Genomic DNA, 72,089 nt, shown 5'->3' with positions numbered 1-72,089 from the left:
ATGACACTGTGGAGTATGCTCTTCAGCAAGGGATGTTGCTGAGATACTGGCACTGTTAATTAAAAGCACAGAAGAATATTTAAACTGGAACCTGGAGAAGGTCCCACAGGTATGGGACTAACCCAGAGCATCTCCAAAAGGACTGGCAAAAGTGCAAAGAACCGGGAAGGCAAATTAGACTGTCCAGACTTCAGCTGACAGGAGAATGAGCGGTGACATCTCCAAATCTGCAGATGCTACTAGGGATCTTTTTTTTTTTCTTCAGTCAGATACTGTGCCGATGGTGAGGAACTCCAGAAAGCACAGTCCACAAAACTCAGTGGTTACAAAATGTGGCCAATGAGCTTCGCTGTAGATGAATGTAGGGTGATGCAGTTAGAGAGAAATAATCTAAATCTTGCTAACGCAATGCTGAGCATTTAACTGGTAGTTAAAACTTAGGAAAGAGATCGTGGTGTTGTCCTTGACAGTCCTCTAAAATCCCTGCTTGGATGCTGTGGCAGCCAAAACATCAGCACAGTGCTGGGCATTGCTGGGAATGTGCTGAGAGCCACCCAGAAAGCACTGTTCTGCTCCTACATGAAACCTCAATGCATCTTTTGGGTGCTTCGTGTGATTCAGGTCTCCACAATTTAAGGATACAGTGGAAAGGCAACCAACTAAGAGGGTGAAGCAATTGCCTTCTGAAGCGAAACTAAAGAGGCTGGGATTTCTCAGGCTGGAGTGGGGGTTGAGGGGATATGATGGTTGTTCATGACATGGTGAATTGGTGGTTAAGGTACTGCAAAACCAGGACCACGCCTGGGGGTCTAGTCTGGGGTCTAGGACTCTTAAGTGCTAACCTAGACCAGACCTTGTCTAGTGCAAGACTGTAACAAGGAGCATGCATTAAAACTACTAGAATTTGGTTTAAAATAGATACAAGGAACTACTTTTCGCGCCACAGAGAATTAATTTCTGAATCTCTTGCAACAAGAGACTCTGGATGCAGATCTCATCACTGGGGTCAGAGGGAAATGCCTTAGTCTGGACATTTAGTTAGGTCCATATACCGATGCTAATGGAAATAGGGATGTACCCCCTAACGTCCTCAGTCTGGGAGTTGTGGAAGCTGCCAGGAGTATGAGGAGAATAAATAGCTAAATAGCTGCTTCTCTTGCTGCTGTTGAAAAGTACTGGGCTAGGTGGTGCGACCCAGCAGGGCTTTCCCAATGCTTTTTGTGTTGCAGGTGCCCTGGCCAGCATGGGATTTGGTGCTGTTAGCAGGCTCCTGGATGGGAAAAGGACGTCTCTCAAAAGGGTCCACATTCATCTTCTAGAGCAGTCTTTCCTTTCTAGTGGGAACCTCTGTGTGTTGCCTAGTCCCTACCAACACAACTTTCTTGTCTTGTTCCCAGCTGAGATTGTGGTTTGTTTCTGGCTGGAGCTAAGAGCTACTCCTTATCCAGCTTTTCAGCCTGCATGGGCTATCCGTCTCACTAAGAAGAAAAAAAAAAATCTATCTGTACCTTTGCCTATATCATCTATATATACACATATACGTGCACAGATAAGAAAGGCTAGAAGTGTGTTTATTCAAATTAAATACTTTTGAGTGACTTTGGTTGAGGGTATGTATAAAGGCAGTTATTTATTTGATTGAAATCCTCGTTAAATTCTTATAAGCTCACCCTCTTAGTAAGTCCCTCACCTTATAAACTCCATTAGCTTTGTGTGTTTTAGGTAGCGTGGAATGTTTGCAGGGACAGAGAAATTATAGGTTATTTTCCATTTCCTTTCAATTTGTTTTTACCTGAGGGGGAATCTACCATTATGTGGCCAAGTACAAAAAGATAGAAGTGTACCATGCCAGCCCTTTTCCAGATAACAAGGTATTTTGTTTCGTACTTTTGCCTGACCTCACTACTGGCCTTTTCCAGTTTGTCCTTTAAAAATATCTGTGCACAAGAATGCAGAGGGCTGATGCAATGTCTGGTACAAGGCAGCCCACTGTCGGGTCCTCCAGAGATTTCAGCTCTGCAGACAGAAACTTTGTTTCTGAACACGGTGGTGCTGGAGGGGAAACCGAGAAAGATTGGATGTGCCAATGATGCAATTAGGTGGCAAGATTATGGGGTTAGGGACAACATAATTTTTAGTCCTGTGTTTATTAAAAAAAAAAAATCCAACAAACAAACAAACAAAAAACAGTTCACAAGTATTTGGTCTTGGGAAGAGATGGAGCCTCTAAAGAAAAAAGAAAACCAGACTGAACTAAACAAGGAAGTAGAAGGATACCTTTGAAGCTGTAACTCAGAATAAGTGTGAAAAACAGAACAGGGATTCTAATAGACCTAGATGAATAAAATCTGGATCCAATTTAAATAACCCAAAACATTAAATACTAGCTAAGGCATCCCCAGCGGTAAGAAGCAGAGAAATGCAAATGTACTAAATTAAGCAAGACATAAGGGACATTATACTACTCTCATATGGAATAAGTCAACATCTGCTTCTCCAGGAAGAAGGTGGCTTTCAGTGGAACGTCCTGCTGAGATATGTGCCCCTGCCTAGACAGGAGCGTGCCGCTGTCGCTTGGCTCCAGGCTTCACTAGCAGCCTAACGCGCTGAGAGAGCGGAGGCAAGCGTGCCCCTTGCCAGAAGACGATAGTTGTGAGTATTTGTCTTTTCAAAGTCAATTATCTCACGAGCTGCAGAATATGGGAAACTTGCAAAAATAATTGGGAAAGAGGAGTGCTTCCAGCTCAGCTGATGACCGAATCCTGCCTTTGCCATCAAAAGACACACAACAAAGTGGCCCTGCTCTGCCTGCAAGGGGTGACCTAGCACGGAACGCCTCTCTGTCCTTTATTCAGTGCCCGGGCTAGCACAGCTTGCAACGTGCCAAGCATTCAAACTCAGAGAGTCACGTTCATAAGAGTGTGTGTGGGTTACATACAGTATCTCCCTTTAAATAACCACTTCTCAAGACGCTTTCTTCACCCTTCTGTAGTTACAAAATGTCCCCAACATCTTTAATACTTTGTAATTTAAGATCAAAACTCATATATAAATGAGATGATTATATTATAAAAACAAACTCCAAACTACCCAGTTTCACTACACTGCAAACTGCAGTATTTGGCACCATTACTTCAGCACTATGTTAAAGCGATGAAAGGCTTAGAAGATCAGAACATGGTGATTGGTGCGTAATTCGGTTTGTCTGCCTTAGAAGATGTGATGAAATGAAGATCTGCACGTGTGCATTTTATGATTTATGTTTGAAATGGGAGGCTCTCCCATGCATATCGGGGTTACGTGACAGACTGGTTTGAATGCAGCAGTCTTAATTTCACTGTTGGTCCAGTTTTCTTCTATGTCTGTGCTGAATTACACTGCAAAAAGTGGTGTGTGTGCGTAAGGGTGCCGGTAAGATAGATTTTCTCTATTTGCTCCTGTGAAACAGGCTTCCCTTTTTCTCTCCTTCCCTCTTGAAAAAATAGTTAGTAGATCCTTAAGGATATTGCTGAATAATATGGACTCCTAGTAGGGATCTGTGGTTCTGTGGTTCCCAATCAGTACATCTTTGAGGAGGGGACTGGAAGATGATTAAAAAATGGTGGCAGTGATGTTGTTCTAGGGACTTTTTCTCCTTTTCTTTTATACTAGGGACAGGACATTTTGTGGTGCTAGTGCGACATACAGGAATATGAATACAGCTGCGCGTACCCCAAAAGGAGAAGTGAGCTGGAAAGAAGTGTTTCTTGGTCTCCCCAGTGGTCCATAGCCTTGCGTGAAGCACAGGTGGTGCGGTGGTCTTTTTACAGCCCCCCTGCACCCACCCTTTGCAAATTCTCTCTGCAGTCCACCTCTGACGCACCTTTGAAGAATTAAATTCTAGTTCATAATATACATCCAACCCCAGATGGAGGGAAAAGGCACTTTGCAGGTGAGCACGAGCTTGGAGGGAGGGAAGGGGGGTGCATACGATGGGTGACACCATTCCCTGCTGACAGCCCCCTGCCACGGTACTGGCTTCATCAGAGACAGCTCCGTCCGATCTGATGCAAAGCCTTGCTCAGACCCTCAGGATCCAAAGGTGGCTTGCCAGGGTTTTATCACTTTTCGTCTGCAATTTAATCCGTAGAATCAGCTGGCCCCCGGTGATCACATTTCCCTCCATAGTCAAAGTATGGAAGAAGGGACACGCAAAGAGATGCCTGCACCAGAGGGCAGGGCAGTGTACCACCCGCAGGGTCGGACATTGCCCAGGGCCCGTGGCCCACACTGTGCCCGCAGTGGCCCCAGCCTCGGCCCAGCTTCAGGCTGCCAGTGCGTGTCCTACCTAGACCCCATCCTCTGGCCTCTTCCGAGGGGCTGCGATTCAGCCAGGGACCTCTGCAATGTGAACACAAAGGCAGAAAAGGGAAGTAATAGGGAAGTAGCTCCGAAGCTGCTTTCCTGAGCTGAACTACAAACTATCCCCAGGTCGACTTTGAGCGGAAAGCCCGGTGGCCGCTCCGCTTTCCTCTGGAGGGTCGGCCTGCGCCTGGAGCCCTGCAGCACAGCTACCGCCAGAACATTTCAGAAGTGGGGAGTGGAGTAGTGGCAAGGAACTGCTAGTTAAATGTTTATCATAAATAAAACATAAGAATAAGCTACCGTATTTAGATCTAGACTTTTATTTTTCTTCCTGTTAGGAGTCTGGAATGAACTCTGCCAAAATACTAGGATTTCTGACTGACTTGTCACTTCCTCTCAGCCGTCTTTAAAATGGGTCAAAAAGTAAAGGTAGTGTCTTGTACCTGTAACAGTCTTCCTCCAGCAGCTGGTTCACTGGCAGGAGCCCATTGCCTAGGTACAGCTAAAAGAAGAGCATCCTGAACTTTCAGGGTAGAAACATATGCTTTGTGCTGCCGAAGCCCCCGAGTTTGACTCTCAATATTTATGATGCTGCAAGAGTGGAAGCTGCAAAGTCACATTTTTCTGCTGTACAAGCTGGTGCCACCGTACCGCCTGACACCATGGGCTGGTGTATTTGGGAGCCGCAGAGGTGCGGGGCTAACCTCTGCAGCAGCGCTGGGGAGCAGGTGTTGCACAGTTCTTCCACCTGTGTGGCTGTTTTGCCTTGCAGCTCTCTGAGGAAGAAACCTGAGGCGATTACGGGTTTTGGTCAGTCAAAGTCCTTGGGTACTCATTGCGCTGCACTTCTGGTATCTTTGAAGAAATTATTGTGACCACGAGGCTACAGCTGGGGAGTGGCTTTGGAGAGCTCAATACGTTCAGTCATACACTTTGGCACAGCAGACAAGCTGAACGGCAGAAGGTTAATATTCAGTGCCTGTTTGGCTCCCAAACCAAGTAGTTCAAGAATTTTAGGGTTTTAGAAAAAGGCTTGCAATTAACTTTTCTGAAAGCTGATCTTGGAAAATGCATCTTTGGTGGGTACTGGTTAATGCAGTGCCACTGAGTTAAACAGAAATATCTCTGAGTGCCATCATCATGGGTGTCAATCTTCACATCAGCTGAAGCAAATACCTCATATGTAGCTGGGAATGCACCACTTCACATTAAATAATTTTTTAGGCGTTTATACTTTGTTTTGCACTGCAGCATTTTACCCAGTATTCTAAAGATCCAAATAGACTCAAGCATCTTCTTAAGCATCTTCTGGGAAAGGGGGTTTCTGATTTTTAGCCACAGATAACCAAGGTCTCTTTTCTTGTTCTCTAACCCACAAATGACACGGTTTTCTCCCTGCTGCTTTTCTCCTTTGGGTCACCTTAGCACGTTAGACAGAAGCTCTGCTCCGTGCAGCCCCCCCGGCACAGCTAGGTGGCTTACCTCTCTGTACAAGCTCCTTTTCAGGAGGTTTAAGACTGACGAGGTCACACCTTTGATTTAATAAGGACTCTACAGTCCATCTGGGAAACTTGGGGCTAGTATCAATCCTACCTTGCCTTCAAAATTAATTGAAAAAGCACTTCACCAGTAGCTCGATGACTACCTCAGAACACACAGACTAAATTAAAAGAGCCTGTTTTTAATTCTGGACAGTCTCTGCCCATAGCTCCCATAAAATTTATGGACAGTAGTCTCAGAAAAAGGCAGTCTTCCTGAACCAACATTCACCTGTCCCTTGACATAATTTTAGCACATCTCTCCCTCTCAAAGTGTGTTTGCACTCAGATGTTTGCTGACACACTGATGACAGTCATTCTGTACGCACACGGGCCGGTAATAGTTTTTGAAAAAGTGTTCTTGAAGGGTATGTTAAAAACTGCTCGGTGACCAGAAGGCAGACACCTTACTTAAGCCTAAGTGAAACATAAACAGCCAGTTCAAGACTTCTGGAGATGATAAATAGTCTGTTTGGATCATTAAAAAAGATTCACTAAGCAATGACTTCTTCTTATAAATGCTAACTGTGCTAAACTCCAAAATGTCATCTGAATAAAATATTGTATATGGCCATCCTATTAGGTTAGCTGTTGCCTTTAAAGAAGCTGCAAACCTAATGGATCTACTTGCTCAAGGAGCATTAGAAAATTCCTTTTTTTGGGGGTAAAATATGTTAGATCATGTTCAAACAAAAATAGTATAGTGATTGGTATTCTGTCTTTCTAATTCTAGAGATGAAATCTGAAGCGAGCATTGAAATGGTCTGCTGAAATTGTAAATAGCATGCATGTGGAGAAAAGATAGCAAGTTTGTGCTAAATGGTACTTCTAAAATATTACAAAAATAATGTTCTGGGCATAATTGTATTCCATTAGAGTGGATAGGTGCCTGGCAACAAAGCTGAACAAATGTACACATACTGAAAAAAGGGTATCTTGATGGAAAAGGCTCTTTTGTATGCACAGATTTTGCTGGTGAGCACAATGGGAGACGCTGAAGCTGGAACAAATTAAACTAGTTTACAAGGAATCTGTTTACAGGAGCTGGGAGCAAGATGCTTGACTTTCTGGAAGGTCCTTCAGCAAGAACAACTGAACACATGTTCATGAGGGAGCATTATATGAAACACACTGAATAAAAGAATGACGCTTTGATATTTTGATGCCCGCTGGAAAAATATGAAGACAAGGTTGAGGGTGGGGTGAAGTGTAGGTTTTTGGTTCATTTTTGAGATTTTTTGATATATTACTTTCCCCTTTCTCCAAAGCACAAACTAAATCTGATGGTGTTCAACATGTCTAAAAATCCCAGGTCTCATTTTGGGGTCTGAAAAACAGAAGCAGTCCTAAAATACTTGACACGACATAAAATGTCACCTCCTGTGGCAGGAGGCTGGCTGTTTTAATGCACATCCCTTGAAACAGGTACAAGGGCAAAGCTGTGACCCATGCGTGAGCACATGCTGCGCCAAGGCTGCCTTTGCTGCAGCCCAGGGCTCGCCAAGGGGACCCACGCTGGTGGTCCCAGCCCTGCATCTCACTGGAGGGGCAGTGATGGGCTGGTGAGGGACTCCATTGGGCACAGCGCTGGGCCCTTCAGCCGTCACTTTAAGGAGATGAGTAACACTGTTCATTGCAATGCTTACAAGTTTAAAGCCAAGTACGTGCTTAATATTGTGTTTAATTAGGGGCTTAAAAGTGCAGCTGTCTGCCTGGCGCTTATTTGTGCATGCAGAGCATCTTTCTTAGCTGTCTAACTTGTGGACCCCGTGGCATACCAGCCTGAACAGCTTGGTGATGCTTTTGGGACTATTGGAGTGATGTGCCTGGCTTGGATGTACATTCCTCTGCAGTACACAAATACATACATGCATGGAGAAACATATCACTGCTTTCCAGGCATCGGTTCCTCGATACTAAGACTCTGAATTCTTGTAAATCGCTTCAAATTTGGATGCAAGGGAGCAGAATGCTTAAAAACATTGGTTACATTTCCTTTGAGAGGGGCCTTTGTGTCTGCGCTGAGTAGAGGGATGGTGTCCTCAATAAAATGTGCTGTATTTCCTCCCATGATTATACGACATATTTCTTCCTCAGGGGGTTTCTGCTTACTCTTGAAAAATCATTTTACCTACCACTGCCATGAGTTACCTCGGGATCAAAAGGAAATGCATAACCGAAGCACAGCTTGCTGCTGAACATAAGCCTTTTCTCATGTAATTACAGTTTTGCTGTCATTGGATGGTAGAAGACAGAGAGGATCAATTCAGTGAAGTCCCTGCCTACTTTTCCTGAGGCAGACCAGAGGAGGAAGGAAAAATAAAAATCCCCAAACCCAGTCTTCTGGTAGCAGAGAGCCAGTGGAGTTTAGGCTGAATTGAGCCGCAAATGCCATTGACAGGAAATTTTTGCATCCACCACAGCAGCTTAGCGTATTGTATAGTGTTTCAAAGGGCTCGGCTGGGGCTCAGTGACCTCCAAATACTTCCCTTCTTTCTGTCGTGAGGCGGCCACAGCTGCCCATTGCCAGTGTCACAGCTGCCGGTTGGGTTTGGACGTTTCTGGCAGGAGCGGCAGACGGGCAGGGAAGCAGGAGACCAAAAGCTCCGGTGCCAAGTGTAGAGCCCTGTGCGTTGGAAGCTGGGGGTCCAGCCCAGCTGCTTGGGCACGCCACACTCTTGGTACCTCTGCCTAAAAGCGATGGCAAGCGGAACCACTCACAAGGGAAAAAGAAGAGGTAAGGTCAAGTACAGGGTATTTTATGCAGAATTCCAAACGGCTGTGTTTTGGAGTTTCCCCCCAATATTTATGACTCTCCACCCGGGTTTTATTTTATAGAAATAGCTGGGAACCTGCTCTTCTTACAGGCAAAATGTCTTCTGGATTGAGCCAATATTTGTCCTTTAATATCTCTCATATGACCAGTCCCACACCAAGAAGACCAAATAACACATACTCAGAGCAAAGAGGTTGCAAAAGTTTCAAAGGCTGGTATAAGTTTGTGGAAATGCCTGTAAATAAGATATACAGTCACAGTATTTCTATTGGTTCACAAATGATTTGCAAGCAGGGGAAAAGAAAAAAGAAAAGGAATTAATATCATCACCTAGTTTATTTGCAAAATAAATAAATTAATAAATAACATAAATCATTTGACCGGCTCTGTTTCTCAATATAAGAGCTCAATGGAAATGGAAGAGGACTCTGTAGTTCTTATTGCTGAATTACAAGAATTTTTTGAGCCTGACTGTGAAAGGAGAAAGTGGATGCTTAGATGTCGTTTGACCAGCAGCTGATGAATACACTCTTTAGAATGTAAATACATCTTTTCCAACAACCAGAAATATGTAAATTGTGAATAGACTTTATTTGCAAATCGAATATAGACTCTTACTTGGTCTCATAGGGTGTGGGGAGACACAGTTAAACTAACATAGTAATTGGGTTCCCACACACACAGCCCCCTCATAGCTCACATAAGGCCTATTTCATAGTGATACCTTTTGAAACTACAAAGACAAGAGAGAAATCATATTTGCTCATTAAGTAGTTGGTGATGGTTTGAAAGACCAGACAGGCAGCAATAAAAGTCCCCCAGGTCTACGAGAAATACACAATCAGTCTGTTTTTCAGTTCCCTGTGAAATAAATGTTTTTAAAATAATTTCCTTTTTTTTAAAAAAAAAAAAAATATCACAAATATAATCTGGAATAAAGGTCAACTGCAGACTAAATCTCCTGGAAAGATTTAGATGTTTGATAACTCTTTAGCATGCCTTGTCAAGCAGTCATTGATTGTGAGCATTAGGCAGGGGTATATAAACACTTATAAATATTGTATGCAGAAGAGTAGCTGCACTTAGACTGATGATTAATAGGTCTGCTGTTGGTAATCTATGGCATCTCTTTTGCATGAAGAAAGCAATTAGAAACATATTTCCGAATATCCCAGACAGAACTTAGATGATACACAGCATAAATTTGAAATCTTGAAGTACCTGCCTGCAAGAGCCTAAATTAAAGGTACAGATGCAACCCTAGCATTCCATGTTGTAGTTATTAGGAGACTATCAAAGCTCTTAGGCTGAAAATGCAATTTAGTTTTCTGTTATCTTTCTACATGGCCCTTAAAGTGTTGGGTTTTTTCTTTCTTTTTTCTTTTGTTTCATTTGAAGACATTACCCTGTGTTGAAAACTTAGAACAATTTCTATGGCACCTGTCTAGCATTTGTAAGCAACAATGCAATTAGAAACTAGTTGTTAGGTGGAAATAATGAGAGCAGCACCAGTTAGTAAATGAACGAGGTTAAAGCAGCACCCTTGAGCGGGGTTAGATTCATCACCGAGTGATGTGTTCCCCATGGTCTGCGGCACCAAGCAGCTCTGCCCGTCTCAGCCCCAGGGCACCGCTTGAGCAGCGAAGCCACGGCTGGGTCTGGGGGTGGCAGCTCATCTCACACGTGTGGGTAGGGCAGCGGCAGGGCTGGGAGGGCTGGGAGACCCCCAGGGGGTGGCACTTTGTGAGGGAAGGTGTCAGGGTTTAGTCCCAGCCAGTGACCAAGCCCACCCAGCCGCTCGCTCCCCCACAGCAGGATGGGGGAGAGGATCGAAGGAGGAAAAGTGAGAAAACTCGTGGGTTGGGTTAAGGACAGTTTAACAGGCAAAGCCAAAGCGGCGTGCCCAAGCAGAGCCACCCAAGGAATCCCTTCCCCCTGCCACGGCAGGCAGGGGCTCAGCCCCCCCAGGGCAGCAGGGCTCAGCACGCGGGACGGGGCTGGGGAAGGCAAACGCCATCGCTCCCAGTGTGTCCCCGCTGCCTCCTTCTTCCCCTGGTTGATATCCTCAGTTTGACCTTCTGTGCTTTGGAATATCCCTTTGGCCAGTTCAGGTCAGCTGTCCCGGCTGAGCCCCCTCCCAATTTCCTGTGCCCCCCCAGCCCTCTCCCTGGAGGAACTGAAAAGTCCTTGGCTTCATATAAGCATCAACCCAGCAACAACCAAGCCCATCAGTGTGCTACCAACACCGCCCTCACACCAAACCCAAGACATGGCACTGTACCAGCTAAGACGAAAATTAACTGTCCCAGCCGACACCAGGACAGAAGGTTAAACCTGCTGAGGACTCACGTGGCTTGGTAGTAACATGGAGTTAAGTAATGCAGAGCTAAGTGATGTGAAGCTGCTGTTAGGGGATGAATTCCTCTTTCAGAAGCTTTCCCGAACATCTGGTTTTCTAAGGCAGCGAAGATCAGGGGATTACCGTCTGTGAGCATGCCAGCCAGCCACCCTCCCACTCTCAAGCTGTCACCTGTTGCTTAATTTCAGTTGAATTCCTGAGATTGGTAGAGACCCACAGGACGCATGGTCTAGGGGTCAGGTGGAGCCTGGGGGACCCTCAGGTTCCCTGGCCAGCATGTGGCCCATGGGGCTCACATGGGATGTGCACCCCCTGCTCTCTGGGGAGACCCATGGGGGTTGGGGCAGCTGGGAGCAGCACTGTGGGACCTCGGGCAGTGTTGGAGGACTTGTTGAACAGAGGTGCTTATGGTGGAGGGAGTCCCAAGGTGAGGAAGATGATGGTATTGGGAATACACATCGGAAGTAAACAAGGCTTTGCTATTCTCCCATGTATGGAGCTTCCCTACTGTGTAAGAGAGTTATTTGCTATCCTCTGTCACTCCACATTGCTTTCTATTTTGGGAAATAGGTGTTCAGGGTTTTCTTTTATGATTTTAAGTTTGTGTTTGCATATTTGTGATTTTGTAAAAGAAATTACGAATGCACTTAAATGGCATACTCAGAGATAGCATTTGGCATTACAGTGTTACCTGGGAGAAAAAAATTATTAAAATGTTTTAACATTTTTTTAATTTGAGAATTAACCCCTTCATATCTCCCCCAATTAAATTTTGAGAAGGAAAACATCTAATTGTGGATTTCTCTATTTAGTCCATTAGAGAATAATGAAGTGCTTGATAAAACCATATTTTCACATTAAACCCCAGTTTTGGAATGCTTTTTAAAGTAAGAAGGAAAAATCCCTTCTTCTGTTCTGAAATTTCTCCTGCTGATTCTCAGGCAAGAGGTGACTTTTTTCAGTCTTCATACAGTTTGGTTGTAAAGACTTCATATTTCTGCATTAACCACCACAGCAGGCTGTCGATAAGGGGTTTCTTTGCTTTGTCTTGATATCTTTAAAACACAGGAACATTTGAACTCAAAAAGTCTCCAAACTTGGCTGAAGATCTGAATTCAACCTTAAAGCACAAGATAATTCATGTCCAGTTTAAAGTCATATCCTTAATCTATTGTACCTATAAATCCAAAGGGTCACCAAACCCCCGGGAGATCTTCCCCAGTGATAGGAGGTGCCACAAGCCCTCAATGCAAACAGTAGGCAAAAGTCTGATGTTAGATACAGAGGGGTTCAAACTTCCCTCTGAATTTCCTTACTTTTGTGCATCCAAGGTCAGAACCTTAATGTTATCTGAATATATCACGTTTTGTGATTTAATAAAGCAATGTTAGAGGCTAAAGGTCTGACTACTGAGCGAGTTATTTTTAAAATGTCCTTCAACTTTACAAGAGTAGAGTAACTTTTTATATGAGTAAAGTCATCAGGGAGAGTGCTGGTCAGGGGATGATAAAAGTTACGATAGCAGCTCTTCACCCATTTTAATTTTGCCTGTGTTGGCAACTGGTGAGTTCCCTATACAGCTGTATGTAAACTAAACCGGACAACGAGCCTACAGAGAGAGCGCTGCTTCCCTGGGACTGTCCCGGCCAGCAGAGCCTGGTGGAACCCTCTGTGTGCCATGGCAGCTGGGTCCTCCCGGAGCCTCCCAGAGGCAGCGTTCTGTCCCTTCCCTTTTCCCTTTCTGCAGCTAGTGTTAAATAGCACATCAAGTAGAAATCTCTCTTCATTTAACACAGGATTTAAACACCTGATTAGTAATGCCATCCAGTTAGCCTCTGGATCTGGAAATCTCTCCTGAGTCGGTGTATCACCATTCAGGAGGTTCTAAGCCCATTTGTTCTAGTTCTGTCTACCCAGGGAGCTCAGTTTCCAGTTTTAGGTGTCCCTTTGTGTAAGACTGACTACATTCTCTTTATCTCCATTTCATAGTGCCCCATTGCACTTCATGGTGCTATTTATTGCAGGCCTCACCTATTCCTTTTGGTCTAGCTGGAGTGACAACCTCTTTGTAGCCACTGCTGCCGGTGCAGTGACCCTAGTTATGACCACGCTGAGTTCTCAGTTCACGGGCTTGTCCCCCTCAGTGAGGTCCCATTCACAGTCCCCTGTTGAACAGAAGCCAACCCCAGCTGGTCCGTGCCAATCCGTGCCCTCGGTGCAACCCCACAGTTCATTAGTGCTCAATGGAGACCAGAATCGGAATCTGTAGTTGCTACTTAACGCGTACTTCAGTGTTTTGATGCGAATTCCCATGCATTTGAGGGTAACAGGAGTGGTAGGGGACAGAGGTGCTATCTTTCAGCTTATGCTGCGCTGAAACTGCTCACACTCCTGCCCATTAAACCGTGGCCCACGATCAGAGATTACTTTCCCAGGCATAACAAGTGGGAGTTTTCCTACCTAATTTTCACCATCTAAAAATGAAGCATCTCATCAAAGGTAAATGTTTAGACTCTGTCTGTAGTCAATAAAGATAAAATGAAGATCAATTGCTCCAGAGAGCAATTAATTCTACTACCTTAGATAACTATCCTAGAATGACATGAAAATGATGAATCCTCTTAAAGTACCTCATTTTCTTCACTTACTGGAGAAGGAACCTAAATAACTGGCTTAGACCAAGTACTCACTTTTGGGTAGCTAAAATGAAATCATGTGAATTCCACTACTGGTCTAACGAAAATAGGATTTGACAAGCAACTCTTTATTTGTAGAATCTTTAAGAGGGGCTGAACTGGCATTGTAGAGGACTGTTGTTTTCCTGCCTTTCAAGCACCCGCATACCTGTGTCTCCAGAACAGCCCTTATTCCCCCGCTACCATGAAGGACTCTGCTGGCTGACCTTGCAAAACACCTTTCTCCCTGTCTTTTTTTTCTGAAGGTTGATGTCTCCATTATTTCAATTTTATTTTTGATCAGAATATGATGATAATACCAGACTTTTTTTTTTTTTTTTTTTTGTAGGTACCTTCAGCTTTGGAAGATGACTTGGCAGTTCATGCTCCTTTTGAAATTGAACCGACAGAAAAGAAATGGCCAGAGACCTGTATCCACTGCAAGTTCAAACTCAGCTCGGCTTTTTGTCAAAGGTGAAGTGTCTGTGCCTTAAACTATTAAATCTTTGTCAAGTTTGCATGACTTTTATAACTCATACATTACAGTCAGAAAAAATCATCTTCCCATTTTAGGGAAGTAGGCTGTTTGCTGAGCCCATTTCGACAAAGACATTAAATTCTTTATAGTTGTTTCAGCTCATCTGAGCTTTATGCAATGACTTGAACTTTTATACACGTGGACAAAGTCCCAGCCACCTTCTATAGCTGAGCACAGCCCTGCTCTTCAACCTGTGAGATGTAAATCGCCCAGCTCTGGGCTTGACCTTGCCGTTTCAGGGCAACTGCGACACTTCCTTGCTTGAAAGCATTAGTGGGAAACTTATTTATGTGTCCCCAGGCTTATGGGACTTGAGATTTACTGTTTTATGACAACATTGTGTGGGGGTCTTTGTGCTAAATTTCTGAATTCTTTGAGTCATTTATGAGGTTCTATTCCTGTCATTTTTACATTCTCTGTAGTGGCTTCAGCATCAAACACTTTGGGCATGCCCTAGCATCAACCTGAAGTAAATAAATGCCTTTGTTTGATGTATTCTCTTTTTTCTTTATTTCTTTGTTATTATTATTATTTTAAGTTACGAGGTGATCCCAAGCTTGTAGTAATCAGTTTCTCCGGGTGTTTTCTCCCAATTGTAATCACCATCTGGTCTCTTATCACAAGCTCAATTACTGTGATTGCTAACTGCAATTGCAAGATTAGCTCTTTAACCTTAAATCAGTCACAAACTCCTCTGGATTTTCACCTTCTGTTTGTTTAAAACTTCTCTCTGAACTATTTCACTTTTATGAGTAGTAACATCCTTCTCAAATTAGCCTCATTTGCCTGAGTTAACTGAAAACTATTCCAATTTCTTTTTTTTTTTTTAGAACCAGCTATTACCATAATTTTTCTTCTAGCTGTCGTCTTTTTGACTGATGCGCTCTGCTTGCATGCAGAGAGGGAGTACTGAATTAATACATCCCTATAGCTCCGGAAGATATTTAGTTGCTTTTTACCAAGCGTGGGCCAAAACTGTCCCTGCGCTGCTCAGAGTGGCCTCATGACACAGGGGCCCTTGCAGAGAGCCATACCGAGGCACAGTCTCCCACAGCCTTTTCTCTGACAATGGGGTGTGATTTTTCACAGTGCAAGAAGTACCTCCTAGCTTGTCAGCTCTGCTCTTGCCTGCATGACAACCACGTTACTTTTTCTCCCTAAGAGAGGTGGGGAAGCATCACGTTGCTTGCAGATTTTGTAAAACAGGCAGAAGCCCCCCAAGCCCCCAAACCAGCTAACGGAAATCCAAAAATCAAACTAAACATCTGGCTTCAGCCATCAGCTATACCTCACGCATATGCATTTCCTCTCTTTCACCACCCTGACAGACCTGTTTCTACCTGTCCTTTCTTTTTTAATTGTCCTTGGTCTCTTAACCCTCCTTCTTGGCCACCCGGCAACTAATCAGTATGATTAGCCTCTGCCTCACTATGCTAATAATTGCTAATATTGTCTAGCTGATTTCCTCAAAAATACCTGAGGAACCTGTACAGGGCAAAAGTAAAATAAAAATCAAAGACCACAAAAATGATAAGAGTAGAAAAAAATGGGACTACAGAAAGACAGGACAGGATACTTGTCACGTCCTGATTATCCACGTATCTGTGTATAACACGTAATCCCTTTCTACAAGCAGGGGAGCAACCTAGCACAGAGCAAGCAGAGAATGAAAACTTTACCTGTGTCAGGACAGGCTCAAAGTCCTGGGGAAGGGTTTGTCAGTACTTTAATGACTTCAAGTGATTTAAGAGCACAAAGGTTTCTCCCTAGGAAGACTTCTTTGCAATGGCATAAGTTTCATTAGCATATCTCCTTTCTATGAGTGTAAGAGTATGAGATGTGTGGTGAAACATCACATACATCTGGGAGATAAAGTGTAAGAATATATTACTTCCATTTACTGCTCCATGAAACTGAACTCTTGCACTTTGAGGGCCTTAGGTGTGCAAGCTGCAAGCAGAGGCAAGATTTACCATTACACTGCTGACTGCACAATTGTTTTAATTTTCCTTGAAAGTAATAATTACAATGAAGACAGCCAGCTGAATCCTTTTGAGACCAATTAGGTTGAGTCAAGGTGAAAAATCCAAAGGGGATTAATTCAGCTGGAGGAGGACTACCCACCGAAGCCAAAATATCATACAAATTGTCTCAGGAAAGCATAACTGTCAAGTGTTCATTTGCTTAATTCATATGCATCCTTTCCAGAAATTCTTCAGTAGTATTTATTTTTGAAACACTTGTATTGCTTTTTACTTGTTTCCTCTGCATTTTTTTTCCCATGGAAGTGACAGTATTTTCTTTGTCAAGCTTCAAGCAAAATACCTTAGCATCTGCTGGGAGGAAAGTTACCTCAAGGAGCACCAATTATTTCAAGAGTAGGCAGAGGTTTTCTATTTTCTGTAGCTGATTTATTATCCTTGTTGCTTATACAATTTTAATACAGACAGAACAAGTTCCAAACAAACATCAAACAGGTTGCCAAGTTTCCACATTACCCCCCCATCCCAATCCCTCCTCCAGGCTTGACATCAAGTTGTTATCTTTTATTTCTCCACCTTTCCTCTTCCCTAGTAGCTCTCAAAAGCAGTAAGGTGCTCTGTCTCATGGAGCAGCATCCAAGGTCTAGACCACTTGGAGAAGGGTCAAGCAGCAACGTACGGTCTGGGGGCCTGACACAAAGCAAAGCACAGGGCATGGTGACTCAGCACTCAGTAAGTTCCATGGCAGAAGTAGTAACACAAGTGGATACACAGGTGCTCTGTTGCTATTTTGGGAGACCACAGCAAATTCCCTATCTTGAATTTCCATCCATATCTAAGTAGAAATCCAATGCCTGAACTATTTGTAGGGTGAAATGAATGGGAAACAAGCACTACAGGGGCTACTATGAACTGCCCGTTTGGTACGGTGTGTGCATCGCTGGGTGTTGCATGCAGGTACTTAGTTTTTCAAAGTCTCCTAGAAGGGGAACAGAATCATAGTGGCCAAAAGAACGTACTGGAGCACAAAGAAATAAAATGGTTGCTTGGTTGCAGCTTTTCACACCTTGTGCACAGGGTGTTGATTGGACAGATGTTTGCTGGGGTTAAGGGTAGGTGAGGAGGAACACCAACCAGCTAACAGAGGGACTACAAAAAGACAATAGTCACACCTGACTGTTAATTTGCCCTGTGGAAGGAACTGCAATTTGCTGTTGCTCTCAGGTGTGGGTTGTTAAGGCCCTGAGAGCATTAGTAAGCCTTGATGGCCCTAAACAGCTTCACCTGGCTGTCTGCCCACCCCCATGAGCCCAGGAGCTCTATTTAAGCCCAGCTTTGAGCCTTCACTCTTTGTTTGAGCTTCTTTGGAGCAATACTGCTTTTCAGTTCTGCCCACATATGTGGGGTTTCATGATCTGGATCTTAATCCCCGGACTGGTTTCCCTGCTTAGCTTTGTCCATCATCATAGGTCAGCCTGGCAATTGCTGAACCTGGTTCTAGTACTGTGGAATGGTTTCCTGCTTGATATCAGACCTGCTGTTTTGCTGGGAGATTGCCTTATGAGCTAGACTCATGGTTGGGCTTGGCTGCTGTTGGACCTTCTCTTCTTGGTTACTGTGGAGCAAGACCTTGGCCAGCGAAGACTCTTTCCCTCTTGCTGTGGCATCCCCTTGGTGGCGTGGCCTGCGCTTGCCATGTACCCTGATGTGTGGCAATTCCTGCAAGGCTTCCAAGCAGCATGGAGGCCACCTTACTGAGGGCGAGCTGTGGTGTGACACCAGGGGAAGTGTGCAACCAGGGAGCAGGAAGAGTGCTGAGGAAAACAATGCTGTTCTTCCTCATGGATTGCCTTCTCCAGTGAAAACAGCTGGGCTCTCATGGCTTTTTTCATGTATTTGTTTACCCTCAGTAAAACGTCAGGCTGCTGACCTCATGAAGCAACACCTTCACCTTTGAGGCACTGGAGAGCTGGAGGTAAATGCCTGCTGTCCTCGGAACAAATGATGCCAGCTTTCCAAGCGCGGTGAAGCACTGCCACAGAAGCACCACTGCTAGGCAAGGCACGGGGTGCGGGCATGCCTGGCTCTCCACCGTATGCGGGACTTCATTTGGACGTGGCACTTGAATTGTAATGCTCTTGGATCCAGCTTGTGGGGGCAGCTTTGCCAAGGTCAAGATAACCCTTGGCCTGATTGTGAGCGAAGCAGTACGCAGAGAGCATCTCCCGGCTAATTGGAGGCACAAGATGGCCATTGCACTAGGGTGAGAGGCTTCTAAAACAGGAGGTGGAGAAAGTGCACACCATTTGAAATCCATTTCCAGGAGCTTTGGTCAACCTCAAGCAGTTCCTTCTAAAGCAGCTGAAGGAAGGTAAAAATGCTGAGCTTTATTGCTTTTACTGATAGGACTGTAGTTTTTTAAGCAGTATGCTGCACATATTTAAATGCTTCCATTTGCAAGTCCGACTTCCACTGATGCCTCTGGAATGTATTTGAGAGATGCTTTGTGTGTCGGTGTGCCCTAGTGTTTACTCAGTGAGGGCTACTACAGCTACCAGGTGCTAAAAGCCCTTCAGAATAAGATTTAACAGGAACTGAAAGGCTATTAAAGGCAAATATTCAGATGCTGATCAAACTTCCTACATGTCTCAATAACAGATCAAATGTTATGGTGTGTGCGCACCTATGTGTTATTGCAGACGCTTTCTGGGCTTGGCTGGGCAGCGATGCCTTTGGATGGATGGAGCTGGTCAGCCCAGCTGAGCTGAGGACCTGCCAGGCCTGGCTGAGCTTGTGGGGCAGGTACTGCTCCCTCTCTCTCAACCTGGTGAGGTTTCCGATGCCCTGCATCGGGGACGGGGGCAGTGAATGAGCCCTTTTGTCTAGGGGCAGCAGCCGGTGTCACCCTGCCTCCCAGCTGGCTGGGGTGGCTGGGCCCCGTGGGTGGCAGGGGGGGCTGCATGGTGGCAGTGCTTGCGCTGCCGAGAGTGCTTGAGACCATATACAGCGATGCTGGATTTTATGGATTAGGCTTATTTGTTAGTTTGTACATCTTGTACTTAAAAAGCATGTCTTGTGATTACTGGTATGCGTACAGCTCTCAGAAGTGAGTCCTCGTTAGGTCAGGCGACTTTGGGCTCCTGCATTAGTTCAAGGTTGCTCAGACCTTTTCAAGTTGATTTTTGGCACGGGATTAGTCAGAAGTCCAAATTCTCTGTGGGACTGGGACTCCTAAAATATTTTTCTCAGTCTTTGTGCCCTCGGAGTGAACACAACCTTACACCACACCACATTCCCACCTTCCAGGACAAAGAGCTGTAGGATTAGCCTAACAATTTAGGAGAAGGGAGAGGGAAACCATACACAGCTGCTAGCTACTTCTAGGTGTGGTTCTAACTGCAAATAGAACTATAAATTAACAATTTACTGAGCCCATTTTTTTACCCATAAAATGGTCAGAAGAAGACTGCATTTTTCTTGAATTTACTGTGTTAGACTTACACAACTCGGTATTCTTTTTTTTTTTTTAAATCTATGAAGGGGAGCTGAGTAGTTTCCTTGACATTCAGCTTCTGAGCTGTGTTTTTCCTTATCAGGAGAAAGCCTTTAAATCACTTGCAGACTAGTAGAAGATAAACAACTACAGGGATTATTTTTTTTTTTATACTTAGCTGTTGCACATGTCACTTGAAAAGCTTGTGATCACACATCCTTAAGAGACCCACTCATCTGTGTGGGGGTGGCGATACTCCTCCCTGCATGGAGAGGTTCCCTGAGGGTGGAAAGAGGCAAAATTCTAATGGGCTACAAAAAAGTATCTAAATTCTTGATTACTTTTAATATTGAATTTATCGTATCTACTGGAGTTAAGATTATTATTCAGTAGGTCTTGAAGACAGAGAGAAGAGGTAGAGTTTTTGTGAGATGCCACGCTAACGGTTGGGTGCCTGTCTTTCACAGCCATGTCTGAGCTGGCTGGCTGTGTGGTGGCTGCCTAGTCCCTCCCAGAGGGCTCTGTAATGAAACAAAATGCCTTCTAGAAAAGTGTCTGTAGGATGCAGGGATTTTGATGGCTGCTGCCAACATTCCAGTTGCTGTGGGAATGTGTTGCTGTGTTTTATATTTACTTTAGTGTGGTGTGTTTTCATCTGGTGCAAGCAAGTTGTGTGCTTGAAATCAGAGCTGAGCAATGCTGGAGAGACAAGTGCAAATTCTGAGGAAAAAGACAGAATGGACCAGGTGGCACCTGTTAAGCAATCTGTCCTGGTCCCCAGGTCAGGTGGTGTGATGGTCAGGGCTCCTGTGCCTGAGGCTTCTGGCATGTAACATGCTTCACCTGTGCTCTCCTGGCAATATGTGCTTCTACTTTGGCTCTTAAAGTCTCAAATACCTAAAAGAGCACCTGTTTTGTTTTGTTTTAATTAAATAAAAATTATTACCACTCTTTACCAGTCCTACCAATCAACCTCATCGTGGCCACAGCACTGCTGTGGAGCTTGCTCCCCCTGTGCCAGCCTGGCGCTGGGGAGGGACCATCACTGAGCCTGCGCCGGCGCACCGGGCACGGTCCTGGCTGGTCACTGAAACCCAGATCACGAGCACTCTCCAGTGATGCTTCATCAAATCTGCCTCAAGGAAGCTGTGGTAGCAGATGAGCGGCAGTGACACTTAGCCTTTTTTTTTAATTATTTTTTTCCCCAAGGCTGGAAATGCATTATTCAAAAATGCCTCTATCCCATGCCCCACCTTGGTGGGGGCTACACGGTGCATGGGAGGAGGTGGGATGGGGAGCTGCTGGGTTCCCAGATCTACCAATGCACAGGACCTTCATTTGCTGGGCTGGTGCATGTCCCGGTGTCTCTGCCTTGGCTCTTTTCTTGTCTGCTTGAGTCACTAACAGCTTGTTTGGGAGGAAAATTGTACTGTGATGGGTTTTGAGATGTACAGATAGTTTTAAGTTTTGGTTACTATTAAATGAAAATAAAAAAACCAACACACTGTGCATTCTCCTCTTCACAAGGAGTGTCATTAGCTCCTTGCCTAGTTAATTTAAGTACTTGTGTGCCAAGGCTCTGAGAAATGGGGAGGAGAGAGGTTCTTTCTGTCTGACAGACAGTGTCCTTTAACATAAAACCTGCTATTTTGGTGTGAATATTGGAGGCAGCAATCTTCAAATTTGCTTTCAGATGACATTTATGAGCTAGACTCAATCATTCATATTTGTGGAAAGCTGACATTGAAGGAACTTGTCTTTAAACCAGAGTGGATACTAGGGAAACTTTTTTTATGTTAGAATACCTCTATTTATAGGATGGATTTAGATGGGGAACCTGGCAAGCTGCCCCAGCAGTACAAATCACTGGAACTTTTTGGTCCTTTTGTGCATATCTTATCACTTTAACATCACATCCACAAGATATTGACTGTAATAGGAGCCCTGGTTATTTATAAATATATAGCTAAACTGCAGGGGGAAAGGTTTATTTTTTTATTGAATCAGAAAGGCACAGAAAGTTGCAGTCTGATTTATGTGTAATTATGCATGCAGCCAGATCTTGGTATGAACTAGGGAAAAATTTTCTGTTTGAACTTTCTAGTGCTGTATTCAAATTTTTAATTAACTCTTTTCTCTGTAATTCTCAATATGTTTCAATTGTAATTCTCAATATGTTTTGATAGCATTCAGGGAACAAAAGGTAAGGCTTACTGTGGCTAATTTAACACCTGTAAATTCCTGCAGATGAGCAAGTAAAGAATGTATAGCCTTTTGGGCGGGAGGGGGAAAATGTAAACCTTATGTTATAAAAGCAGTAGTTCAAATGCTGTTTAGATTGGTTCATTAATAACAAGTTGTATTTTCCATCTGTTCAATTATAAACAGATTAATTTTTATTTTATGCAAGTAACCTATAAAATACTAAAAAGTTGAAGTTTATTAAATCAGTTTTTAAAAAGTGAAATAGATCTGTGGCTAAAATGTCAGGTCAGGATTATTTTAACACTTTTTCCATGTTTTTGAGCTCATATTTTATTTGGGAGGTGGCAAAATACTTTAAAGTCTTTTTTAGCTCTCTGAAATATTTATGGCTTTAAAAGAACCACGTATAGGAGATCAGTAAGGAACTGCAACTGATGCATAATCTCAAATTTATGCACAGTGTCTGTGTCTTATTGAATACTTACTGTCCCATTCTGCACAATATGGTGTGTATGAATTTCAAGTTAGTCGACCAAAATTGAATCACATAGGAACTTGTGCAGAAGCCAGCCTTTGTACTATGTAGTTTGAAATTTTCTCTCTAATGGATTGTGCCTTGATACTGATTTAAGGATGCTTTGAACAAAACTTAGATAATTTCATTTTAAAGCTATAAAATCTCAAAAGACTAAAAACTTAGAGTTTAAATTCTGGTATGCGCAGGATGCTTTTGAGGGAGGAATAGACTCTGGAAGACTTGGAAGGACTTGCTAAGGGTTAGCTTTTGGCTCAGGAGTGGTTAAATAATGCAAAACCATACAAGGTTAAATGGCACTGATCAGCTTCACTGCAAGAATTTCTTTAGACTTATTTTGCTGTAGGCATAGGTGGAAAAGCTCAACATAAGGAGATGAAAGAGTAAAAGGAAGCAGCTGGGAAGTGAGCTCAGGATTTTTCTGGGGAGACATAACTGAGCTGCATAGCTGTCTCCAGGCCCAAGGTCTCATGTTATTGGTATATAATATTTGATAAGCACGAATGGTTTGTACTCTTTAAAAAAAAAAAAAAATTCTTGATTGTGATTCATTGTTTTAAAACTAAATGGCACTTTACCTTGTGAAAGCTGGCAGGTCACTAATCCATGCTGCTGCTGTCCCAGATTGAAAAAACTGTTGCTGATGATGTGTGAAGGTGAGACCTGCTGGGGTTACTGGTGGTAAATTAGATTATGGGATTAGATCACTGGGATTACAGTTTTAAATCCTGATTTTAGGAAAAGAGGAACATAGAGCAACAAACAACAACAGAGGTGCTAGACCTGAGAGCGCTCTTGAGTAGCCTGAGGGTTTCTGATGTGCAGTTAGCTCCCACACTTAATTCTTCCCCCTCTTTTGTTGGAAACAAACCCATGCTGCCTCAGGATGAACACCCCCCCTCCATGTCTCTGCCTCCTGAACTGCAAAGAAGGATTTGGATACCTTTATTGTAGTGTGGTTTTTAATGGTATTTAGATGTGAGTAATTACATTTCTTTGGATGATACATATGTAAGAGCGGTACTTTCTGAAAGGCTGGCATTTACTGTGCCTTCACTGCTTGCTTTTCTCTCTTCCTGTTATCCACGTGTATGCTTTGAAAAGAGAAGGTAAATCAATTGACTCCTGAAGTCAGGATATATTGCCTTAAAACATGTTTAAAGTCTCATTTTGGTATTCCCTCTTAGAAGTAACTTTCATCTAATAATACTCTAAGTTCCTGGCTGTAACTCTGCCTTCAGCTGATTCACCTTGAGTCTCCAGAGCATACCATGGGTAGATTAGCTCTTAATGTATGGTGGGTTGGGGTTTTGTTGCAAGCATCTTTATGGTCATAGATATAGGCAGAACCATGTTCCTCTGCACCCATCCGAAAGGAGACACCAGCTGTGAGCCTGCTCCAGCTGGCAGGTGTATCATGGTGGCACTGGTGCAGTGCCCATGGTGGAAGGGTCTGCCGCTGTGATGCTACAGCTGCATGAATGGCTTCCACAGCTGCCGGACTGGGGCTGGCACAAGAGTCGTGGTGGGGCGGGAGCTCAGGCCCTCTCATGTGCCTTTGGGGCAACTGCTAATGCTGAGGAAAAGCAAACAAACCCATTCTTCAGCAGTGGTTTTAAAAATAGACATTTTTTCATGTTTAAGTGTTAAAAAAATCCACGTAGTTAGAGGTGCTTCTGTAAAGTGCCAAAAAGTACTTGAGTTTAAAAAAACAAATAAACAAAACAAAGCTGCTCAGATAGTTTTCTGTGCATAGTGAATGACATTTTTAAAAGTCAAGCACAAAATGGCATTCATCAAAATGTTTTTTGGTTGACAACAACAAAATTTTATTCCTTATTACTTTAATCACTTTTATAGCTATCATTTTTCAAAAACCCAGGCAAGCTGTTTCCCAAATTCCCACCCTGAACAATGAACTTGGTGTTAGTGAAGGCAGCACAGAGTGGAAAATTTCCTATTGACCGCAGGTATTATTCAAGATTATTCTGACACTTTTACTGCTTGTTAAATGTGGGAAGGGTAAGGGAAAGTGGAGAGCTCAGTGTGTGCACGTGTGTGTGTATGCATGCACAAGACTGTGTGACTAAAGTTAGCTTTTTATGAGTCTCTCATGAAATTATGAGAAATTTCAGCTCTTATTTTAAACAAAAGCTTAGGAAGGAAGGTTCAGAAGTCTTCCAAACTCTTGTATAAATCATTCACCTAACCTTTTTTAATTAACAAGAAGAGGGCTTGACAGTGTCTAAACCGGAAGACTAAGTCCTGTTCCTGCCAATTACTTGCATGTGATTTGGGGATGCTGAGTGTTTTAATTTTTATCTTGCTGTAATACTGCCTTGATTCCCTGGAAGTGTGCTGACTGATTGTGGGAAGGGAAGAGGTACCTGCTGGCAGGTGAGTGCGGGAGCAGTTGGTACCAGGTTTCTCTGCCAGAACACTGAGAAAATTGTGATAAAAAGATATAAGCACCTGTTCATAATTTCCACATTAAAAGAAAAAAAACCCCATAAACAGGCAAATAGAAGTGCAAATTCTTGTGCAAATGAGGGATGATTTAACTTGTCTTTTCTGTGCTTTAGCTTCTGTTCATTATGATTTTCAAAGTCAAATTAAACTACTTGACAAAAGCCAAACCTATGCTGTTCTGTTCTGCATGCTGTATGTGTTTAAAGTTAAACATCCTCTGTGGCTTGTTACCCTGTGGGTTTAACAGTCCTGGAATCGATGGTGATGGCTCAGCAAACAATGCCTGTCCCCTGCCTCAAGCCCGGTACTTCAGTGCCTGCTCCAGGGTAGCAAAAGCACCTCCGGGGGGGAGGGGGGGGGGGAGGGGGGCGGGGAGTGGAGAGGTGGTGCAAGTGATGCAGCTTTGGGGCTGTTGATGCACAGACCATTGTCCTGTTAGGCTTGCCAGCCCAGCTGTGTGTGGGAGCAGTGCCTGCCTTGTTTCAGTTGAAATGCAAAATTTGGTTTAAGTTGCGGGGGGGTGTGGTATGGCAGAAACTTGCTAATCCAGCTTCTGTGCAGCTGAGTAGGCAGGGTGGGGGAGAAACGCTTTCCTTGGGTCCTTAACACTGAACTCAATTATTACTTTTTAAATCCAAAACTGCTGCTACTCCCTGCTGGCCTTCCCGAGGGCAGCCCTGGCACAGATGCTTGCCCGGCCCTGCCTTGCTCTGCCAAGGTGGGGTGTGCTCTGGCCATGACAGTGTGGCTAGCGCTGCAGTGTGTGCTGGTAGCCCCCTTGCCTCGGGGCTGGCCCTGATGCCTGCAGGGGATGGCTGGGGCCCCTTGGTACCCCTGTGGGTAATTAATGCCATGAACTTGGGTTGGGTAGACCATGGACCCCTGGCTACTGGGCCTCCCACCCCCAAGGCTGGGAAACAGTGCAGGCTAAATCCTCTTCTTCACAGTGAGGGTGAGGTGGCTCACAGGCCTCACAGATTTGTTTGTTATGAAACATTGACTGTTGCAAACAAGCTTAACTTACACTAATTCTTGTGTAGTTTTGGTTGTGTGAGGTTGGCACGCACATTGCAGTGCATGCTACTTCTAACTCTTTGAATGGTTTGATCTTGCTTGTGCCCTAGGTCATGTCATAAATATTCCTGCTTGAACCACAAGAAATCCCCGTTTGCAGCCCAGTTATTCCAGATAGTCCTAAACCCCTTTTTCTGTACTAAGGCATATGCCACTTCCTAGCTTCGCATCTACAATATATAGCTTTAATGCAAATTACTCGGCAGTCCCAATGTGCTCATACTCATTCATTAGTGCCATAAACCCCCTGAGATTTATTTAGTAAGTCTTGATATGCAGGATATTTTACTTCCATTTTAAATGGTATTGTGTCAAGGCCTTTCTGAAATTATATCTGTCTAAAACTTAGTAGCTATGGGCTTTAGAACTGTGTTTAAAATAACTTTGTCAAGGCATATTTGAGTTTTTATTGCTGTATTAAACCACTTTTTATTGTCTCATAAAATGCATAGGCAGTATTTACACTTCCAAATATTTTAAATATGTAGCCAAGCCCTTTAGAAAAGATTAGATATTGGCATCACTCACTTCAGCAAGGTCTTGCTTCGCGTGGATGCTGCTGTGTCATCCTCTCATTATTGTGTGGATGTGTTTGCTGGAGTATACATAACATCTTGGTTAATGCATCTTATGTGGGTAGAGAACTTATCTGGTAGGCAGCCCTTGATGGAAGGCTTGCCATGTGTTGCTGCTGTGGAGAGGCACTGCTGGCCTACTCGCTGGGCTGGAGAATTGGAAATCAGGAGAGTGGGAGTCTATTCATGGTGCCGTCACTGAGCTGTTGTTGCCTGACCTTGAATATTGAGCAAACTCATTCTCAACTCCCCAGTGTTACTGTGCTTTTTGTTTTTGTGAAAGCCCGTAACAAGTTACTTAAAATAACTAGTCTTTGGAAAGTGTTTGGACACCTGTAGCTGAAAGATTCTGGCAGCGTGAATACTCTGTATAGTACTCTTCTATATGATTTAAATGCTTTTTGCATCGGAAGGTATTTTTGGCCATTGTTTTTCCATTAGGCATTGCTCATTAAGAGCATCCCTGGGTATGTTCCTTAGCAGTGCGTAGAAATCCTTTGCATGCAAAGAATGATTGTTTTGCTTGAGTGCCCGTGAATTGCTTTGGCAGAAGTACAATTTCATATGTTAAAAATATTTATCCCACATTGTCCTATTAATGTACCTTAGCACTGTTCTTCAGGGACTCATTCTAGCCCTGATGGGTAGCAGGCAAATTTCTGTGCTAGTGCAATCTCTTGCATCAGCTGGGGCTGCTCACAAGTGCACTATTTCTACAACAGGCATTTGACCATTAAAAACTGGCCTTGGATCACTTTGCTTCACATCCATCCCAAAATTGCAGTGACACTTTAACGGGCATGGACCTGATGTTCAAGTTTCATCGTGAAGCCTATCTGGAAGTAGGATGCAAAGTGCATATTGTCTACAACTGAACATCATGTTCCAGCTTTTTTCTGGGTTTGCCTGTTTTGGTGTGTGTTTTCCTTGGACCTTAGTGGGTAGGTGAATGATAAAAAAAAATAAAGTGTATTGATGCATTTAGCAGAGTTGTCATCCAGATTGTTGGACACAAGTTTGGTCAGGAAGTTGTGTTTTTGTTGGAAAGCTGAGCTAAGTTTGGAAATGTACCAAATACCTATCCCTCCTTCTATCCCTCCAAGCTTATGAGATCAAAAAAGTGTTTGAGTTGACAGCAAGTGAGGATTTTTTTTTTTGTATACTGTTAAACTTTTGTGCATGCCTCAAATTGCAGAAGAAAACAGTGCAAGTTGTAAAATGTTTGTAGTGGGGCTGGCTGAGATGGAATTGACTCTGCCCCCAGCAGCCCTGGCAGTGCGGTGCTCACACTGGTAGCCAGGACAGCGTCGGGCACAGCATCAGGGCTGTCTCCAGCCTTCCCCCATCACCAGTGGGCGGGGGGGCAAGGTCTCAGGAGGGGACACAGCCAGGACAGCTGGCCCCAAGAGACCAAAGGCATATTCCAGACCATGCGTCTGCTCAGCAAAATACAGCTATGGGAAAGGAGGAGGAAGGAGGCATTTATGACATTTGTCTTCTGGAGCAACTGCTGTGTGTACTGAAGCCTGGCTTCCTGGGAAGCAGCTGGACATCACCTGCTGATGGGAAGTAGCAAATAGAAACTTTTGTTTTCCTTTGCTTCTGTGCATGACCTTTGCTTTTACTTCATTAAACTGCATTTGTCTTGACCCATGAGGTTCCCCCCCCTTCTTATTTTCTCCCTCCCTGTTCTGTTGAGGGGGGGTGTGATAGAGCAGCTGGGTGGGCACCTGGTGTCTAGCCAAGGTCAACCCACCACAATTTCTTTTATATAAAAGTAAATAAAAATATTTTAATGCTATTGAGTTTCCATTTTCTCCATACAAAATACTCATTTAAAATGTTTTGCTTTTTAACAAAATGATTTTGCAATAGAACAGTCTCCTCATTTTTTTTTTTACTATTCTAGGATAGCTCTGTGGGATTTACATTGCAAAAGCAACTGATTTGAATGCAGGTTATCCTGAACAAACATACTGCAGCTCAACAGCTTTCCTTGCTTCCCAAAGACTAATGAAGTCTGTCATAAGGGGGATTCTTTCCTAAATTAGAAAAAAAAAAAAAACCCAAACCCTAAACCAACTACCAAACCTCTACATCCTCTCTCAGGTTCCTAACACAGAAATCAAGGGCTCTTCTAAACTAGGATTCTAAAGGAGAGTGCCAATTTCAAAGGCTTCCTTTGGAGATTACAGATAGATTGGGAACCTCACATCTAGAGGTAAAGCTTTAAGAAGTTCAGACCGTATGTTTGACAAGTGTTTTTTGTGTAAATGAGCAAAGTATCTGACTCAAAATGGTGGGGGAAAAAAAAAATCAAACCATGAAAAGAAGATGCAGTGTTTTGAAGGGTATGCCAACATCTGTTACATCATGATGCTGCGAATAGTCATGTGCAGCATCCTCTGGGCTGTCCGACCCTCTGCGCGGATAATCTGGTCTTTGATCAAAGTTCGCTTTATTCTGTGAGGGCAGGCAGGTTTCATAGGTGAACAGTGTCTCTGCATTGAAGATCTGGGGTAAATATGACACAATTTTCATGAACATTTCCTGTTTTGGAGCTATTGCATGAGTTTAATAACACCTGGGTCCTCTACAACACAGTCATCTGCTGTTAGTGACCCCTAAAGGAGGCAGAGGTGATGCAGGTGGTACTTGAGGATGGAGAGCCCAGGTCTCTGTGCACACAGCCCAGTCAATGTGGCTGCACAGCCGGTGCTGGTGGATGGGTGCTCACTGCCTGCAAGGCAAAGCTCTGCCCGCTTCACGGAAAACAAACCATTGAATTGGGTTTGAGATTAAAATGTGTAATTGTTGAGTCCCCAGTAAGTGCCTGTGCTTGGGGAGGAGGAGAGGTGTGCTGTGAGCTACATGCCAATCAAACAGCTGGAGTTTCCAACACTGAATAAGAGCACCTATCTATTCAGGCAGAAGGTATAGGTAAATAGTAATTCATGGAGATGATTCCATAGATAAATTTCGTTATTCAGAAATTATCTGAAAATCATGAGCTGCTCCTGCTCTGTTCTGGCAGGAGGTGGGGAGATATTCAACGAGATACATTATTTATGAGTTATTCATACAGCTCAGCCTGCACTTCCAATATATATGCTCTGAATCTTTTATAGATTAAGGACTTCCTTCTGCGGGGCTGTGTATTGAGGAACTTTCAAAGCTGCTAAATTTAATTTAGGAATTGGGTGTATATCTGTGACCTCCTTTGTCTCTCTGGTCTCCATTAAAGTATGCTTGTTTCCTTTTTGTATTGCATTGATTGAATTTTTTCACATAATTGGACAAAATCTGAGGTCCTCTAATAAAATCTTGAAGAAAAGTGTCTTGTTAAAGCAGCTGATTAGAGGTGTTCCTCCAGCAGTGCGCTGGCAGTAGTGGGCTCTGCTTGTTCCTTTGTTTTTTGTTTGGGGAATGAATTTCTTATAACTGTTGCTGCATACCCTAGCATGCAGCGCTGGAGATGCTGCGAAAGAGAAGAGCTAAGCCATGGAAGTGAAGGAGTGGTAGCTGTGGCGTTGGTAATCTTTGCCATGCTGCAGTCCTTCAAGCAGCCCCTGGTAATCAGGTGCAAGCCCACTTGGTGGTCTGGGAAAAATAGAAGCTGAGTTTTTGTTAAAAAGGCTGTTCAACCGCTTAAGCTTTGGCTTCAAAGCTCAGATGGGCCTGAGATACTAAAATCAGGATGTTTGAGTCTTTGTTCACGTTGGATGAATATATTTTTCTAGGGTATCTCTCTGATAGGGAAGGTGCCCAGGCTCTTCCCCTTACCCTGGGTTTCCCGTCCTGTGCTTGGTGTGCTCGATGCTGGCAGCGAGGTGTCAGCAGTTCTGCTGCTGCTTTCACACCAATGTGTTGCAGTCACTTTTGGTCCGCCCTAGGCACGTGCCTCGCACCTCTGCACGCCAGTCCTGACTCTGTTGGAGACTGTGTATATTAGTAGACATGATTTGTCAGTCTGTTGATTTTAAAGTAATAAGCCTCTCCCACAGACATCCTCCCCTCAGATACACGCTTATGATACTTCTTTCATGCAGGCATACATTTTTACATCTTTCTGAGATCTTGCCATTTTCTCCTTAAAAATTCTCCTGCGAGGAAGCACTAGAACAAACGTACCCGGGAAGGGGTAAGAACCCTCTGTGGCTGGCGTGGTCAGTTCAAAGTGCTGAATGCTGACAGACAAGTGTGCAGCTAATGTGGCACGAGCCACATCTAACCAACTTCACCTTGTTTCGGGGGGGAAACAAGTTTACCTGAGTGTCTCTCTTTACACTGAAATACTAAAACTAGATGCTCATTCCTACATTAGTGCATATTACGAACTTTCAGAAATTTTGCTATCATGACACCTGTGTCAGCTTATGGTCAACTCATACCCTTCAGCCTATTTCTCTTCATAAGGCTAAAGCAGCAATGAGACCCTGAAAGTTTTGATGCTTGCTTGGGAAGTAGCATGTGTTTTCTTGTGCTTAAGCAGCTTTTTTTTTCAGAGCAAACTGTATCCCTTCTGCATATGATGATGCAAAAATAGTATTTTTCTGCTTAAATCTCTTATCAGCATGTGCATATGTGGACTCAAGAAAGGCATGAATTTGCATGTCAAGCTACTGCTGTGCAGCTGTTGCCCTTTCAATGATGCACATGATTATTTTAAAAACATGAGTTTTCACAAGTACGTCAAAGTTCTCTGTCAGGAAATGGTCATTCTTCTCCCTCTGCAATTAAATCAAGCCCACTGGCACCTCTGCCTTGATTTATTTTTTCACAAGATTATCCACATCTATGTTCATATAGATTACTTCCTTAAAGACGCTTGCTTTTCCACTTCAAATCATGCATTTGATTGAATTGTAACTTTAAGAGTAGATTAAAATGCCTGTGAAAAATCAATCACTTGATTCCCTGAGAGGAATCACTTGCACTTCTCTCTTCACTGAGCTTGTGGGTTTATCAGCATGTCCTGTTGCTAGTGGATCTCAGTTTGAAGGGTCTGATATTTTTTTTGTTTCCTTATTTTCTCTGTGCTCTTTTGCTTCCCGCCCATGGCTGTGAACGTCAGAACATCTCTTCTTTCCTCCATCTTTTAACTCATATCTTGCTATGATAACACTAGCCTCTAAAAGCTGCCACTCCCACTCCTACTTGTTAAAAATAATGTGCTTTTAAGAGCCTTCAGGGGCCACTCATTTAGAGTTATGTTTTTTGAGTGCTTTGTTCTTGTTAACTGCTACATTCTTACAAATATGAGAGAGGGTGTGTTGGTTGTCCTTGTTTTCTGATGGTCTTTTAAGCAAAACCTGAGTTTCTAAAAAGGCAACCAGAGAAGCAAGGAGATGGATTCCAGTGGAGACAAGTTCAACTTCAAGTTTTGTGGCCATGTTCTTCTGGGAACAAGGTGTTTCTGCTGTGGGTTTAGATGGAAATTATGAAGTTGACCTTTCTGCTTCAAAATCTTTTGACCTTTTTTTATCTCAAATGCTATCTCTATATCTGTGTGACCTCTCTTAATATCTGAGTAGCTCCCAGTGTTCATTTATTCTCGTATTTTTGGAGATGAGGCTGAGACTCGGGGAAGGTAAATTGTTTAGCCAAGGTCACATAGAAAGCTGGTGGCTGGTGCACTGCAACACAGCCTTATGCTCTTGTTGTGTTAGCTTTCACTTGCTCCGAGTTTGACTCCAGTTTTTCTTTAATCCTGTGTCACTGGAGTTGGTAACTTCCCTGTGTTAGCCTGGACAAAGGTAGTGCTTCTGCCAGGGTCTCCTGATTGTCCCTGTTGGACAATCCGTTTGGAAAAAGTGAACCAAACTCTTGGAGGTGAAACTTAGCAAAGATGTTAGTGGTGCACCTGGAGCCCTTCAAAAGTAAATGGCTGCTGGCTCTGCAGGACTGTGCTAGGTGTAGCATAAAGGAAAGGTCCTGGAGTGGTTACAGCGGACACTGCCCTCCACATCAGCTGCTGGGCCCTCAGATCTACCTCTGCTGAGCTGCCGTTCTTGATAATGTGAATGTGAGTCAGGTCTGTCAAACCCTATAGGAGTCCTGCTCCAAAGGTGCTCTTGTTCTGAGTTACTAATATTTCTGTAATGTTTTTCCAGTGAGACAGCTACATGTGTGTGTTTCTGCTCCGTGAGCACTAGGTGGACATCAAATGTTGGTTGATTTGCATAGGGTCTTCAAACATTTGTTGCTCATTGTGGCTGGACTGCATTCATGGTCACGTTTTTTGGTGCCTCTTACTTGGATGCTTTTAGCTAGAAGTCCTTACCGTGCGGAGGAAGGGCTATCAGCACGCACCAGCTCTTCATCACAATTTGGTTTGCTTGAGTCATCTGAACTGCATGCTAGGGTTTAAATGCTGTTCTCGCTCTTTGTCTTCCCATTTCCAGCTGGCTAAGGGTAACAGAAATATTCTGAACAAGCAAATAATTGTGACTAGAAAAAGCTGTTCGGAGTTCTACTAAAACTTATAAGATTTGGGGTTTTCAGGCACTGCCCAGGACATCTGGCACAAATGTAAATGTGAATCACGAATCACCAAGTGGCAGTGAATGAGTTCTTGTTAATAAGCAGTCTTGGTTTGTTTTTGCAATAAAAATCAGCTTCCGAGATAGTTTTGCTAAAATGCAGGCAATGGGGGGGGGTGGGGTGGGTAAACACTTTCAAAATAAATTTTAGTGCTGTCTCTGCAGGATGCTGCTAGGTACTGGGAAATTTCAAACTCCTTCCATTACCTCTCTCCTTCATTGCTTTAAAATCTTTTAAAAGAGAAATACCTTCAAATAACAGGGCTGCAGCATGAAGCAAGAAACTAGTTATTGTTATGTTATTATTTGAAGGAATGGGGGGTTATTTTTCTCTTATCTCTGTCTGATACTGCAAATCATTAATTTCTGCTGGAAGAAGAAACCAGCAGGTGTCCAGCTCACACCTATCTTTTGTCTTAAATTCATTTGCTCTCTTTAATTTCATTTCAATGTTTTTTCTCCTCCTGCTCTTTCCACTAGGTCTTTTCACTACCATCACTGGGAGTGACCAGGGCACCCAGAGAACTATGGAATTTAGAGTGGAAAAAAGATCTGTAAAACTGAGGGTGTAGCTAAGCCACATCAGTTCTTCGCTTGACGGTACTTGAGGTGGTAGGGTGAACGAGACTGGCCGCAGCCAAGTACCTTGGTGAAGGATCCGTTGGGAACTGGTATCTGGGAATGAGAGTTGCATGCAGAGTCTCCATCTCTGAACTCTCCTGTCCCAGGGCAAAGGTCATGCTAAGGCTTACCCTTCTGACTAGTGTAACCTGATTTATAATAATACTGGGGTTAGAATAACCTGTATACACCAAGACGTAAACTTTTGCCAGTGTCCGTTATTCAAAATTCTGTTGAACAAAATGGGTTGCTAAGTATTTTAAAACTTCATCCTCTGCCTTGGCTCCATGCTTAATGGATATGCACCTACCGCGTGTGGCAGTTCACCTGGGCGGTTTGTATGAAGATGGTGGCTCCTGATGCATGAAGTGGGAGGTTCAGAAGCACACTGCCTAATGACACAGGGCAGCAAGCTCCTCTGGCTCCTGGGGTGAGTGGGACTCCCTTTCCCAGGGGGGGTGGGTGTATGAAAGCTTTGGGAACAAGAATATAGGGAAACTTAGTTACTGGCAAGGATATTAATCCTTGGGAAAGCTACCCTGGGTAAAGGTCAGGGAAAAAGCTTGTTTTGTTACTGATTATTTATGAAAACCCCCAAAAATGTGCCAAGATGTGCTGAGTCTCAGTCTACCTGTGCAAGACTCTAATGCCTTGGAGAGCAAGGAGGGCAGAAATAAGAACAAAAAACCCCAAATCCAACACTGGACTAAGGATTCCATCCCTTCTTTGCTTGGAACTTGAGGGATATAATTCAGTTTTGTACCACTCACTGCTTTATACTTGTGTTGACCTGCTCTGCTGAATTGGTGTCTAATTAAGAGATTTTTAGCTTATATCCAGCTCTAAGCCACTGGGCTCAATGGTAAAGTTGAGGATTATTAGCAAAAGCAGATACTTGCAGTTCTGTACCTTTAAAATGAAATTCAGGGTTGGGAGCTGGTTTTAAATGAACTGATTTATTATTTTCCTGGGCCTTGCATGTGTGTCTAGCATGCTTTAAGAATAGCTTGTCACCATTTTCAGCAACTGCAGCTGAGCCTGGGGCTGGAAGTAAATTTACTCAAGGTGCAGGGATCCGTAATGCTGGCTGCTGAGGATGGAGAGCAGCGCGGCGTTTGTTTCTTGGCAAGAGACCATGTAAGTAATCAGCAGGGACCCAGACGGTCATCCTCCTTCAAGTGTTGCCTAAAAGGCTTTTTGCTCTTTTCCTTTCCTCTGTCTGAATTGATCCTGTCCAACAGGGTCTGGCTTTGTACATAAATCCTGGCTAAGCCTGAAGGCTGCACTCGGGCTCTGAGAAGTTCTCATACTTCTTGGTGTACAAGACTCGAAAGATACTCCTGGTTGGATAATGGTGATATTTCAGAGCTGTGCCCTGCAAGCAGGCTGCTGCGATGCCGTACTGGCCACCTGGTCTGTAACAGCTCCCTCGGGCTCCCGGTTGTGTGCCGCATTGCCCCGCCGTGTACCTTGGAACCGCTGCTGGGAGGTCCCGGTCCCTTCCCAGGGTGAGCAATGCAACGAGCTGGCACCGATGGGCTGCCATGGCCTTGTGCTAGTTAAACCTGCTGCTTCTGTGTATCCAGGAGTTTTTAAAAGCACATGGAACTCTGCTGTGTCCAGAAACTGAAGCGTTCTCCCCAACATGAACCTGTTTGGCAAGATCCTGGACCTTGACATAATGCTATTATGGAAAAAAAAAACTTTAGGGAAGTGTGTCAACTTTGAGTTTTCAGTTTCTCAGATCCGTACAAATTGGTATGTAGCATACTAGTAACCAACAAAATAGGAATCCTTCTTCCTTCCCTTCCTTTGTCCTACTAAGAAATCTTGTCTTTGGGCCTGGCAGTGGCTCTCGGAGACCCTGGCCTGCCCTCACCAAGGTCAGGGCTAAGGTGTCTCTCTTCTACCTACTGATGAGTTCCCTCATGCATGCAAGAAACAAACTACTCTGATCTCTACTCTGTAGTCAATTTTATTGAAATACAGGTGACTGCGTTGAATTTTAAAGGTGAATTTATAAACAGCGTCGTTATAGATATGCTTGTCAGGTAAGCCAAAAATCCTTACATTAAGAATCTTTATTATTTGATCTTAGAATAATAAATATACTACGCTTCCTTTTTCAGCTGACTGAAGAACTTTACTGTACGCGAAGGAGGAGGAACTGCCCATATTCTTTAGCTGGCTGGGCTCCTCACTTTTCTTCAGGCTCTGAAATCATGTATAACCTGTGACTTTGATGGGGCAGCAGGTAGACATGGGCAATCCAGTATATTATATCATTCTACAACTTGTGTTCCTGGAATGAACACATCCTGGGATGATGGAGTGATGCATATGCATTTAGGTTAATGCAAACATTCTTTTCACACTCAAGGAGCAGTATTTCCAGCAACATCCTGCAACTCAGTGTTGTATCCCCTGTGGATGCATGGGTTTCTAACTCAGCCAGACACAGCTAGGTGCAGCCCTGGTGATCAAAATTGCTTTTGATTTTGGTCAGAGCAGACTTTCACAGGATAAATGGCTCTTTGACCCCTAGTATCACCGGACCAAGCCTTCTTTTATTTGGGAAGCAACATGGCAACTTTCATATCCACTCAGATTAGACAGGCACTTTTATTCCAAGGTCACACCGCAAAGGCATATACAGAATAAACTATATGTTGTTCAATTTATCTATGTCAGGAGGACAGGAGAGGGAGCTGACCCTGCTGGAACTCGATGCAGTTGTGCTTTCATGCCCAGGTGCTGCTGGTCTGGTAATGACACCTGTGCTCCTGGGGGTAATCGGTGTCAGTGTGATTCTCTTCTGACTGGCCCCAAACGCTTTTTTGAAGAGATATAACGGCTCGATAGGCCTGCAGCAGGACATGAGCCGTGCACTGACTGTGGTCCGAGTCCCTGACTTTCCTGACTACTTCAGCTGCTTCCTCTGCATAAATGGGAATAGGTGATGTTAATGTATATGGTGGTTGGAAAAATTAGTTGCTGCTGCTATATGTAAAGCTGAAAAGAGCCATGTGAGCGCTGAGCAGTGACAGTGATGTAGGCTTTGCAAAGGAATCCAAGAAAACCTAGAAAGAGGATGCTAGATAAAAAAAAAAAAACCAACAATAAAAATCTGAGGATAAACAGTATATAATGCAACGTCTTTCACAGTGAGTGCATAACATTATGGAAACTAACACAAGGTATAGAAATATTACAGTGGTACTACTTAAAACATTCTGAAGCCATATGTATGCTGCTTCTAGCATTCGGAAACTTAGCTTTGTAAATGCTAACTGTAATTGTAGGTCTTACATGGAACTGACTCCAAAACTAGTAAGAAACCCAACAAACTATTCAAATGTCACCTATGGCAATATTTTTGCAATATAGAGGCATTTTGCACATCACTGTTTCTTATTTGGCAATAGCTGTCTTCAGGGAGCATGGGTGTAGGAAACTGAGAGTACGTCTGTCTTTAGGGCTGCTGCTGGTGGCTTTGCTGCCTTTGGTGTGCATCCTCACCTATATGAATGAAAGCTGAAATTCTTGTCCAGGGCCAGAATGGTGTCCTTCTGTTGCATTAACAAATGGCAGCCTGATGGAGTGATAAATAATTTATGAACTTGGGATATTGATTTTTCTTCAGTGCTTATAGGAAATTATACGCTTGTGGCTTCAAGAAATAATTGGTACAATTTAATCGCATAAAAATTATAGTCCTTTTTAATTCTTTTCAAATGGAACTTTAATGACCACTGGGTGTGTTACAGAACACAGCAGAAGAGAGGGTGCCTGTGTGGACTGAAGAAATAGGCAGGCTAGAAACAGCAGGTTCCCCAGGTCTGACAAAAAGAGCCCACCATGGTGGTGGCTTTGAATGAGGGCTAATGGACACCTGTTTGATCACAAATCACCCTTTCCCCAGGGAAATATTGCAAGTTGTAATACACACACTTAGTAGTACAATTACAATGCAAACTAGAGGTGCAGAGTGCCTGATGTATTAGGAAAAAAATGTGCCATTTGTAGAACTTCACTAAATAGAAGGTAGGATTTGTTCTAATGCAAAATAATTTTCTTTTTAGTGTACGAGTCTCTTACGTAAGCTTTGCATCTAGGAGGAGAGCTAAGAGCTAAAGTAGGGGAAGGAAGTAATTCCAGCAACTTCACTGAAAATAAGTCTGAATTTTCCTTTTTAAGAAGAGGAAAAAAACACCCTACTTCTTGGTCAGGATATTCCATGATGTTTCTAACTGACTCTAGTTGAAATATAAATACCTCATGAAACATACCTCCCTAAAGAGTCAAGTTTGAAAGAACTACATTGACCGGCTTCCCCAGAACATAAAAGTAAATTGTAAGATTCCTCTGCACTTTTTGCTTAAAAAAAAAAAAAAAAGAAAAAATCCAGAGTATTTAGCTGCAGGCAGGTTTTATTGAAATCACATGGTACTCTGGCTCTTTACAGCTCTAAGATTTTTAGAAAGCCATCAGGAAACTGACTTTTCAAAACAGATATTCTAGAATGAGGTTTCAAACCACTCTGGAGCAATATTTAAATTCCATCTTCAACCTGTAATTGTAAATTACTCCAAAATGTAGAGGGATGAGTGCGGTTTGATCTGGCTTAAACTTACAACATTTTTTTTTTTCTGGATAAAGATGGGGAATATCAAACTACCATTTCTATCTGCATAAGAGTGTCACTTGAACAGAATGTGACGCTTACGTAGCCTAACCCATTCTGCTCATCCATAGCAGGAACAAAACAAATAGGCACTATTTAAAAAACGGAAAAGCTGCCAGCAAATTTCAGCACTAGTAATGAGATGGTATTCATAATTACTAATAGTAGTGATCCCTGTAATGCTAACTGTAGGCTTAATGTGGCATGTTAAATGGTAAACTGATGCCTGGCGTTAGCTGGGGGCTGAGCCTTGCAGAGCGTCTCAAGATATTTTCCAGCAGCACCGAGGGCTGGGTGGGAAGCGCTGCCTGCCGGGGGGCAGCCATGCATGGGGGTGCACGGCCTGCAGGGGGACAGGCGGGGGGCTGTGTTCTGCCCAGGTGTCGTAGGAATGTCCAGGTCTCCTGAGAAATGTCCGCAACTCCCGGTGTCCTTCGGACAGCTTGCTCCTATGTCGGCGGTACTTCTGGCCTTAAATAAGCGTATAGTGGTGGCAGCTGGCATCGCCCCGAGGGAAGGGTTTTGTCTCCTGGGGCTCTGGGCTTGTCCTCGCCTGCTGCTGGCCAGCACAGAGAAGATGTGAAAAAAATCTGGGTTATTCTGTTTGAAGTGTGACGCTGTCCCTACTGCTGTACTAGGAACTCGCTCTGGTGCTCGCACTGGATGTAACGTACCGTTTCTAGGTATGATTTTTGGACCTGCAGGTTTATAGTTTGAAACGCTGAAAATGGCTGAACAAGAATGGCCCTCTTGACTGTTCTATTCAAAACTCACAGTAGCTATTTTTAAAAATGCTATAAATATAGAATGCATATACATGCTACACTTCAACACTTATTTTATGACCAACAAATGTTTGCTTTATGATTGGGGTAATAATGTTATATTTAATAAAATCATTATGGGTCTTCTGTTTTGATGCACAGACATATGCAAATAACTTGCATTAGCATTTTTATGAGTGAGATTTCAATGGCAAGCTTATTAATAAATCCCTGGGTAGTGTTCAGGCTGGTACCATTAGTTCCCTGTACCCTTTTATTAGGGCAGCTAATGAATTCTTTTTCCCTAGTTGTCTATTCTGAATTGATGGGAGAGCAGGGCCAGCAGGATGCGGCCGCGGGGCGCCTGGAGCTGTGCTTTGCTGTTCAGTGGCTGGGTAGCGAGCGGTGGCCAGCGGGTGCTTTACTGGCCTCTGACATGGATGACTTCACGTGTCCTGCAGTGCAGGTGCTGGGGAAGGGGTGGAGGGCAGTCCATGAGTGTGCTCCATTCTACTTTCTGCCCAAACACCTTGTGTTTTCTGGAAGATGGTCTGGCTTTTGTGCACAGGCAAGGGTTCGTGATGGCGGGGCTTGTGGCAGCACATGATGCAGAATAGAAGCTGGAGCACAGTGTGTGTGGGAAGTTGATATAATTTGGGAGTTTATTGTCAGCAAAAAGGAAAGAAATTATTTGCTTGGGCACAGAGGTAAGACTGTATTTGTAATCCTTAAAAACACTATTTGAGGAAAACTAGCTTTCCCCTATACAGAACACCATGGGGCATGGCTGCGGGGATCGCAGCTGAAGGCGCAGCGGTGCAGGCTGTGCTGGGGGTGGCTGGGAGCACTGGTGCGGCTCCCTGGTGATGCTGGTGGTGTGCCATGCGTGCTGCAGAGTGAGAGAGGTCAGGACCAGTGGTGCTGGGTGGGAGCTGGGTGACTTGTGGCAGGGAGCAAGCAGGCAACTGAAGAGAAAATGTGAAACAGAGCTCGAGCACCTGGACCTTGTTCTTTCCTCAGTCTCCCTCTGTCTGCACCCCTGGTTGTTTAAATGCTTCAGAGTCTCTGACAATACTCTATATAATGGTAAGGTTATGAGGGGAATGTTATAGCAGATATTTTAAGTGTGCTGTAAAAGTCTGACGTTGTTGAGATGTCTAGCTGAGGCCCTGAATTAGAAAAACCCTTAGAGCTGAGATTCTATTTAAGAAAGTGCTTGTGAACACAATTTGTTAACGTCAATGATGCTGAAAAATGCTTGCAAACACTTTGCATCCACAACCTCTAAATGCCATAATGCTACAGAACCCACTCTGCAGCCTGGTAACTGTTTCTCATTCTAGGCTGGTTTGTTTCTTTGTTTGGGAGTATGGATCCCACACGCTGGAGAGAAACTAGAGTTTACTGTTCAATTAGAAAACTTTGCTTTCTTGGAGACAGCATTGATCTCCTGGGCTGTTATGCTATCTGTCATTGTCTAATCACAGAAGATCTGTTGCTAGTACAGTAGAGCCCAAATGAGACTCCTTGGAAAGTAGGATGCTATTTCTGTGTGTGGAAGAGGGTTTCAGAACTACAGGGTTGGCATTTGGCATGTGACCAATTAAACTTTAAGAAGAAAAGTCTTGTTTTAGCCTAGTGTCCTAGTTTTGGCTGGGACAGTTAATTTTCTTCTTAGCTGGTACAGTGCCATGTCTTGGGTTTGGTGTGAGGGCGGTGTTGGTAGCACACTGATGGGCTTGGTTGTTGCTGGGTTGATGCTTATATGAAGCCAAGGACTTTTCAGTTCCTCCAGGGAGAGGGCTGGGGGGGCACAGGAAATTGGGAGGGGGCTCAGCCGGGACAGCTGACCTGAACTGGCCAAAGGGATATTCCAAAGCACAGAAGGTCAAACTGAGGATATCAACCAGGGGAAGAAGGAGGCAGCGGGGACACACTGGGAGCGATGGCGTTTGCCTTCCCCAGCCCCGTCCCGCGTGCTGAGCCCTGCTGCCCTGGGGGGGCTGAGGCCCTGCCTGCCGTGGCAGGGGGAAGGGATTCCTCGGGTGGCTCTGCTTGGGCACGCCGCTTTGGCTTTGCCCGTTGAACTGTCCTTATCCCAGCCCAAGAGTTTTCTCCCTTTTCTGATCCTCTCCCCCATCCTGCTGGTGGGCTTGGTCACCAGCCAGCGGGAAACCCCACCACCTGGCTCGGAGGAGGCAGTGGGAAGAAATAGCCAAAGGGCACAGAGATTTTCTACCTTAGCATTGTATAATTGGACCAGTTTTAATTACAAAACAATGGTGTACAGCTATGGATTAAGAGGCAATACATTACTGCTTTGAGCTACTCCTGGTGATATTCTGAGCAGAAAGGCCAGAAAGATGATTCACCCTCATCCCTGCTTCCTTGCTCTTTGTGGAGTAACTGACCAAAAAAAAAAGGGTAACTGTTTTTTACCAAGAACCAGACTGATAATCTGTGTGCCAGACACAGGGACGGAAGCCTGCTCTTCCCATACCTGCCACTTACGCTCTGTCTGTCGGCCCGAGGCTGCCCAGACCGCATGCACCGCTTATGCTGCAGCTGCTTTGGGAGAGATTTTTCCTTTCTGCCCTTTCACTTCTCAGCTTTGCCTTAAGATTCAAGATGTGACCTTGCTGTTGGATGTTTGAGTGAGTTTAGTGTGACACAGGGTGATGTTTCCCAGAAGATACAGCTGGCTGTTAGGATCCCGGAGCATGCATGCTTCCTGGCAGCTGGCTGGTTGCTGCTTCGCGGGGATTGGACAGGCAAGGGGAAGGAGAGATGAGTTTGGAGTCTCCCCCTTTCCCAGCTTGCCCCATGCTCCTTCCTCTGTTTGGGGGCCCCAGCCAGCCTGCAGGAAAGTGTCCTGGGCTGATGAAATAAGGCCCCAAGAGTGAAAGAGGTCATGTACTTTGTGTGACTTTTGGCCAGGTTAGCACTTGGACAGCAAAGCTTGTCACCTACTATTCAAATACCGCTGCATCTGTACTGCAGCCTGGGGCCCCTCATAATTTAGTTTTCTATAAAACTGCCTGCTGCCCTTCTGTAGGGGTGTGAAGAGAAAGATGTCCACAGTGGATAACAGGTGATGGTGTGAACAAGAGGTTCAATTAGACAAGGAGAAGCAGCAGCTGGAGTATCAAGGGATGGTGCTCACGTATGGTAATGGCTCTATATGCTGTTGCAAAAGGCAAAGATAGTTGCACATCCTGGGAGAAGGGTGCAGAGATGAAAGGGCAAATGCTCCTCTCTGCAGAGGGAGAGGTGACTGGGCATGGGCTGATGGTCCTGAGGAATACGGCAGGACTGGGAGACAGAGGTGTGAGGGCTGGGGTGGCTGAAGAGGAATGGGATGTGAGTTGTTTGATCAGCTCCTAGGGATGAAGGACTTTGACAAAGCTAGGCAAAATGATTCTTGGGGAATGTGGTGGATCTTTGAGGAAAGTGCTGGTAGCAGGTGGGCTAACAGCACTGGAGGGGCACTGGCGGTGTGGGTGAGGCGGGAGGAAGGTATGTGGGCACTGACCGCAAGGGTGAGAATGAAGCAGAAGAACCTGGCTGCAGTCGGCCCCAGCGATCCTGAGTCAGTGTCTCATCTCAAGTTGCAACACTGACATTCCTTGGGTTTTTCCCCATCATAAGCTCTTCCAAGAAGACCGAGCATTTGAAAAGTGTGATTTTTGTTACAGTGTAAGTCAGAAAATCTAACGTTTTAGACTAGAAATCATTGATTATTAAGAAAATAGAGATAAAAAGGCATTCTGTATAGCTCTTCCCAGTGTTTCTGTATCCTCCCAGGCTGCTCCATTCAGCTCTGCTGGGTGGGTTTTGGCAGGGGCCGGCCAGCGCCGCGCGGCTCCGCTCTTCGCCTCGCTCCTGCTGCTGCCCGCGCTGGGTTCTGCTCGGCCGCTGGGGTGACTCGGGCGGGAAGGCAGCCTGGGAGGCATCCCTGCCCGCATCCCTGCCCGCATCCCTGCCCGCATCCCCGTGCAGAGCAGCATCTGCCGTGAAGGCGGGCCTGGAGGCTGTCAGGCGCGTGGAAAAGGTCCCAGGATGGAGCCGGCGGAGGCTCGCCCCGCAGCCCTGCTCTGCTTCACCCCGGAAACGGCCACGCCGGTGCCCCTGCCCCGGCCGGGGGCAGCATTGCTCCCGGGCGCGGTCATGAGGCGGTTTCCTGCGACAGCCCTGCCGACGGGCCGGTTAGCTCAGTTGGTTAGAGCGTGGTGCTAATAACGCCAAGGTCGCGGGTTCGATCCCCGTACGGGCCACTCCTTTTGCCCGGGAGGGGAGCAGAGCCCTGCTGGGGGGCCCACGGGGAAAGTGGTTTTTTTTTTTTAATTTTTTTCTGTTATTTTTTTTTCCGCTCCGGTTCCCCTGAGCGGAGAGCGGGGGGCAGGGCGGGATGTGGGAGGGGCCCGTGCCCAGGGAGCCAGGGCTGAGAAACAAATCCAGGCTGAGGTGTGATGCTCTGATATATCGAGCAGTGTGCCTGCAAGAGCGGCTGAGGTGGCCGAGGGTGTCTTCTCTCTCAAACTTCTCTCAGAAGCTCCAGACAGATATTATTTTTGTCCTATTTACCTCTGAACTGAAGTGGGATTTCTCCAGAGGAGGGAAACTTTCTAGTGCAAATGTTTTCCTTGTTGCAACCAGTGGATTCATTACTGGAGCTGCACACAGACAGCCCACAGCTTCTCTGGGAAAATGTCTGGAGTTAACAGCATCCTATTGATTTCTTTCACAAATTTGCTAATGTGCACCTTCACTCTCCAGGCTTGTTGCTTAACGCTTCTTCCAACTGCAGGGTTTGGTTCAAAATAAGTGGTAATAAAAAAAGAAGAAAACCAGTGACAGTCACATCAAAGTCAGAGTTTTGACATCGCATCTTCCCCGCAGTGTTGCCCAGGTACAAGGGCACATAAGAAGTGTCATTCCAAAGTCACGATGTAATTTCTAAATCATACAGATGAATATATTCATGTTATCTAGCATGCAAACTGCTGTCATGACTCCATCAGGTGTCAAGGGGGAGTAATGTGGTGCTGGTTTGACCTGTCCTGCTGCTCCACTCAATGATCCTCGTCAATTCCTTTGGGTCCACTTAGAGTGGTTGTGACTTGACTGCAAATAATGACATTCATTTTAAAGTAAATGAAAGGAGGAAGGGCAAGGTGTTTTGTTTCGGGGGTGGGAAAAATTATCTGTGAATAATATTGTTTTGGTTTATGTTTCCCACATTAGGAATCAGAATTTTATTGCAGCTATGTTTTTATATAGCAAAGTCCTTGCTATAAACAAAGGCGATGCAATGGCTGTTTGGTCACTTTTTCAGTTTGGTTTGGATCGCTTACATTCCACGTAAGTTTTTTGTTTTTGGCGAGCAGCTTTATATGGGCACTTTTTCCCTAAATTTAATTTCAGCAGATGGTTGTCAGATTGTGAGGGTCAGCCATTGTCCCTAGGGGAGTCATTCCAGAGCCCATTCTTCAACCTCAAAACTAGTGGGAGAATAAAAGAAGAGATTAAACAAACCAGCCCATGCGCTGGAATAATGCTCCTGCGAGGGTGGCAGAGGCATTGCCATTTGGACCGGTCTGCAGTGGCAGATGCTGGGGCATAGTCTGGGGTTACTGCTCGGTGTTTTGTTTAACCTGCAATCGGATTGCACGGCGTTGGGGCAGGGCGGGTGTTGGTTGCTGCGTGGAGTGAAGCACAGCTCCTCGGCCCACAGCAGCCCACGATGGAGGGGGCGAACCTTCCTCGCTGCCTGCGACAGCGCGGAACACTGACAGCTGAGGAGGAACCTTCTAACGACTCCTAGCCAAACCCCTTCCTTCTGTCACTGTTTCATTTATTAACTATTGCATTTTAGAGTTATACAGACCAAATCAGCTAATTAGTTTCATATTCTTCGCTGAAATGACTGCATTTCCTTTGATGCATGAAACTAGGAGGGCTCTTAAGTTCAAACAGCTGAAGCTACCCAGAACAACTCGGGGCTGTATTCATTCACTCAGGAATGTTCTGAAGCATTTTCTTTTCTGGCCACATTGCAAGTTAATTTTATATTTTCTCGTGTTTAGCCCTAGAGAATCTTAAGTGTCTTGCCATCAGTGTGCTTTATTCATTCAGTTTTCCGTTAGGGGTCTTAATTATGGTGAAAATCTGATCAGCGAGAATTCATCTGGTGTATCAACAGAGTAGCACACAAATACAATCCAGAAGCAACATTACTGCAATCAAAGGCAAGATGTGGTGGAAGGGGTTTTTCCTCAGATTAATTTGTGTGAAACAGTGTAAGCATTAATGCTGTTATCATAGGTGAAGCTTAACCGTTGCTTAAAACTGGTGAGTGTGGTGTCTGCCTTCCATGCACTAGAAAAAATGGCAGTGCCACCACAGAGCCCGAGTCTGTCACAAGCCCAGACAAAGCCCTTCATTTAATGCTGTTGTGAGCAGAGATGCAGGTGGGCGGGGGGTGAGGAAATGCCATAGAAACAGCCCCAGGAAGGGGCCGCAGGCCAAGAACGGCTGAATGGGCACGGGCAGCCCCGCCGAGCCGGGAGCTGGCTGAAGGGAGCTGGGAGATGCAAGCAAAAGCCCAACAACCAGCCCCTGTTCCGGCCCTCTCGCGCCTCAGAACAGAGGTTATTCAGGAAAGGGGACCACGTGAGCGGGATGCTGGCTTCCAGGGTGGGTTTTTTTCTTTGCAACTGAAATAACAAGCGCGCTGGATTTTTGTCTTGCAGTTCACATCAGAACAGGGTAACTACACTTACTGCTGAAACTGGAGAAAGGTTTTCTTTAAATTTGTACATTTTCAAAAGCAATCGCTAAAATGAAGCATAAAGAAATCTGGGTAATGCCTTAAAACCCAAGCAAGTGCCATGGGCTGGACTCGAACAGGAATCAAACCTTTTTGCCCTTGAGATACTGTACAAAAGGATTGAGTAGCTTCATAAATAAAGTATCTGGTGCTGTCTCCCTCAGTTCTGAACTAACGCCTGCCTGCAGAGTTAGTACATTTAAATAGCCGAACAGTCCTTCTGTCATTGTGGAAGGATGCACCAGCAATGCCCACCGTAAGGCAGGGCTGGGCAGAGGTCACCAAATTCTCATTTAAACACATACCGTGTAGAACCAGGTGGAATGTAAGTGTGAAAACATCTGGCTTCTGGTGTGTATTTGTGCTTGTTTTACAAAGAATAAACTTCTTTCCCAATTAGCAAGAGTAGCTATAGCTATACACCGATCCGGTGTAAGCTTTCTTTCCTTGTGGTGAGGTACAACAAATGTTCAGTTTAATCAGTATCTGATCAGTGTTTCACAAGGAAAGTATGCTAGAGAGCGCCTTTGGCAGTAAGTCTGGGTGTGAATTTCCTTATTTTTAGGAGATGAAGAGGAATAGAATTCTAAAGACAAAGAATGAATATATTGTGCTATGTCATCTTCGTCATTAACCAATACTGTAAGGAACAGCGAAGGGCAATGGGGGTAGCCTGGAGCTCTGCATCCTCAGGCTGCTGCGGGGAAAATGTGCTGCCCCAGAGAGGGAGAGCAAGTGACATGTCTCTGATGTTTGGTAGGACCAGGGCTGATCATGCCTTCTCATGCCCCTGAACAGACAGTGTAGCTGTCAAAAGTTGTCTCTGAGGCTTATCTGAGTCACACTGGTGGATAGCCATTGCACTCTCTGGAAGCAAATCATCTGCTTTTCTGTTACATGGTTAAAATGCTACACGGAGATGCAGGCTGAAGCACACTCTGATTTGGCTTCCTAATGCTTTCAGGAGAGAAATTGTCTTGTCCTATGCTTAAATCCAAACCGGAGAAGGGAAGACACAGATGAAGATCCCATGGTCCTGACATGAAATCCCTGGTGGTAACCAGCAGCTTGTGCTCCCTCCTTGGATGCACTGGCCGTTACAGGAACGGTGAAGGCGCAGCATGAGCAGAGCAAGCAGGGCAGCACCGCTGCTGCTGCTGCTCCCTGCCAGCCTGGCCCTGGGCTGAGCTAGGGGCTCGTGGCTCATGCTGCCGGGGTGCGGGGCAACCCTCAGGGTGGGCTAGTTTGAAGAAATGAACATCTGACATGGTACCCTTGAAACAACACTTACCAGAATGGTCTTCAGCTGTGGCTTCTGCTGCTCGGGCTGCGTTGCTGAGAAGTGGTTCAGTCTGCAAAGTGCAGCCAAGGCTTTGCTGGGGGTCCCAAGCCAGGCATGAAAAGGAATTTTGAGTTTCTGTGGCTTTCTCCCTCAGCCAGAGAGGATTCCAGCCTCTGGTCAGTGTACAGCCGCAGGGACAGGTGTGTCATGTCTTGTGCTTGAAAGCCGCTTGCTTTTCAGCTAGAGCGGGTTGTATGTTTCCGTGTGTTGACTTGGTGGAGAATTCCCCTGGAGGTCACGGAATGGGGCTGGGTGAATGGCAGAGTTGAAGAAAATACGGTTCGAGGAGCAGTTTATCTGATGCATAGAGGAAAGGCACAGACAATTTTCACGGGCCCAATGGGTTTTGCTAGCTTGTTAATGTATGCTATCATTGTTTTCAGTAAGAACAGTTTTTTGATGGCGAAATCGTTGCTCTTGAATTATTAAAACTGTTTTTTAAGGAGAAGGTCTTTCTTCATCCCACTTAAGCATGACTTTTCTGGTTTTACCCTTATATATACAAGTTGAAAAGCTGAACAGAGGCAAAACAAATATAATTCTGTATTTTGCCACAAAGTATTTCACTTCAGCAAAACCAAGGCAGCATGCACTCAGCATCTGACTAAGAATTAAAGGACAAATGAGCATACAAGTTCTCAATTCTGCTTTTTGACTCCACGCCTAAGACTTCAGTTCTTCATGTCTGTCTTTCCTCATCTGTACAAAAAGGGAAAATACTGATTCTAATTAGGAAGCTCTCTTGAAAATCCACAGAGAAGTGCTACAGAAACCTCTCTCCACACACAGAATGGTTCTCTTACTATATCCTACCCGTAGAGCACCCACCTGTTGGGCTCATCTGCACACCTTCTAGTGTGGGTGAATGCCAGCAAAAAAGGTTTGCAGAGGAGTTAAAAATATTAGCCACTAGAATCTATTTAAAGTATTAATTTTTCTACTAGACAGAAAGCATGCTGAGACTTCCTATGGTGTTAGAACTTCTTAAAGTGGTAATTTCTGCCTAATATTGTTTTCAATGAGGAAATTGGATTTTTTCCTTTCATGTGTATAGACTTCTGCTCTTCTCCAGCTTTGCTCTGGAACAGACAGGTTTGCAGTAACTGCTAGCAATGTGAAGGGCAAGTTCTCCTTTAAGCAGCTGAGGCTCTAAGCAACTGGTGTTGAGGCAGCAGATAGATAATAAGTTATTATGGTATATTTTGGCAGGTATGCTGATCAGGGCCTTTCTTCAAGAGCACTTATGATAATATTTGCTTTTTAAGAAAGGAATCTGAGGTACTACAACTGGTATTTTGTAGGCAACGAGGATAAGAAAGAGGTTCCACTGCCTGTACCCACTTGCTTATCTCATTTTGTCTCCGTTTAGCTATTCTGGGAAGGAGCTGCTGAAGGCAAGCTGGCTGGTTTGAAGTTTATTTTTTTTAATGAGGAAAGAGTGACTCTGCCGAGATGAATAACCAGAGAAGCCCAACATGTCACTGCCTTCAGCTCTTGGATGACGTTCCTAGCTAGGGTGGGCTTCACAGAGGGAGACTGTGCCTCTCTTCCAGGCCAGTTTGGTTTTCTGACTACAGCGGTACATTCTATTCCCTCTTCAACAATCAAAGACAAACCTGACTGTGGATTTGGGCTATTGCCTGCCAGTTGGGAAGAAGTTTGGGGGAAATGTCATGATTATAATAAGGGAGGGAAGGTCAGCAGAGGGTGGCAGGAGTCCCAAATAGCCTCGTTCTCTCTTGCAACACTGGTGATGGCCTCCTGCCAAAAGAGCCATAAACCTGCCGGGTGATCAGAAATATATAAACCCAGGCAAGCTGGGGAGGGGAAGGAGGAAGATATAGAGGTCTGTGAAGACACAACTGCTTAGACTCCCAGAAACTTCTGTCACGAAGTTTCCACAAGTGAGATGACAGTCTCTACCTAGTTGAATTTGCCTCTGACTCTCCAAGAGAAACAGTGCTGTCCAAGGCTTCAGGCTCTAAATTCCCCTTGAAACCAAAAATGCCAGCAAAGACAATCTTGACACTTGAAAAACCAAAACGCATATATTTCAGTCAGTGAAAATGCACTCCTTTTGACAGTAGGGAATTGCTCTGATTTCCCCATTTTAACTTTGGACATTTGGGATTTTTCCTGTCCTCAGTCAGGTAAAGTTGTTGATCTTAAAGGGAATCACACGAAAACCCCAAATCTGAGTCAGGCCAATCTGTTTTGGTTTGGACTTTTAATAGATAAACTGAAATATCTAGTGCAAAATCACTCTGTCCAAATTTCTAAACTGAGATGCTTGGGTATTTCCCAAATATAGTCGGCATTTTTATTTAGTCTGGGGATACTTCAAGGAACATGCATTTTCAAAAGCGTATTTTTTGATTGAGAGATTCCTGGTTGGTTCTATCCTCCAGCAGCATGTAACATTTGAAATGAAAGAACATCGCTGGCCTTTTAGATTAGTGGTATTTACACTGTTAGATGCCTAAATATTACAACACTTTTGGGTCACATCAAGGTGTTGATGGAAACAGACCTACTGCCAGCAAGGCGGGCTTTTCATCACCTCTAGAATGACTTTAATTCTTTCTCAGAAGTATTGACTTCCAGTCTAATCACTTTAGAATGGTCTTTAACTGCACGTGAATGATCTGCACATTTTGCAGTTGCTTAGCCTCATCCTATTTCTCACAAAACCTGTATCATCTTAAACAATTATTTTCACTTGGTTTTTATGGTTTTGAAATACTTGATCTCCTGTACCTTGCACTGATGTTCTTTTCAGCCTGAAACACAGGAATCTCCAAACCCCAAATGGTACCTTCTTCTCTGTTTACAGTTGCTTTAATATGTGTACAGTGCCTCTGTACAAGTGTACTGTCACCAGTACACTTAGTGACATACGCCTCGAAGTGCTGAACCTGCCCGAGTGTAGTTAGGTGGACCTATTTGACAGCTGAAATCATGCTCTGGCCAACACTGACCTCTCCAGCTTCTGGGTTACCTCTGCCAGATCCTGGTTCTGACTTGAGAATGCTTTCCTGATGTTGAGATCTAGGTCAGTGATGTCAGGTGTCACCTGGTGACTTAAGGTGGGCACCGATGGCCGTAAGCCAGGTGCTGCTGAAAAGTAGGCTTAGCAGCCCACATTAAGAACAACATATCTGTCATCCTAGGAAAGAATTACTGCTGTTTTCCTTGATGATTATTGTACATAATTAGATATGGCATGAAAACTATCTTACCTCTAGCTATTCAATTTTTCATCACTAGGAGGCTTAATTCTCGATAAAGGTACATGACTTCTGGGCTCCCAGTGCAAGTGGAAATGGCCTCCTGGAATGTCAAAGGACAAAATGGTTTAGTTCCAGGTTCCCAGGCAGGTGAGGGTCCACACTATGGTGCTGTACAGGTACTCCTTGCTTTGCAAAACCTTTACCATGTACTTTAATTAGAAGTACATGTGAATTAGAGAAGCCTCTACTTCCAATTAGAGGTGGGACTGTGTGGGTGAGCATAGTGATTTATATTGTCCTTTTCTCCTCTTAATACTTGGGTCTGGAGTATCTATGGTACGTTGTGCCAATTCTTCCTCTGAAGCACATGACCCTTCAGCCCGGTTGCCCTCTCCATGCACAGCTGCTGCACCACATGTGCGCTGCCGCTTCCAACACACGTACTACCGCTGCCGTCTTCCAAGTTGCACGTTAAGAGCCCAGTATGTGCTGTGGAACTATCTTTGATTCATTGCCCCTTCAAAAAGGCAGCTATGTGCATATGTATGTTTACTTATATTTTGTACAGTGATGCTTTCGCTTCTCTCGTTTGGCTTCTGAACCAGCCTGGGCTCCCAGGACTTCGTGTATCTCTGTGAATTCTAACCTGAGCGCTTTGCCCTCCTGCGGCCTGGCCCTACCAATGCACTCCTCAGACCTAGGCTTCCCTCGGGTGTACACCCAAATCCTTTGCTGTAGAAGATACCTTAGTTTGCAAAGATGAACACTTATTTGAATGCCAAAATGTTAACTTTGAGTTCTTTATATTAAACATTTAAACTCTGGCATTGATCCTGCCCAACCATGCAGGATCTGCAGATGTTTCTTCTGTGCAGACCAACTGTTTTCTTTTCTGTCTCCTCCTCTTCCAGTGCTGTGACAGTTCTGTTTCCCTGAAGTGACCCCATGCATCCCATACCTGGGGCAGGTTCAAACCTGAGGGACTCTGAAGTGGAAAGTTTTGTATTATCAGTCTCCCAAGGTAGTTGCTGGCTGTAGTATGTTTTGTCTGTGCCCCATTTGCAGTTCTTTCCATCTGACATCAGTTCTGAAAGCCTTTATGCTAGAAATAGCAGAAAAGAGTATTATTTTCTACATATAACGTCTGAAAAGGAGGAAAAACATTTACATCTGTGAGGTTTTTAGAAATTTCTCATACATTGTAGGAGTAGCTCAAATTATAAAGTTGCCTATATATTCAAACACAAAATTAAAAAAAAAGAGGTAACTTTCTTCAAGGCTAAATTATTTTTTTTTCCCAAAGCAAGAGAGTAACTGTTATAGAAAAGTGAATATATAACACTTGCATGCATCATTTTTCAAGGAACAGAATATTAATGGGACACCAGAAGATCCTTGTTTAGGAGGGCAGGGAAAGGCAAAACAAATCCTGAGAAATTCCATTTTTCCGCTCCAAATGTCAGTACAGTTCTGCATTACAATTCAGCACACACCATTCACACCTACACGACTCTGTTCTGAGGTTCTACTGTTTTCATCAAATGCCCAGGCAGAGCATCGTAACCCTCTGCAAACCTGCACTTGATAGGCTGGCAGAGGGGCAAATGCTGGCAGAAGCACTTGCACAAACACAAAATTTTAGCTTTTTTTCCTCTTTATTTTCTGCCAGACACAATTCAGTAGCATTCCAGATGACACACCTTCTGTTAAGTAAGGGGAAAGGAATGACAAAAGCCTTCAGAAGGGGATTTGTGATGCAACAGCATCAGTTCAGCATAGCCTCCCTCCCTGGTTACTTGCAGCCCCAGCTAGTCCTGTCTCCCTGCCCGATGCAGGTGATCAAAGATGATTGAGCCCATCCTGTTGGCTCACAGCTGTGAGGCTTTTTAAGATAAACCCGAAGTGATTCCAGGGATCCAAGAAGGGAAAGGGGGAAACAAAGTTAACGATGGAGAAGGGCAGAGCTAAACATGTACCAACCCCTCATGTTGCATTAAATTACATGGCATGATACTTTCTGGATTACAACTGGTTAGTAGCGCAGGGCTGTATTTGCTTTTGTCACCTAGTTCCTCCTCTGTACACTGAAAATGAGCAGCGAGGCTGATACACAGTTGTAGAATCTGCCGGCTTTCTGTGTAGGCAAAGTGTACATAAGTGTAGGGAGAGAAAACCAGCTCATCTTCAATTTCTGCTGGAAGCAGCCAGGGCAGGATTGATTTATCTCCAGCAAAGATGTCAACAGATATCCAAAGCATTGAAGCCCCATCTCTGGAAGCACAGAAATAGTGTTTGTTTCTGAGTAATACCTATTAGAGCTTTTATTTTACCTCCTCTCCTTCTGTTCTTTACCCAGGAGTAAGAGGGGGTGAAGAGCACTGGGGTCCTGGGAGCTGTTGGCTCTTCTCTGGAGATGACTGACAGTACACACTGCTTACAGTGACCCTGTGTATTACCGAGGGATGCGTGGAGCTTTGCTGTAGGTGGAAAGAGAAGTTAAAGGAATACACTTTAGTCTGCCTATTTTTCTCATTCCCTATAGACAGGTAACCCCCTGAAAAAAGAGGGATGTAATACCTGTGTCGAAGATCTATGGTCAATCGCACCCTAATCAAAATTATTGGTTCAAAAAACACCACCTACACCAAACCTCACTTTGTTTTGCAGTAGCCAAGCTCACTGCAGATCTGGCCGAGTTAAAAGGTCTCAATCTTAGGCCATAAATGCCAATGAGGGTGCAAGATGCACGCATGCCATGTGTGAATTTGCGTGCCCATGTGCTTGTTCAAAACCAGGGCTCCTGCGTGTCCCGTGTCCCAGGTGGGGCCCTGGCAAGCACAGGCACTGGGGCTGTTGCTGCCCTGGAGATAAAAGGTGGTAACTGGGTGTTACAGGCAAACCAGAGCTCTGAGGTGACCTGGACGGGCATGACAGAGGGTTATAAAGAGGCACAGAAATGGTGAATGAGGAGTGATTGCTCAGTGTTTCTCAGCCAGGGTGAAAAGTGCAGCTCGCCAGTGACAGATGAAACCAAGGAGGAGGCGCATCCTCACTGGGCGCGCAAAGCCTGCATCCTTGGCGTGGGCACAGAAGTGCTTGGGTCAGTCCAAGAAGGGAAAGCCCACTCAGGGATTTTGGATGCCAACGCGCTGGGCTGCCCCAGGGAGGTCCCTGGGCTGGGGGGAAGGGCAGGGCTGCAGCAGCATCCCTCCTTGCCAGCTCGGCTCCCCAGGCCCCGCTGGTCCTGCAGGCGGGCAGGAGGCACGGGGCTGGGTGGACCTTCGGCCAGGTGTCCTTCTTGCTAGCCCCTGTGCCACAGCGAGAGCGGGTACACGAGGTGGGGCGTTTGGGCTGTGCATTGCTTTGGAGGAGAGGAAGCAGCAGAGACAACTGCCTTCTGTGGTCAAAGCCTGTCCTGTTAGCTGTTAATTGATTTTATTTTTTTTCCCTAGTGACTTAAGCAATAGATCTGTATTATTTTTTAATTTTTGGGTTTTGGGTTTTTTTTTTTTTTTCATATATATATAGAATAGATTTATTTCTACCCTCTGTAGGTGGCCATAATCTGGTTTAAGGAAAACCTTCATTTTTTGCAAATGTTTTGACTGTCCTGTGTATATGTGAATACATATATACTTACATCAACTTCAGAAATCAATTATTTTTTAACCACTCTGCTATAATGGTAGCAGCATCAGGTACATCAGTTTGTGAAAACTTGTTTTCTTTAAAGTGCAGCATTTGCATGTGTTTAAGGGTGGCAAGTTAAGACTTTGGCAACTTGATCCTTATCTTTTTCTCCAATAAGTTATTCTGAAAATTCTGAGAATAGCACAATAGGCACCATTCAGGCTCTGCGTGAGCTACTTGTGTGTTTGCAAAGGCAAGGCAAATTCTGTAAGCATAGCTACCCTATGAAAGCAGATGAATAATGTTTGCAAAGGAAACAGGGATGAAGAACGCTGAAACTAATGTAAAAATCAACCTAATAGATGGTCTAGGATAAGCTTTATGCATTTCTGTGGTTTCACAGTGAATCTGCTTGTCTACATGCTAACTTCAGGGCATAGGAACATGGGACTGGAAAAGACCTGGATAATTAAGTCTATTCTTCTATTGCAGGCAACAGCATCAATTAATCATATCATAAATGTATTAAAACCATATTTCCTCTGGCTTCACAGTATCCAGCAAAACTGATTTATGCTTTCTTGAGTAGCTGAGCTGCATTTGTTGCCTGCCAGTTGCCTGCACTTGAGAGAGAGAATTTGTAACAAGGGATCAAGAAGATCTTCATCATTATTAAAGAACAAAATCCAAGTTTGCTAGGGAAAAAACAAAACACAACAGAGAAGGGAAACAAGTGAGGTGTGTTAATGAGTTGACAGCAAATATTGAGATCAACACTTCAGACCTCCTCTGAGTAGGAACAGAGGCTGCTTTCAAAGGACAATTGAGTAAAGAGGGACTTCACTCGCCTGGCCTTCAGATCACGTACTGCAAACTCCTATTCAAGTGGTGTATGTGGATTTTAGTGCCTGGCTTTGCATATTCATATTTGAAGACTGTACTCTGTCCCCAAACCCATTGTATTAAGAGTTAACAATAGGAACTTAACAAATTATTTTTTTTGTTTGCATTACATCTTGAATGGAAAAGGTTAAAAGACCTCGGGGGGGTGGGGGGGGTGTATTTTGTAGTTGTGTGATTTACAATAGTAGCTTGTCTTATCTGTATCATTGCTATATGATGAAAGAAAAATGTGAGAAGCAACAAGAATAGATCATCATAACAACAGCAACAATGTTCTTTATCACTTTGGACTTGTCACTCTTGGAATAATTAGATACTGGTCCTGTGTGTAGTAGGTGGTACGTTAGCAAAATGAGTTAATGAATTGCACTTTTGAGATGCAAGCAGAAAATGTTAAAGATATTCCATAAAGGTTTTTTTGAGTTTTGATAAATGATCCAAAAGCTATTGGATTTTTCTTATTCCACTTTTTCTGCTGTTGTCAGTAATTTTTTTGACCTGGCCTTTAGTATGTATATCTGTGGCATTTCCTCCTGTACTCTGGTTATACTACTTCTCCCATTTACTGGCTAGTTTGGGGTATGACGAGGTGAACAGGCAAGGCACTCGCTCCCTATCCGTCCTTTCTGCTGCCTTTCTTCATCCCTCTCTTCATACTACTGATAGGAGTGCTAATATTCAAAATGGATGAGATGTCATTTTAAAAATGATAATTCGGCTCTCCACATTACTAGTTGTACCTCCTCAATAATGTTGTTTGTTCTTTTAGAAACAAATCTTCATTGATGCTGGCTGCTCTGTGAGCAGAGCTGGGGGCTGTGCCCGTGTAGCCAGCCCGGACCCGTGCCCCCAGCCACCGGCATTGTCCCCAGGACAATCGTGCCTGATCAGACCGAGCCTGTCCAGCGTAGCCCCCGCTCTCTATCTTTGATAAGTGTGGTGATGCCTAGCAGGGGTGTGGGACCAGCTCTGGTGTTTAGCAGTGTTTTCCCAGAATGTTCTCCCAGCTGGAGCAATTTGTGACACGGGGCACCCCAGACCCCGGACCCCAGGCAGTGGTTTATATTACCAGCCCTCAGCAGCTTTTCTTCCCTAACTCCACCCAGTCCCTTCCTGACCTGCAGACATGTTTTGTGGCATGGCGCTCTGTAGCTGAGCCCCGTGTTACTTTAACACTTTGGGTCTGACACTCCTGCTCTGAGCTTCTCCAGATGTTGCACCCCGCCTGCTCCAGAGTTCTTTATTTGGAAGCTGGCAGTGGTTTTGGCTGTATGCTCAGTATCCACAGTTGTACGTGGTTTATCGTGCCTGCCCTTAGTTCCCTCTTTCCCACTCTGTGCTCACCTCAAGCTTTTCCAGATGAACTTGCAGATCATCAGCCTGATGATTCCCATCTGGCCCCATTCCAAAGGGGAGGAAAAAACTCAGCTGACCCTGGTAGTGAACTACTGCCAGGTGGCTGCAGAGAGTGACGCAGGTGTCAGCCCCGCTGTGCACGCTCAGGTGGTGTCAGTGCAGCGGCGCAGGGCAGAACGCGCAGCCGCGATGCCCAGGCTGCCGCTTGCCGGGCTGGCCGCCATTGTCACTTGTTTCGCACCTGGTTTGTTTTTCTCCTCAGAAGGGTAGTGCTCGGCATCTCCTTGGGAAAGGCTCAACGGCTGTGAGAGCCAGGCTGTCAACACCCAGCTGCTGGCGCCTCTAAACTTCGCTTTTTGGCAGCGTTTCCCTGCCCTTCTGGTTTTGTGAAACGCAGCCCCTGGAGTCGCCACTTCATGGCTTGGTAGAAGCGTTTCCTTGAACTGCAAGGAATCAAGGTAGTTTGGGTTCATCTTTGCAGCTCCTAACAGCCGAACTGAGCATTCGGAGAGCTTAGGTATCGAAATAGGATATTGAGAATTAGGTCATGCTTTTCCAGGAAAGGCTATCTTCCCTTGGACCCATCCGTTCTGATAATTGTGTAAATATGCTCCTGTGAGACAGAGGCAGGTTAAGGTTATATTTCTTTACTAAGCTTGTTTGATGCAAAAAGGACTCCAAAGGAAGAAAGCTTTCTCCAGATTGCCCTTATTGTTATTCTGTTAATACAATAAAAGGTGTAGAGCTGTTTGTTTAACCACTTTCTACTCTTTCATGTTTCCCAGGGAACACGGGTGGATGTAGAGACCTGCAATTGGAAAGGGAAGATAATTGGCTGGCCTTCTCCAGCAGAATGTGTATGAGAATACCCTTCAATGATCGGTGTTTGCACTGTCTGCAACAGCCATTTCAGCTCTGCCCTTGAAACGCAGATTAAGCAGTGCTGCCAACTCGTATTCCTCCATCAAACATTTCACTGGCTTGAGAGTCTGTACACAGCTTACGATGCACAGCCTCTGCCAGGGCTACTGCAGCTGGGTGCAGTTGTGGGCTGTTGTTTTTTTTTTCTTCTTGAGCAAAGGATGCAGTTCAGATACTTGTTTGTCTGCTCCCGAGGTAATGTGATTCTTTGTATTTGCTGTTTTGAATATTCCAAATCTGTGCTGTCACTGCTGAGGAATTCACTGACTGTGGAAATAAAGTTGCTCCCATATGAGAAGTGTAGGTGAGGGCAGCACCCCCTATCTTTCTGTTTCTTTCCTGGAGTGTTCTGCCTCTTGGGCAGCCAGCCTCAGCTTGCTCTCCCTGGCCCCTTTCCATGTAGCTCTTCTTTCCAAACAGCATTTTGACACCAAAGCTTGCAGGTATGTCTGTTGTGTCACAACTGATGCACCCGGTGCTGAGAAAAAGTCACTGACTTAATATAAACACGCTCATCCCTTTCCTTAGAGTTAATGAATTGCCTCTCCAGGGCCAGCTCAACCAGTGGCTGCTACGGACACGTGACAACATTTAAAAGCATGATTTGATACACGTAACTTATACATGTATTGATACACGACATTCCTGAGGAATAGGCAGGTGTGTTGACCCTCTTCACCACCAAAGGTACTCATGGGCAGTTGATTTGAACTTTCTCTACTTTGTCCTTTGTTTTGTTTGGTGGTGGGTTGTGTGGGGTTTTTTTTCTGTAGTGTGTTTTAAAATGGGCTAGTAGATCCTTCACAAACTCCAAAGCCGTGGTGTTTACTTTCTCATGAGGCTCTCTGGCCTGACTTCTGACACTGAAGTGCAAGTACCTGTAGCAGTGCTTGCTCCTGAGGCAGAAATGCCGCTGTCTGGTGTTACATGTGCCCACACTCTGCCAGCACCTGCAAGTTCCCTAGTGCGTATCTGGTGTTCCTGTGGAGTAAAGCGTTGGTGTTGGGTGGCAGAAATGATGTGCAAGGCCCTCGGGGTAGCAAATCTTATGGCGTCATCCATGATTTGGAGAATCATCTTATAGATTCGTTCATGCACTCCTTTCAAGGCTTCTATCAGTATAAATATGCTGGCAAGAAAGACCACGCTGATCTCCTGGTGGTGTGTGCTATGCGGTGCTTCCAGCAGGATGGAGAACGCCTTCAAAACCTGGGAAGAAATGCTGAGTAGTGGTTGTAGGTAAAATCCATTTGTAGCTTTCACAGATGGAGTTTTCTTTTGGCAGGCAGTAAAATGTTGATGTCGTTTTCTGAGAGAAGCTACTTTGGATCTGTTTTTGCTTTACCTACTTTCAGAAATCTTGGTTAGGTTGGTATCATTTTGAGGAGGTGTAGTTCTTATGTGTTTGGTTCTGGATAGCTTAAGGATGGACTGCTTTTTGGAGGAGAGGCACCACGCTTCCTGAAAACTGAGTTGTTTGGGGTTTTTTTAGACTATGCTTTTTAAAGAAAATGAAGATGTTGAAAGTCAACTAAAAATAAGGCTCTCAAAAAATAGAGAAATCAGTGACCTATTGAAGACTTGTATCCTATGGTAATTTAGAAAACTTTTGATCTGAAAAGGAAAGCAGTAGAGAAGCAAAACTCTTAGGGTTTGCTTAGGATTTAAACCTGTACAAGGTGAACCAAAATGCTTCTTAATATGAGAAGGAAACTGGGATATCCCCCACCCGATTCCCTTGCTACTCACTCCTGAAAAAGTATCCTCCTTGTATGTGCCATGCTTGTGCACTACTAGCACCTTGTCAATCTTCAAGAAAATACTTGGGAAACATCTGCTGCATTTGCTCAGCCGGTAAAAATGCTCATTTAAGAAATGGAAAGCAAAACCAAAATGAAATAAAAGGAAAACAGGAAACTGATTTGTGATGATTGTGTTTGTTCTTCCCATTATCTTTTTCCTTCCTCTTCCATTTGCTTAATCTGTTTTGCAAAAATGTATTTCTCTTCTTGTGGAATGGCTTGTGCTATACCTGTGAGCTATCCCTGTGGATCTGGATGCTGAACTCTATCCTCTCTATACTACCAGTAGCTAAACAACTTCTGCCTGTGAGTGCACGAGCAGTCAGGTGAGCAGGCCAAGGCAATTTCACCTAGAAGTGAGACTGTAGCTGTCCCCTACAAAAAGCAGCAGGACATAGGTGCAGGGAGAGAGCTAACAGTGAAGTTTTGCAGGATTTATTTCAGAGTGTATTATGTCGCAGGATCAAATTGCCAAGGGATGTGGGAGAAATGAGTCCCTGGTGTGTTGATACCTTCACTGTAGTGAAGTGAGTGCCTGGGCAGGGCTTCGGCTCTCTTGATGACAGGGTTTCTCTAGGACTCAGCCCTGAGTAGCAGGATTCTTGTAATGGTGACACTTCCCCATGGTCTGTTGAACTTGAGATCTGCAGGGGTATGCAGCTACTTGTGTCAGTAACAAACTCTAGGTAAGCCTGGGTTGCAGACCCAGAACAAAGCAGGGAACCAAGGGCTAGAAACCCATGTGATTGCTCAGCAGTGGAGCAATTTTTTATTTTTTTTAAATTATTATTTGTGATTTAAACACTTGGTCAATCTTATTCTTGCAAAAAGCAAGTTTTGTGTAGCCTTTTGGGACTTAGGAGACTCAATTTCTATTTGGTTCAGATGCAGTCCTCTTCTATGGGTTGGATTTATTGCAGGATTGAAGAAGTGGCATTCATTCAAAACTGCCTTCTGAATTTTTTCAAAGCATTTTCATAGTGGAAAAACATTCTACTGGTTGTTTCTAACAAGCAAGGCATGCCTTTGCTTCCTAGTTGACAAATACAGATATAAATATATATATATATATGTATACATATATTTGCTTAATTTACCTCATTACAGAAGTAATACAAACGGCCTCTTGTTAAGCTGGAAAGTACTAATAGCTGGCAGCTGGAGGTGGTAGATTTCTCTAAAGAGCCTGAAAAATAACCTTTTAATGACTCTAGAGAAGTAAAAAAGCTGTTTTAGCAGTAATGAAAACAGCTGTGGATAAAGGCAGCTTAAGGTGGTAGGTAGCTCTAGCAGGTATATCTAAGCTGTGGCACCGAGGGGTACCCCGGCTGCAGTAATGAGGGGTACCCCGGCTGCAGTAATGAGGGGTACCCCGGCTGCAGTAATGAGGGGTACCCCGGCTGCAGTAACAAGGCGTGCTGGTTGCTCGCCGGCTGCGTGGGTAGGCACAGCAGCCAGAGGTTTTTGTCTTGACAGGAGCTTGAAGCAGCTCCTCCAAACAGACCTTATGTGAGAGGCGCTTGAGGTTTCTGAGGTAGGAAACTGCCAGGTCTTTGCTCCTGCTGCATTTGAAAGATGGGTGGATGTTTTGAGCACGTTCATAGTTAATAAACCGACTTGTAGATGTTAATTTGTTATCAGTGACTGAACTGTGCTCTAATGGATGTAGAGCTCTGAATATTGCCCAACCGCTTGGGCCAAGAGCCACAGACATTGGACTCCTCAGGTTATCTGGATGCTGGTAGGTGAAAATCCATGCTTTGTGTCAATGGATGGAGACTTACAGCCTTTTTTGGTGGGTGTGATGAGCCCAGAGCAGAATGTGCCTCCCCAGGCAGCGTGCCAGGGGCCCTGTGCTCCGTCAGGGGCCGCAGGGTGGCAGGACCTCTGCTGGTGGCATTGGCTTTGCTGTGGCCAGCTTCCCTCCTCTCCAGCAGCAAGTGTGACCTGGAGTACAGCTGCAGGCAGCTGATAAGTGAGCAGGAGGTGTCCTGGAGCGCGAGACTTGGTGAGTTCAATAAGTGTTTTTTCATGGGCAAAAAAAGCAAGCTTCTGTTTAAACTTTCGCCAGTTATAACCTTTCTAGTGCTAAACAGCCTGTAATGAAGTTGTTTGACATGTGATGCAGTGTTGTCACAATTTTATTAACATTGGTCTTTGATGTTTTACCTTTTGATAGCATCTTTTGGTATTTCTTTCTTTTAGAAGTGTGCAAATCAAGCCTGGAGAGATAGTGAAGCAAAGTTTGAAGTTTCTAACTTTAATGAAATAAGCTGCAGTGAGAGAATAAGGTATGGCAGGTCAGAGATACCAAAGTGAGAAACAGCAAGGGTTTCTCTTGAGGATCAGGCAGTAAAGTCTTACTCAGTAATTTACGAAGAGGGCTGTTCAATAGCTTGAAAGTATGAGGAGACCCTCCTTTTGCCTCAGGTCAGAAAAAGGAGTGTGACATTTGGCTCCTGAGACCCCAATTCTCAGTTGCTCTCTTTGAACCAGAATGTAAGGTAACAAGAAAGAACGATAGCTGCAATCCACCTTTGTATTCCGGGACAACTGACAGCTCTTAAATATAATATCAGAGCGGCTTCAGAGCATCCTGAAGTTGCACTAGGCTTCACATCTGTGCCAGCCTTAGAGGAACCGTAGCGCGGGGTCCTTAGGGCTCATGTGCTCTCTGCTGCTGCTCTGCCTTTGGCCTGCTCCCAGCACATCTTGGTCTTGGACCGGTGTTTCTAACTCCTTTAGATCTTTTTTACGTCCTGCCAGGTAGAGAAAATGGACTCAACAAGCTCAAGAGCTCTTAAGTTCAAAAGCAGTCTATCCCAATGAGCACAAAATCAAGGAAAGGTGGCAGGAGGTCTGCATGGGTGGGCAAGGAGCTCCTGACCTAACTCGGGCACAAAGCAGGTGAGGTACAAGAGCTGGAAGCAGGGTTAGGTGGCCCGGCCAGTAGGTAGAGTAGCTGCCTGAGCTTGCAAGGGTGGGGATGGGAAAGCCAAAGTCCACCTGGAGCAAAGTCTGGTGAGTGGTGTGAGGCAATATCAAGGGCTTCTACAAGGGCTTCAGCAGCAAAAGGAAGCCAAGGGCAAACACACCTGCTGCTGGATGGGACAGGGGCTCTGCTGACAAAGGACACTGAGAAGGCTGAAGCTACTCAATACCTTCTTGAACTTGGTCTTTAATGGTAAGATTTACTTTTCAGCAGTCCCAGGTCCCGGAGACCAGGAGAAAAGTCTGCAGCAAGGCAGGCTTACCCTCAGAGGTGGTGGATCAGGTTAGGGAACACTTACACTGATCACACGCAAGTCCATGGGATGGGGTACCCTTGTGCGCGCTGGGGGAGCTGAGTGATGTGACACTACGGCTGCTGTTACCTTTGAAATGTCACAGTGGTTGGGAGATGGCTGATGACTGGAAGACAGAGTATCACGCCCTTCAAGAAGGGCAAGGAGCATCTAGGGAACTAGAGACTGGCCAGCTTCACCTCCATCCTTGGGAGGGTAATGGAACTACTAATCCTGGCAAGCATTTCTAGGTGCACGAGTGGCAAAAGGGGAATCAGGAGTAATGAGCATGGATTTATGGAGGGGAAGTCACACTTCACCAGCCTGATAGCCTCCTGTGAAGGAATGCAGGGCCCCGTGGAAGAAGGGAAGAACAGTGGATGTTGTTTGGTCTGTCTTTAGAAAGATATTTGACAGCATCCTCGCAGGAAAACTGATGATGTACAGGCTATATGACTGGGCAGTGAGGTGGACTGAAAACCAGGTGAACTGCTGGGCTCAGGGTTTTGTGATCAGTGGCATGAAGCTTAGCTAGAGATCAAACACCAGTGAAGTACCCCAAGTGTCGGTAGTTGGTCCAGTGCTGTTTATCCTCTTCATGAATGACCTGGATGATGGCATGGAGAATTTAGGGACTTTATTGTCTTTGTATCATCTGCAGATTTGCAGACGATACAAAACTGGAAGGAGTGGCTGCTGTGCTAGGGGGTTGTGCTGCCATTCAGAGGGACCTGGACAGGCTGGAGGATCAGGCAGAGGAATGTCATGAAGTTCCACAAAGTGAAATGCAAAGTCCTGCACCTAGAGAACCTCGCACATGAGTACACCAGCTTTCCTTCCCGTGTGCACACAACTCATCCAAAGCTGTGCCCAAGTGAAGCTTCTCTTTCTGTTTGGCCACATAGTACTGCCCTTAAAAGTGCTGCAATTTGGTTCCTGTTTATGGGGCAGTAAATAAGATTAATATGGAGATACGCTTACAGCTATGGAGTTGCCTAACTCAGACTGAACTTCCTTTAAAAGGTTTAGTGATCCATAATTGCATTCTTTAGTAATTGTGTTAAAGCATATTCTTTACATTGATCATTTTAGTTGTGCTTCAATTGTTTTTGAATTGATCACAAAGAAACTGGCTGTGTTTTGTGTGGTTATCTTCAGAGTTGAACATGAAATGATCAAACTCAGTTTGTGAAAATGTCAGAATAATTTTTAATTTTCTGGCAAAATGTCTGTAAACTGAACAAATCTACACATAAACGTCTTCAAAATAGGAAATCCCAGTCAGTGGCAAAGAGTATATGGGTCTTTGGAGGGCTGAAAAATTGGAAATATATCAGGAAAGAAAAATATGATCTCTTTAAGTATCAAGACAGTATTCTGCAGGAGATAAGGTATTGATCTCGGTGAAGTGAATTTAGGTTATGCCCCTTCTTCTATCCTTGTTCTGCCTAATGTGACCTATGGAAGCTCCAAAGGTTTTGGGATCACCAATTTTGTTAAGTGGTAATCATTAAACTTCTTTCACTTAAAAAATAAAAAAAGAATAAAAATTTAAAAAATAATCTTAGCTTAGCTAATTTCTAGCTCTCTGACCTAATGAAGAAGTTTAATAATATACTGCCATGAAAATTTGAAGAAGAAAAAAAATTAGAAAATTCTCATTGCCTCTAATTAATTTTTCCTTCTCCTGTGCCCCACCCCACCCCCACCCCAAGTGTTTGAAATTAATAGCAAAAGAACAAAATTGCTATGTCATTGCCCGTCCTCTTCTCTGATATTTTTTGGAAAGCCATAGCTGGGTGCAGAGATCACATAGTCCTGACAAAGAAGAAATGTTGAGTTTGTCAGAACAGAAAGTGAGTTGCTGGCTGATGCCTATCACCCAGCTACTTGGGTCCCCTCTCGTAGTCTCCTAACATATCTCTTCTGCTCTGATAAAATGAAATTTAGTGTCATACTTAGATACTGGTTTGGATGTATGAAATCTACATAATGCCACCACTGAAAGCATCAAGACTGCAGGAATTTTCAAATGACACTATTTTGCAGAAATCCCAAGAGAATGTGTTTTTACCTTAAATTTTAGTCTGACCTCCCACACAGGACCATCTTATAATGATTTCACAAAATCATTTCTACTTCACAGTAGAAATGCTTCTGCTTGGGTTGGTGTAGTTTGTGCCAAGGTTAGGCATTGGTATTTCAACCAGGGAAATGCCCAAGAGCTGGGGGCAGGGGGAGACCTCTGGAATGGCTCCGTGGCTGATGCATGTGGTGTTAGACTGTCTCTGAGGATGCTGCTTTGCTAGATGAAAATATATCCCCAGGTGCGACCTCTTTTCTTGCAGCCCTGTGCAGCAGCATCTGGTTGACAGGTCAACTCACCCGTTGCGCTGGTAGGTGGAGACACGACCTGCAGCAAAAGCTCAGGCCAGGTCATGGAGAGGCACAACAGTCTTGCCATGCTCTGCCTTGCTCTTGGTATGTGACACTTGACAGGTATGTATATTTTCCAGTGTCTAATTAGTCTTTTATCATTCCTATAGGAAAAAGGAAATGTATAGTGGCTACTCTGATGGAGTGTGGAAGCCATAGAAAAAGGCCCAAGGCAGAGTGGGATTTGAGTTGTCTGTACCTGACATTCTCCATAATGAGTCACCTTCAGGTTTTGTCCCTGAAGCTTTTCCTGCGTCCATGTTTCAGTCTGTACAAGCAGGCTGCTGCAAGCTGGATTTATTCATTCTGTGTCGGTGTTCTGAGCGGTGATGTGCGGCTTGCTGTCCACCTGTTGCTTGGGATTACGGTGTCAGAGTCGGCTTCTCTCTTAAGGGATGAGCTGGAACAAAAATAGAAATGTATGTTTGGGTGCCTAGCCCTGCCCCTTGCTGATGCAGCAAAAAGACTTCAGGTTTTGCTTGCCATGGGGAACTTTTCCCCCTGTCACTTCTAATACCGTGCTTCACACATAGCTAAGGGCTTAATGTTGCTGACGCAACTGTACTTGTTTAATTTCATCCCACTGACTGCCACTTAGTGTGCTTAGTCATCTGCTAAAAATCCTTTTGTTAAGAACCAAACACAATACTGAGTGTTTGATCCTACCTACTTATGCATGGCTAACACACTTTGCTTTTATGTTTAGCTTGCTGCTACAAAAATAATGAAATATTTATTCAGCTGTTAAGGATCAGAGTTTTCCTTCTCTCATGATTAGATGATCTGCAGCGGATGTTCCTTAGAGAAGGAGCAAGGCTCCGGCGTTCTCCATCAATGCTGTCAGGAGAAGGCTGCGCGTATTGTTGTTTTGGTAGGCTAGACTTTTTGTCAAAGGAACTGTGGTCAAAGCCTTTGAATTTCATCCTGTCTTTTGATGTCACAGGTGGCTTCTGGGGCCAGCCTGACTCCTGATCATCTGTTAAATGCTGTGGTTCCTAGGTGGTGGAATGCTCTGCAGCCTGTCTCTTTGTGTTAGGTTTTACAGGATTTAAATCAACATGGCTGATATTACAATGATCAGCAGTGAGTGCAGTGCTGTATCACTATAAAAATCAATGAGGACTGAATCACAATCAGATTTCTAGGACTAACTAGGAATGAGAATTTTTTTTTTTTTCTTTCCCACTTTCTGGAAGATGTGGTACCTTTCACCTGGGGATTTCTCCCCTGTTGACATAACGCTGGGTATTCTGAGCATCTCACCTGAGAGGTATATTCCTGTACAGATGAAGCCAGCTGAGAAAAATCTTCAATATATTTAGCTCACCATATGTTTTCAGAAAACTCTTCTTCTGGAATGAACTCTTAAAAACAAGCTTACTAACAGGCTAGCATCTGTTCATTTAGTTGTCAAGACCTAGAGTGTGCTTCGATAAGAGTCAGTAAATGGTGGAGATGAGGGAAGGAGGAAATATAATTAAATGACCTCTTCTTTCCTCCTCAACAGTCATACACCCACACACCCTAACGAATCGCCCATTTCTTGATGTTGTATGATTTTCTTATTTCCATTAGATTAAACACTTACTGCAAGAATATGTGAACCTCAGGCTGAACTTCAGGTTAAAGTCTAGTTTTTGTATCATTGAAAATCTCAGCCAAATTAATCTGTTTCTGACAGTGATGCCGGTGGCAAAAAAAAAAAAAAAAAAAAAAAAAAAAGGCGTTTTATCAGCTTAATTCTCTGTCAGTGGCTCTAATGTGTCCAGGCCTTGAAGAAGGGACTTGAGACTTGAAAGAAGCTGACTTTTCTGTTAAGAGTGCAGCCTGTGCCAGTTCTGTGAAACATTACTAAAATGCAGCTAAGCAAGAAGCCTGTGGAAAAATATCACAGCTTTTTCATGCCTCGTCAGTTCATGCTGTAATTGTTGGATAAGATTTTTTTAAATATTTTGTGATTATTTTTTTTTAACCTCTGTCTTTCACTGCTTCTATTTGGAACGGCTCTCCAGTAGCAGAGCGTGCTGACCTGCAATGCAATCACTGAGAGCAGTGGTATCATCATTTCATTTTTTTTTAATGTGAGTTTGTGTACGAGCAGAGTATTTGTATCCAAAGGTAGGGTGGTTCCCTCATCTCAGAAGAATAAGGTACACCCCAGTGTGCAAAGCACCACCCCAGTGGCACAGGGATAGGCAGTGAGCATCCTTTTTCGTAAGGACTGGTAGGTTGGTTACAGATGTGCACACAAACCAAGCCTCATGGCTTTCCTAGGAACAGCAGCAATTGAGATTCTTACAAATGTCTTGGCTGATGTGCAAGAAGGAAAGTCGGGAAGACATCTCTGGGGTTTGTGAAGGTTCTTGCTGTTACCATCAAACTGTGGCTTGTTGCAAAACCGTGCTGGCTAGCATTAAGTCCTCCCTGTTGGTGTTTGGCCTGTATCTGCAGGGCTTTTGCCGCGGGAGCTCACTGGGGATAGCTCTGGCATTCTGTCTAGCAGCAGCAGAATAAGGCATCTGGACAAAAAGTGGAAGAGTGCAGGTGGTCACTGAGATAGAGGGAGCCAGGCCTCAAGGTCTTCGTAAGAGAGAGCTCAGCTGATCGGCCATCCAGGATGCCAAAGCATGCTGCTGTTGTGGCTGGTTTAGACCATGGAGCCCAACTTCTTATTTCATGAGAGAAGTCTCATTCTAAGGGTTAGGCGTTTTGGGAAAAAACAAACAAACAAACAAACACCACCATATGGGAAGGAGAAGGGAGCTTGGCACTGTGCTGTAACATCCTTGAGTGTAAGGCAGCTCATGCTCATCTGCTCTTGCTTAGTGCCTTCTCAGGATACTGAAAAGTGCATGTGATGTACCTAAAGAAGGTGAGAGATCCCAGCTTCTCTTCTGAAAGGGCTCCAGAACACAGCAGATATCCCCAAAAAGCCATAACCAGTATGTTCTACTAAGGTGCTGAAGAACGAAGGTTTCAAGTGCAGGACGTGACTGGCGGCCATAGAAATAGAATGGAGTTTGGAGCATGATATTCTTGTATTCCCAGACTGTGCTGCCATAGTGGTCTGCAGCAGAAGGAAACATGGGGATGTGGGAACAGGCTGAGCCGAGGGGGACAGAGGATTTTTCCCTGGATACACTGGAGCTAAGGTGGAACGTGTGAAGGGGTAAGCACAGGGGGAATGGATTTCTTCCTGGTAATGTGGCAGTCTGGTACTGAGCTATTTTATTTACTTAAGAGTTCTGAGATTGCTAAAAATGGCCGCTACTATGCTCCAGGTACTTTTGGCATATGTTAGAAATACATGACAAAAATACCCTTAGTGCAGAAGTACAAATGAATATTTCAAGGAAAATGACAGTAAAATGAATTTAGGGTTGAGAGTTCACATTAATAATGCAGGCTGATCTACAGCACCTTCATTTTTCATCTGTAAAATGGGGATAATGATGCTGACCCGGTTTGTAAATGAGCCTTGAGATCATCTGATGAAAAGCATCACCAACAGAAGTGATAGTGGTAGAAATCTGTGTTAGAGACGTGGTGCAGAGATTGTTTCAAACTGGAATTTTATAAGTACAGAGACATCCAGAACTTGAGTTGAAGAAATCCAAATATTTTTAAGTGTGTAAGTGTTCTCACAAGGTAAATGCATACTTCTGCTGAGCAGTGATGCCATATGGTAACCGTGCAATTACAAGCAATATGTTTTTTTATAGTCATGGATCAAACAGATCTTTTTAAAGAAACATAAATTTTCTTGACTTGGCTCCTTCTGCTGTCTGTCTGTCACTGTCACTCATCGATTCCACATCACAGGCTGTTTCTCACCACCTTCCTCTTTCACTGCTTCCTACATCTGAGGCCCTTTGGCCGGCAGCGTACCACTGCTGAGCACTTGGTTCTTTCTGCAGTGTTTTTGGCTTATGTACCTGGGCAGTCTCTGCTGTCTTCTTCCTTCTGACTGCTTGTCTTAATCCTCTACTGTCAATTCCACCCAAGCCTTTTACTCAGGCTCAGGTACCCTGAGGAAGCCCTTTTGTTCCAATCTCTTTTCTTGCACAGAGGTTTGAGTTCTGTCCTCTTCTTGTCCAACACGACTGCATCTGGCTCTACCACCCCTCTGTCACCTCCACACACCACCCTCTTTGCTAGCTTTCCCAGCATCCTCCTGACACGGCCAGTCTGGTTTTTACCTCTGCTGTATCCTAAACCCGACTCCAGTCTCTTCTCTCATTCCCAGCGCTTTGACCTGGGACCTGCAACCGCCGTCCCTTCCACCCTCTCTGTGCGGCCAGAGCCAGCTTGCTCTTTGCCCCTTCAGTTTTGCAACAACAAGAAAGGGAAAAATCTATGCAAATCCTGACCAAGTAAATAATTAGGAAATGATTAAAAATACATCAGTTAATAAAAATAAATGTTAGACTCTCCAGGTATAGTCACTTGTCTGCCAAATGACACTGTACTTCGTTTTAATTAATGTATTTTATTGACCTTCCTTATATTTAAAAAAATCCCTTGCCTTCTGATCCTAGCCATGCATATTTAATTGTGAGCATGCAGCATTTTCCCTTGGACTCCAAGATAAGCAGGTGAATAAGCCTCTCTCAGATCAGAGTATTGGAATGCAAAAAGCAAACTGTGAAGCTGTGGCAGAAAGACCACGGGAGGTGATGAAATAAATGGTGGTGGGTCTGTATACACATGCTGCTGCTGAAGTGTTTTCTGAGGTCTCTTGCTTGTGTTTGGTTCTGATATGTAGACCGATTGTAAGGGAAGTAAAGAAAACACTCTTTTCTCCATTAGTTTTTGGCTGTTAATTTCTCAGACTGCTAAGACTTCAAATGCTAGAGGCTGCACCGGGGCTGATGGCTTTTATCATCTCTTTGTGTGCCTGGGGCCAGAGCAGGACTGAACTTATGCCAATAGAAACGAGAAATTGGTTGAAAATTCAGCTAATAATGGAAAACTGCCTTCCACTGTAGCTATGCAGCAGGCACTCTGCATATAATAAATCTATCAGGCTTTCTTCCTTTGTGGCGTTACAAATGTTTGCAGACTTTAGCAGAGGACACTTTTATAACTGAAAGGAAGAAAGTTTATCTGATTTCTGTCTGATATGCAAGTTTGGTAAAATGTTATATGTAGCTTTTGTAACTTTTAATCTATGGGGGTTTGAGGAGTAACTGTTACTCCCTGGTTTTTGACGATGCTGTTTGACAGATTAAGAAATAAAATGCTAAAGTAATCTTGCATCTGAAAACAAAGATGGAAATAGAGCAGATGTCATTTTGCAAATGGGGAGTAAAAAGGTTTTTGTGTTTGCCAGCATGCACAGTTTAGAATAATTTCAGTACATCAGGAAATGAGCTTTAAATTATTCTAAAGTGGTTCGAAAGTGGGAGCAACACAGTTAAATTTATTAAAGCTTTTTTGGTGAATAATTGATATAATGCTGCAATAAGAGTACATTATATTATAAAATGATACATTATGTAAATAGATGTAGCACACTCTTCCTTCTGCTTGATACTAGATTCCACAGTCTGACTAATAATTGTGAAGGAGCTCAGTCAGTTCTTCTCCAAAAGCCATGGGTATTTTAGCTGTGGAAAATTGGCAGGTGTGTTATTTGAATTACTTTCTCCATCTCCTTACGGCTTTCAGCTTGTTTTAGAAATAAAATAATAATTAAAAAAACCCTACTCCTAGAGGAGAAGACAGGCCAGCCTGCTTACTACAAGTGGCTGGAGGAAAAAATGGGAACTTGACATTTCCCTCAAACGGTGTTGAGAGACCTATTGCTCCGGGCGATTTGCTGCTGTTGAACTTGAGCGCTCTTCTGTGCCTAATCCAAACGCTGGTGTGATTGCACTCTTGATTTATCTCCGAACGTGGGGAGCAGTATATTTGTGCTTTTATTAAGGCAACAATACTATTAATAGGAAAACAGACTTATTTTCAGCTTTCTCCAGGAGTCAAGTTTAAAGTAGAGTTACTCTTGAGAATTCTTATCTAGTTAACACAATATTCTCGTTTGATAGTGCCCACCTCAAACCATGCCTCAGCAAGACCTCTGTAATAACTGCAACATGAGGATCCGTTCTTTTTGCTGTTTAGGGATTGCAAAATTTTCTTCGCATTTACTGTCAGGAATGGGACTGATGGCGAGTCCGTCATGTCCATGGCACCTTGTATATAGAGGTTTTGCTAAATGGTTTAGGAAAGCTTTACTAAATGTTGAGCAAAGGTATAAAGAGTTAAGTACAAAATGGCTGTTATGTCTTCTGCTGTTAAGTTGTGGTGGGCTGACCCCGGCTGGACGGCAGGTGCCCACCCAAGCTGCTCCATCACCGCCCTGCTCAGTGGGACCGGGAGAGAGAGAAGGCAACGAAAGGCTGGGGATGGAGATAAGGGCAGGGAGAGCACTCGGCAGTTACAGTCATGGGCAAACCAGACTCGGCTTGGAGAAATTAGTTTCATTTATTACCAATCAAATCGGAGTAGGATAAGGAGAAATAAGAGCTAAATCTTACAACACCTTCCCTCTGCCCTTCTTTCTTTCTGGGCTTAGCTTTACTCCGCATTTTCTTTCCCCCCTCCCTGCCAATGGCACTGGGCTGGGGCTGGGCTCAGTCCCTCACATGCTGTTCCTGCTGCTCCTTGCCCCCATGGGGAGGGTCCTCGCCCCCTGCCCCAGCCTGGGGCTCCCCAGGCCCAGCGGGCCCCAGGGGGGTCTCCGCGGGGTCCCCAGCCCAGCCCCAGCCTGGGCTCCTCTCCCCACAGGGGCTCCCCGGGCTGGGGGCACAGCCTGCCTGGCCGGGGGCTCCCATGGGCTGCCCGGGGGGTCTCTGCTCCGCACCTGGAGCCCCCCGGCCTCCCCCTGCCCCACCTGGTGCCCGCGGGGCTGGGGTCTCACACAGCCTCACTCCTCCCTCCCAGCTGCCGTTGCTGTTTTTTTTGTTTTGGGTCCCCCCCCCCAACTTCTTAAATACACTATCCCAGAGGTGCTGCTTCTGGTGGGCTCAGCCTTGGCCACCTTTGGATCCATCTCGGCACCAGCTGGCATGGGCTCCATTGGACATTGGGGAAGCTTCTAGCAGCTTCTCACAGAAGCTGCCCTTGTAGCCCCCAGCTACCAAAACCTTGTCATACATAAGTAAACAAAGAGTAATATCC

At 44.5% G+C, this 72,089-nt stretch overlaps 1 non-coding gene across 1 annotated transcript; it reads left to right on the top strand.

Annotated features, from left to right (window-relative positions):
* Positions 1-43,374: 43,374 nt before the first annotated feature.
* TRNAI-AAU (transfer RNA isoleucine (anticodon AAU)) lies at positions 43,375-43,448 on the top strand. Its single transcript has one exon. It is a non-coding gene; the product is annotated as a tRNA-Ile (tRNA).
* Positions 43,449-72,089: the final 28,641 nt, after the last annotated feature.

Source organism: Falco cherrug, chromosome 2 (assembly GCF_023634085.1).
Source record: "Falco cherrug isolate bFalChe1 chromosome 2, bFalChe1.pri, whole genome shotgun sequence".
Taxonomy (NCBI): domain Eukaryota; kingdom Metazoa; phylum Chordata; class Aves; order Falconiformes; family Falconidae; genus Falco; species Falco cherrug.
This window is presented reverse-complemented; position numbering and strand designations above follow the sequence as displayed.